The sequence below is a fragment of the Malus domestica genome, chromosome 06 (assembly GCF_042453785.1).
Source record: "Malus domestica chromosome 06, GDT2T_hap1".
NCBI classification, from domain to species: domain Eukaryota; kingdom Viridiplantae; phylum Streptophyta; class Magnoliopsida; order Rosales; family Rosaceae; genus Malus; species Malus domestica.
This window is the reverse complement of record NC_091666.1, coordinates 15,938,120-16,010,208: the sequence shown is the minus strand read 5'-3', so window position 1 is coordinate 16,010,208 and position 72,089 is coordinate 15,938,120. Positions and strand designations below refer to the sequence as shown.

General features: G+C 38.5%; 2 protein-coding genes and 1 pseudogene across 2 annotated transcripts; 1 reads left to right on the top strand and 2 right to left on the bottom strand.

The window, feature by feature from the left end:
- Positions 1–25,966: 25,966 nt before the first annotated feature.
- LOC103409780 (ATP-dependent Clp protease proteolytic subunit-related protein 2, chloroplastic) lies at positions 25,967–29,169 on the bottom strand. Its single transcript, XM_029104583.2, has 9 exons — positions 28,848–29,169; positions 28,684–28,727; positions 28,520–28,592; positions 27,694–27,814; positions 27,382–27,519; positions 27,168–27,284; positions 26,695–26,763; positions 26,492–26,587; positions 25,967–26,295 (listed from the first exon to the last, which is right to left on the bottom strand). The coding sequence occupies exons 1-9, from the start codon at positions 28,922–28,924 to the stop codon at positions 26,158–26,160; spliced, it is 873 nt and encodes a 290-aa protein (XP_028960416.2). The 5' UTR covers positions 28,925–29,169; the 3' UTR covers positions 25,967–26,157.
- Positions 29,170–31,258: 2,089 nt separating this feature from the next.
- Positions 31,259–40,338, top strand: LOC139197029 (probable magnesium transporter NIPA9). The gene is made up of 8 exons (XM_070823475.1): positions 31,259–31,427; positions 31,503–31,576; positions 31,756–31,854; positions 39,067–39,196; positions 39,313–39,401; positions 39,499–39,555; positions 39,641–39,699; positions 39,974–40,338. Exons 3-8 carry the CDS (start codon positions 31,804–31,806, stop codon positions 40,101–40,103), a joined length of 516 nt encoding a protein of 171 aa, XP_070679576.1. The 5' UTR covers positions 31,259–31,427; positions 31,503–31,576; positions 31,756–31,803; the 3' UTR covers positions 40,104–40,338.
- Positions 40,339–42,406: 2,068 nt separating this feature from the next.
- On the bottom strand, positions 42,407–43,127 carry LOC103409784 (general transcription and DNA repair factor IIH subunit TFB5-like; annotated as a pseudogene).
- Positions 43,128–72,089: the final 28,962 nt, after the last annotated feature.

Here is a 72,089-nt window from a genome sequence, read left to right as displayed (position 1 = left end):
AAGAATTCAAATCTGATTTGGTTAGCGATTCCAAAGTCTCCCTTCGTTGAATGCTTGGGTTGCCTCCCAAGAAGCGCTTGATTTAACGTCTTTAGCCGGACGAATCTTTCCTTTAAACTCCCCTCGGCTCCAAAGCATGGAATTTATCTTTTAATGGGAGGTGATACTTGAAATGATTCGGCAATGGTTTAAATTCAAGAGTGGGTGCCTGAATCATCAAAATCAGAAACATGTTAGTATAAATTAAAATTAAAATTGGAGAAGATGGCTTACTTTCTTTTTCCGACACAAACTCAATGAAAAACACCACATCTTTGAACATTTCCGGGACTTTGAACTTGGCCAGGTTTACTATGATGGTTGTGGCTTGTCCCGTGTCATCAAACTCAACTGCTTTGGGCTTGATTGTCTCATACACAGCCTCTTGGATGTATTCTTGATATGCTTCAACCACTTCATTCTCTTGAATCCCTTTTCTTGGTGTGCAAGGTTCTTTGAACATTTCAATACCATCGGGAATTTGTTTTGGTGCACCAAGAATTAGGATATCACTTTGCACCTTTGGAAGAGCTTCCACAATGTCTTTTTCACTCTCTTTGAAATTTGGAATAAAAAACCTGCAAGGACAAAGGACATTCGGTGGAATAATGTTAGAATGAAGTGAATTTAGAACTTCCTCACCTGAGTTGGATGACATAGGGATTTGAGGAGCTTGCAGCAAGGGTGGTTCTTCCATTGCCGTGGTCTTGTTACTCTCCTCCTCTTCGAGCAGCAGCTGTTCATCCATGTTTTGGCTTGGTTTGAATGTCTTCGGTTCACCTCCAACCTCCATAGCACTTCCCAAAGTGATAGCATCATGGATTTCAAAATCTTCCTTTGAATTTGCAATGTTTGAGTTGGAAAGTTCGCTTTGATCTCGAATCTGTGCCATGAATTCCACAATCTGCCCAACTTGCATCTCCAATTCGTCCACTCTTTTGACTCGGTCTTGCATCTCCTGGTTTTGATTTTCTACTCCTTGATTCAAAGAGGTGAGTAACTTATTAAGTGTATCATTATCCAAGGATGTACCTGAATTGAATTGGGTTGATTTTTGTGGTGGCTGTGACGGTTCATATGGCCACTGATAGAACTCTTCCGATGGCGGCAATTGTTCTTCTTTTCGTAAACCCTGCGCCACAGAAATTAGTCCTTCAAGAATTTCATTATAATTCACAGGCATACTTTGATTTGATTGGAATTGTTGTGGGGGATGCTTTGGTGGCTGCATAGGTCTTGAATAGAACTCGTCTTGCTGCCAATATCCACCTTGTTGAAATTGTTGAGGTTCATCCCACATATAATCTGAATTATCTCTCCAAGCCGAATTGTAAGCGTTGGAAAACATGTTGTTGCTTGGTTGATCATAGCCTTGATAACCCCAAGCATCTTCGTTCACAGTGAATTGAGGATGTTGATATCCTTGCCCATAGGGCACATCAAATGTAGGGACACTTGGCATTGTGGTCCGTTCGGCATTATGAGTCAATTGAGCAGTGAGCTGTGCCAATTGAGCTTGAATGGTCGCAAGTGCCATGTCTTGCTCCATTTGTACCTAAAATCAAAGAAAGAAAAATAAATCAAATATCAAAAGTAAAATACACAAACACCAATATAAACATAAACAAAAACAAAAATAAAGGGATTAGCAAAGTTGCTAATCCCCGGCAACGGCGCCAAAATTTGATGCGAGAATTACTTGACACACAAATTAAACCCTCTTTTTGACAATTGTAGTATAGATGTAAGTAGGGTATCGTTCTAGGCCGGGGATTAGGAGGGATTGCTAATCTATTCTAAATTAATTTAAAAATATTAAACAAGACTCAAGGACACAAAACTAGGCTAAAAACTCTAATAACTTGAAACACACTTAGAATGACTCAAAATAATGAAAACAATCAAATTAGACACTAGGAACTGAAATGGACGGAAATTGAATTAAAAGACTAACAACAATGAAAACTAACTAAATAATATAATTTAATAATGGGGGGTTTGGTTTTGATGAAAAGTAAATTAAACTTAAATAAATTACAGAATTGACAAAAACATGAAATTAAGGTGAAAGGATAGGTGACGGACTAGCTAGAGGGTTTTTCTCCACACATGACACATATGCAACCTAAATTGATTTTCAGTTGTTCTTTCAATAAATTGTGAATCTCAATACTTCAGATTAACCGTGAACAGCACTTTTTTAATCTTCAAGTTTTCCTTAAGTTATTGAATTGGACGGAAAAACGCATACAACAATTCAAAACATTCTTCAAAAGTCCCCTACGTGAAAAGCACAATAGAGATACAATCAAAGATCATTAAACTTTGTGAAAACTATAAGCATTGACGAGGCATTCGTAACTATGAAAAGCATGATACTCTTGCCAAGAATTTACTTAACGTGATTGTGACTAGCAACCTTCACTACTTGTGAATATAAGTTTATAACGATTAGGTGAAATTCACTTATATTCTAGCATCAAATTCATGCATGTAAATTAAGTATGCATTCTTAATCGACATACAAAAATAAGTTATCAATCAAGCAGTTAAGCAAATTAAATCACAACTCAGAAATCACAACTGAAGGTAATCAATTCATATTACAAACATAGTCATGGCTTTGAATTAACCTCTAGCCAAAATAAATTTAATTACACATTATTATCAAATTGAACCAAAAGTAAAACATGGGTTTGAGAAGATAAAACCAAGAAAAATGGAGTGAAACTTTGCTCTCTGTGTTGCTCACGCTTGGTTCTGTGCTCTCTGCTCCTCACGCCTATGCTCTCCTCTGCCCGCCTGCACCTCCCTCTGACCTCTCTCCTGCTTCTCTCCTTTTCGCTGCCAAAGGCAGCGTTTCTTATCTCCTCTTTTCACGCTGCCCACGCAGCTCCCTCCAATCTGTCCCGTACTTCTCTCCCCCTATTATTCTTCTGACCCCCCCGTATTTGACTCTCTCCAGCTGCTTTTGTCCCTCCGTGTCTCACGTTTTCTGCTGACCCTCTTAGCTGTCCTCTTAGCTGTCAAAGGCAGCTCCCTCTCTTGGATCCCTTTTGTTGTCTAGTTGGAAAGCCACGCTTGCTTATGATCATAACAGCTAAGAAGCATCTGATGGGCAATTGCACTTCTAAACAGCTTACTACGAGTATTGACTCCCGAAATGCATTCCACAATTCTTAGGCAGGTCACGTCTTTAGGAACTCTGCAAGCAAGAGAATTTGCTTGAAGTTGGCGATCAGAAAATAGACAAATAATGACTTCAATTAACTCTTCGACTTCAATTATAATCGCAATGAATAAACTAAATTAATTGACCTACAAAAAAAATCATAATGTTCGAAGTAACTATTCTGTTTATTATTTAAAACTCATTTGTGTTATTTTTATTTTCTTTGCATAAACAAATCCTATAAACACAAAAATAACGTAAATAGCTCAAAAATATAAGGAACTAACTAAGAAAAGACGAGAGAATTCGAAGTAAAAATATATATAAATATGAACCGATCAGGAGTCACCAACTGTGACCTGTACGGCACTACACTACACATAAGTCGGAACTACCTATAGTAGTCTGTACGACCAAGATGGTGAAATAATACGCTCTAGTGCTTCTCTCTTCAATGATCTGCACATATAATCGAAAGTCACCTACTAGTCGGAACCACCTTTAGTGGTCTGTACGACTAGCATGTCGGAACCCTCACATAGTCTGTACGACATGCACCTACTTGGATCCAAGGTGAGCGTGCGGTGCGGTGAATAATATGAGCACTAACATCAAGGGTGCAGATTATGGGTTCTCAACACAATTCACATTATCGATGATTCACATGATTACCATAACACTCACCTGATACTCACATGTGCGTCCACAGTACCAATTCACACATATATATGCATTAACATCAATTCATAATATTCATAATATGTATGCATGGCAATTGAAACATACTTTCATATAAATTCAATTTCTGAGAGAATTAATAGTATATAGGTAATACAAAAAACAAAACTGCCCACTCACTGGTAAGTCGATGGGTCGTAACCCCCGTGACGTCCCTGGATGCGCTCATCCTCGGGATAGGTGTCACCTATATGCGAAACAACTATAAAAACGTTAATTAATGCACATAACCGATAATTCGAAATAACTTCTCATACGGTGCTCAATTTGGGTATATGAATATACCACATCGACCTACTCGATGTCACGGACGTCGAGAAATTTTTAGAAAATTTTTTGGAAGTGGCACGCTCCAATTTTGTATTGTTTTTATTAATTTTAGAGGTATTTGTCGGTTTGCCTCCCAAACTTGTATAGAGCTATCAATTTTTCCCCTGACCTTTAATTTTAGCCAATTACCCCTTTAAACTTTTGTAATCAGCCAATTTTCCTTGAACTTTAACTTTAACCGATTACCCTTAAAATTTTATATATAGCTAATTACCCCCTAATTTAGGTTTTAAAATTTTCCATCAAATTTTCCATTCTTTTTGCCCCATAAAGTTGTCATGTGTTATCTGTGTGCTCAAAGTGGATGGAAAATTGGACGAAAATTTTAAAATCTAGCATAAAGGGGGAAATTGGCTATTTATAAAAGTTCAATGGGTAATCGGATAAAATTAAAGTTCAAGGGAGAAATTGAATAATTAGAAAATTTTAGGGGGATCATTGACTAAAATTAAAGTTCAAGGGAGAAATTGAATAATTAGAAAATTTTAGGGGGATCATTGACTAAAATTAAAGTTCAGATGGAAAATTGACAGCTTTATACAAGTTCAGAGAGCAAATCCACAAATATGCCTTAATTTTATTTTCCCAAATTACACCCAATTTTGAAAAATGGGTGATGACACACCCCGACCAAGGTCAAGGCATGATGGCCATCATGTGAGAGTGACGTAGCCATGTGCACAGTGCAGAAGCAATAATAATAAGAAATATATGAATAATTAAAAAAAAAAACCGAACTACTAGAGTGCACTACTAAACAGGAAGTGATAGGAGTTAGTTACAAACTTAAACACTCCTAATCAGAGCATAATAAGTCTAGGTGCAGTCCAGTAGGACAAGTACTGGTTATAAAGTACCAAGAATGTCTTACTATTATTTAGATAGGTCAAAACTGCTGACGTCCTCAAGCCACCAACAACAAGCTTACTTAAAACCTAGAGGGACGGAAAACGGAAAACGTGAGTGGGCAAAAACAAATGTTTTACAAAACCATTTCATTTATCAATATATCTAACCCCTCACTGTAAAACATGTATAATTTTTCCCATAATCAAGATATAAGCATATACATAACTATATATGAAATCATATCAATTCAATTCATACTTCACATAATCATATTCATATATATGCCATGCCAAGATATAATAGAGTAAGCAATTTAGGTAAGAATAATTTCATAGAAATATAATATGTGAGTCGGAACCCCTATGGTAGTCTATACGGCTGAATTCATAGCTTAAAAGTCACTCTAGCCGGAGTTAAAGGAAATTTTGTGAAAAACATGTTCATTTGAGCAACATCTATATAGCATGCAATTAACAATTAAAGGCAGAATCATGCTTGTATGCACTCAAAAACAAAACATTACCCATGAAATTCAAAGCCTAGTAGTTAGGTGAACCAAGACTCAACTCAAAACAAAATGAGTTGAGAAATTTATACCTTTGTTGATTCCTCTTTGCATAAGCAAAGGATAATCACCCAAGAGATAGGGCCTTCATTCCTTGCTTCTTAGCTCCATGGATTTGGATGGAAGAATTGGTTTCTCCAAGTTCTCAAAGTTGAGAACCTCTAAGTCTTCACACCAACGAATGATTGATGAAGAAATGAGTGACCTAGAGGAAGTAAGATTGCTAGCTATGTTCCTCTAGGGTGACCAGCCTCTTAGAGAGCAAAGAGAGCTTTTGTTCTCATCTTTTCTCGCAAAAGAAACCCTAATGAAGAAAGGGCTATAAAGTCATATTTATACCTACCTTCATTGGAGTGGCACACTTGTAATAAGTCCAAAACCCACTCTATTATCAATATGGCCGGCCATAGGGTATTATTGGGTTGTTTGGGCCTTTGTGAATATTTAGTCATTAAGTTGTCATACAACTTAAGTCAATGGGCTTGACGTTCGAAGCCCATTGGGCCTTAAGGCCCAAAACTAACCCTAGGTCTTTTAACGAACTTTATTCGTTTGATTAATTAACATATTAATTAATCCTTGCCATAAATAATTAAACCATTTAATTATTCTTACTCATCTCCGTTGTTTCTTCAATCTTTACCTTACACGGTGTATGATCCATTAGGTTCCTTTTAGCGAGGCAGTGGGCGATTAGAACTCTTTCAAATCGATTGTGAATTGAAACTTACTTTCAATTCTCCCTTTAGTGATTATACACGTTTAGGGCTTCCACAAACCATGAGTGACACCTAGCAGTATGTCATGGTTACCCAAGCTAATCAGAAGAAGTGGAGCCTATTCAGTTTAGGATTACAATGCAATACGGTCTTTCTCTAATACAATACTCTTGACCACAATGTTTGGATTGATAGTTTATTCATGTCTACTATCCAATGTGATTCATTTACTTATATGATTACCTTGAATGTGATTTGGAATGACTTCCTAAATCTCATTCATACTCTGGCCAGAGATTTTTAATCATATCATAGAGTATTCTCCCTCAAACAGTTTGAAGGTTAGAGATCCCTTGTTGCGCATTCACTCGCCTCCATGGCTAAGTGGCTTAACCACAACTATGCCGTGGACACCCTCGAATGGAGTAACTTTGACATAGTCAAAGATCAAGGATTTAACCATAAGACAACTATGATGCCTCAGGTCAAATGACTACTTTGCATTATCCCAACCATGAGTTCTCATGTGACATGAGTATGAGGACTCCTCGTTGATCATGTTCAGTGGACTCATTCGCTATTGAGCGCTTACATGCTTGTCTTGGTGTCAATCACACCAATGACTCGAGACCAGTCACTCTCCATAAGAGAAGACACAGCACGTACTGATCTTAATGGACTGTCAATGCCCAATTGGCAATCCTATGATCAGGAACGTTTAGGATATGTATACAAAAGAGAATGGTCTCATAAATCTAAATTGTTTAAATTACATTCTCCTAATTACATATTCCTTGGACTTATCGTTTAAGCATATAACATTTATATGAGACGGCTTAAAACAATAATCTTTGCCCTTGATATTAAACTAGATTAGTTTAACATGTGAAATGTCCGTAAAGTATCATCACATGATTGGTTTTAGGGAACATTTCCAACAGGAGTCACTGCTATGACCTACACGACAATATACTGCACAAGTGTCGGAACCAAACAAAAAGGTTTATACGACAATAATGGGTGTGATACAATCATGCTCAATACTACTCTCACGTAATAGCTGGACGATAAATTGCTAGTCACCTACGAGTCGGAACCATAAATAAGGTCTGTACGACAAGACTGTGCACCTAAATTGGATCTAATATGAGCATATGGTGCGGGAGGTGACATAATGAACAGGCTTGTGCCATATCTATGGCTAAATCACAATCACCCTAAGTGCAGTTTTATGAGCTCAACATTATTCAATCACATATCACATCATCGATGATTCACATAACCAAACACAACTTACCTGAGCTTACTTGAGCGTCCACAGCACCACATTTATATATATAAAGCATCACATACCAAATCATGTATGAATTATAAACTTATATGCATGGCATTGATGGCGTACTATTATTTAAACACATATTTCTGGGAAAATATCAAGTATGTAATATATATTGATAACCAAAAGCCCACTCACTGATAAGTCGAAGGGTCGTAGCCCCCGAGTCGCCCTTGGATTCGCTCGTCCTCGGGATAAGTCTCACCTATATGAGAATTAACTATAAAAACGTTATTTTAAAGCACATAGACAAAATTAGCTAATAACTTCTCATACATACCTCAAAATGGGTATATGAATATACCACAGTGACCTACATAGGCAAGTGCACGGCAAGACGCACGGCCACGCGCAGGGAATCCTGACGGATTCCCGAACTGCCATTAGAAATATTCCTGGAATATTCCGTTAAAACCCAACGGTAACCGTCCAACTAACTGACGGTGTTAGCATATTCCGTCAAAACTGACAAAATATTCCTCTTTCTTCTCCGGTGAGTCGCCGGTCGCTAGCGACTTCGCCGGTTTCTGGGTAAAACTTTAAAACCACTATTCTCCTTCGTTTCTTCACCATTTTTCATGTAATTGGTACCAAAATGAAGCTAATAACATGTAGAATCACGTTATACTATTTTTAAGCCTTGAAATCCACTAGAATTTACCTGAGGAAGCTCGATAATCCGGTCAACTTTGAAAAACTTCGATCTCGGTCCTCCGACGTCCAAACTCTTCCAACGAACTACCCCGAGCTTCCTTAGGACCTCCTAAAGCTCCCTGTGAGCTTTAAATCCTCTGAAACATAAGGTTTTACGTTCACATGAATAGTGCATGAAAAATGAGTTTCGGGTTCTCGAGATTTCGAATGAATCCTTACCTGAAATGGGTACCAACCAACTCGAAATGGCACGAGGAATGCAATGGTGCCTTTAGAATCTTTGATATGTGATTGGGAAGCTCACCTCGAGCTTGGTCCGTACGAGGAAGAAGAGAGAGAGAGAGAGAGTGAGTCCGAGAGAGATGAGGGCACGGGAAGAAAGATAGAGGGAGTGAGTGTGGTGTGTGTGTGATCCACATGGTCACCAATCCAAAACCACACAATAAACTCTAAGTCTCAATATGTCACACATACATATTACAATTTCCCCGTCCAAGGATAAAACTGTCATTTGACATCACTAAAAATTAAATATTCGGAACGAGTTGTGACAGGTGAATTTGGACAATGACTTCTCTTGTAGGTGGGTTCAGTCCAAATTGGAAATGGAAACCCATGAAGAAACCCGCCTGTTTTTTTTGAGCAAGAAAACTCAGAAAAAATAGTGCTTAGTTTTGATTACTAAACAATATAAACTAGCTAAATTTCAATGTCAAATTTGAAGTATACAAATAATATACTCCATCAAACTTTCCGGGAAGATCTGCAGACCTATAAATTACATATATTCTTAGGGGAAACTTCAGAATTCAACTATCAATCCCATCTGTTTGTAAAACCCAGGGCATCAGATTTGATGGGGTACCAACACCTATTTTTCTATTGTTGTTTCTAGCTTCTCTTCTCGTTCTGAGCTATTTTCTACAATCGATCTCGCGACGCAATCTTCACTTCTCATCCAATCCTCCATTCGTGTTTTTGTTGTTCAACATCATAATCGTTGCGATCATTGTTGGAAACCATAGGCCATCTTCTGTGGAAGCTGACGACATCATATCCTTCGTGTATCATTCGTATGAACTGGAAGAAGACGGAGCAGGTGATGCTGAGGATACAAAGAGTGATTAACACTCGAGTTTGGAAGGTTATGACAAGTGTAGTGACCATGTTGATGACAACGATGGTGGTGAAAGTGAAAGTGACGATCATTTTGATTCAGATGATGACGACAATGGTAGTGAAGGCGAGATTGGTTGGGGAGACATGGATGAATATGACTATAATTTGGAGAAACGAATCGAATACTTCATTGATAAGGTTAACAAGGGATGGAGGTAAGAGAGGGTAAGGGATGGTGTCTCCTACCCCTTACAGATAACCTACCTGTGAAGTATTTAGAAGCCCCTTCAATCTTCGCAGATGTACACAGATTACCTTCAAATTTATCCAAAAAAAGAGATGAAACTAATAGTTCATTAATTCATTTCTCCATGCATGTAACGAAGCTCAAGAACATAATAATTTTTTTTTTTTTTACCTATTCCGATCTTTTGTAGGTGCTAGCTAGATCCGGCAGTTTTTGACACGATACGGTGACACGACACGAAAATAACGGGTTTCAAGTCAACACGATAACTAATCGGGTCATCATCGGTTGACCCGTTATGAACCCATTAATAACGGGTTCTTAACAGGTATACACGCGGGTAACATGTGGGTAACCCGTTTTGACCTGTTAAGAAAAAAATTATTTTGACAATTTTAAAGTTTAATTACTAAAAGATTTATTATAAAATACAATAGCCATATTAATATATACAATAAATTCTATATTAAATATATATTTTTGTATTATTATTCTATATAAGTTAAAAAAAAAAGTTTTAGTCATTATTTATTTTTATTATGAGAGTTCCTTATTATCATTACTAGGATAAATTTTACTTAACATGTTGTTGTCCAAAATTAAAATAAACTAGTATAGTATTTGTATAGGCAAGAACTAAGAAGACATACATACAAGTATGAAAAATATGAAAGAATATATAAACACTCGTGATTCATCATTATTCCTCCACTAGTAGATAATGGTTACACTTACATTATCGTTTAGATTTTTAAAATCCTCCAAACCCTCATGAATAATGTTTTTTATTTGAGGGAAAAATTAATAAAATTAATAATAATTATTGTAGAAGTGTAAAAAATAAAAAAAAATATATATACAATCACTCATAGTGACAAGCTTACAACTTTCATGAAAGGGTCAGCTTCGAAATCCAACACTATAATCCATAAACCTTAAATTTATATTTAACCGTCGATTGTCATTTACGCTTTATTCTTCTTATTAAATTTCATTTGTAAAATTTTCTTTTTTGAAAACATCATCATCTGGCGGATGTAAGAAGATTTGAAAAGAAAAAAAAAATTGATGAGAACAATGAACGTAAATGTAAAAAACAATCAACAGTTAAATTTTGATATATGATTTATATGATTATAGTGGCGAATTTCGAAGTTAAGCTCTTCATGAAAGTTGTAAAGCTTGTCATTACGAGCATTTATATATATATTTTTATGTTTTTTAAACTTCTACATTAATTAAAAAACTATTAAAGACATTACTTAAATACGTTTTTATTTTTTGGATGTGACAATATGGTATGTATATACTTATTTAGTATTATGTTTTTTATTTGATTATTTATTGGTTTAAAATATATTTTCCTTAACGGGTAACGTGTCACAGCCCATCCCGGGATTTTCTTATTAAGGACGTGAAATGACGGATTTACCCTTAACGGGTATTAAGGTATGTGTGTGACATTATTTGGTTTAACCTTAGATATGTTTTGGAAGAAAATAAATAAGATGAGTTGGACTATTAAATTTGGTTTTTTGTTAATTTTGGTTAGGGATTTAGATGATGGATGGTGTGGATTGAAAGGGACCATCTAAACCTTGACCCTCTCTCTATCCCGTAGCTCTCTCTCTCTCCTCCATCTCGACACTCTCTCTCTCACACCCATATTGTACGGCCACACCCAAAACCCCCCAAAACTCAGCGGATCGAAGTAAACATGGTAAGAATCTTCATCATCGTGATGTTTTGAGTTGATTGGTGCTAATTTTAGGACGTGGAACCTTCGATTTCACGTGGACCCGAACCCCCCATTTTTGTTCACTGTTCATGCACACGTGAAATGTTGTGTTTCAGGGAATTCTAAGCTTACAGTGAGCTTAGTGAGGTCCCAAGGAAGCTCGGAGTGCTTCGTTTGAAGGATTTGGACGTCGGGATCACGAGGGTTGAGTTTGGCCGGTTTTGCTTGGATTTTTCCAGTGAGATTTAGTTGTTTTTGGAGCTTAAAAATAGTGTATCGTGACTCTACATGTTTGGGGCTTCATTTTGGTATAAAATATGAAGAAAATGGTTGAGAAACGAAGGAGAACAAGGCGTTTAAAGTTTGGCCGAAAACCGGCCGCCGGAAAAACCAGTCCGGCGAACCAAGGTTGGGGATGATACGCGTGGGGGCGCGTGTCCCCGTGCCTGTCCTGGCTCGTGGGGGCGCGTGCGGCCTCCAAAAATTTATTTAAAAATTTCTCGACGTCCGTGACGTCGAGTAGGTCGAGGTGGTATATTCATATACCCAAATTGAGCATCGTATGAGAAGTTATTTCGAATTGTTGGTTATGTGTTTAAATTAACGTTTTTATAGTTGTTTCGCATATAGGTGACACTTATCCCGAGGACGTGCTCATCCAGGGACGTCACGGGGGTTACGACCCATCGACTTATAAATGAGTGGGCAGTTTTGTTTTCGTATTACCTATATACAACTGTTTTTCCCATAAAATGCGTTTATATGAAAATTATGATTTAAATTGCCATGCATGCAAATGTTGAGATATTTAGTTTGATAATGGATGCATATATATGTTAATTGACGCGGTGGACGCACATGTGAGTTTTTATATTATACAGATGAGTTATTTTATGAGAATTGCATTGAAAGCTCATAACCTACACCCTAGGTGTTAGCGCTTATATTATTATTCACCACACCGCACGCTCATCTTGGATCCAAGTAGGTGGATGCCGTACAGACCATGTGAGGGTTCCGACATGCTAGTCGTATAGATCACTAGATGTGATTCCGACTAGTGGGTGACCTTAGTTATGCGCGCTGATGATTGATGAGAGAAGCACTAGAGCGTATTTATACACATTTCATCGTACAGACTACTATACGTAGTTCCGAGTGATGTGCAGTGTAGTGCCGTAAAGGTCATAGTTGGTGACTCCGGCAGGGCCGTATAGGTCGCTGTGGTGACTCCGGCTGAGTGGGATGTTGAGCTTTAGAATCAGCCGTATAGGACCATTGTAGGGTCTCCGGTTGATTTATTATTTCACCTGATTGATATTGGTGCATTTCTGATTATATTTGGCATGACGTGGCATATTATTTCTCAGATGTTATGTTGATGGATATGAGCTGAGTTTTTATGATATGATATATATATGTTTATATACTATTTTTCTGGGAAAGTATATAGGTTTTACGGTGAGGGGTTAGAAATGTTTTAAATGAAATGTTTTGGAAAATCTTTGATTTTACTGACCCACTCATCTTTGTTTTGCGCCCCTCCAGGTTCTAGTTAGCGGTTGGTGGCTCTCGAGGTCTTTTTTCGGCATTCTGACAGACGTTCTGCATGTAGGACTCACCTGCGGGTGATGTATTTTATTTTGGTCCTACTTGACTGCACTTAAATCTATGCTCTGAATTTATGTGTTTACCTTATAACTCATCCTTTTATTCTAGTAGGTGGTTCTACTAGAGATTGGTTTGAATTCCTTCATATTCTGTTATATCTTGCTTCCGTGTCGCACTTTTGGTTACGTCACGCTCACGTGACGGCCAGCACGCCTTGATCCTCTGGGTCGGGGTGTGTCATAACGGGTCAGGTCATATTACCTGTTAATATTATCGGGTCGATTTCGGGTCAGGTCATTTTACCTGTTTATTTTAACGGGTGTTACACGACACGACCCGTTAAGATATCGGGTATGACACGAAACGACACGAACACGAAAAACACGACACAAATGCTAGGTCTAGCGCTAGCATAGGGGGTGGAGACTGGGGCCTAGTGCCTAGGCGGCTAGATGATGCGTAAATTTACTTGACACACAAATTAAACCCTCTTTTTGACAATTGTAGTATAGATGTAAGTAGGGTATCGTTCTAGGCCGGGGATTAGGAGGGATTGCTAATCTATTCTAGATTAATTTAAAAATATTAAACAAGACTCAAAGACACAAAATTAGGCTAAAAACTCTAATAACTCGAAACACACTTAGAATGACTCAAAATAATGAAAACAATCAAATTAAACACTAGGAACTGAAATGGACGGAAATTAAATTAAAAGACTAACAATAAAGAAAACTAACTAAATAAGATAATTTAATAATAGATGGGTGTTTGGTTTTGATGAAAAGTACAGAATTGATAAAAACATAAAATTAAGGTAAAATGATAAATGACGGACTAGCTAGGGGGTTCTTCTCCACACATGACACACTTGTACATGAATTGATTTCCAATTGCTTTTCAATAGATTATGAAACTCAACACCCCAGATTAACCGTGATGCACTAATTAATCATCAGATTTTCCTTGATTTATTGAATTGGATGAATGCATACGACAATTCAAATTATTCTCCAAAAGTCCTCTACATGAATGCATAATAGAGATACAATCAAAGATCATTACGTTCTATGAAAATCATAAGTGTTAACGAGGCATTCGTAACTATGAATGCATGATACGTTTGCCAAGAATTCAATTAACGCGATTGTGACTAGCAACCTTCACTACCAATGAATATAAACTTGTAACGATTAGGTGAAACTCATTTATATCCTAGCATCAAATTCATGCATGAAAATTAAGTATGCATCCTTAATCAACATACAAGAATTAGTTTTGAAGAAAGTAGTTAATTGAATTGCATTCATAACTTATTAAATCACAACTGAAGGTAATCAATTCATATTACAAATATATTCATGGTTTCGAATTAACCTCTAGCCAAAATAAAATTAATTACACATTATTAAAACACAAATAAAATATGAGTTCGGAAAGATTAAACCGAAAGAGATCTGCTACGTTCGTGCTCTTTGAACCCCTGCTGAGGCTCACGCTGCTCCCGCCTTCTCTCTTTGTTTTCTCTCGCGCAAAGCAGCTCCTCGCAAGTCTCCCCGCAAGTCTCCGTGTTCTGCCAGTCACGCTGCCAAAGGCAGCTTGTCTGCCTCCTGCTCTATTTGCGCTGCCTTGTTTCCGCTCCAAGACCTGCGTCTCTGCGAGCTGCCCAAAGGGCAGCTCCCCCCCCCCCCCCGCTCAGCTGCCTGTCTTTTCTTCTGCTTTTATTCTTTTTTCTACGCCAGGCAGCCAAATGCTGCTTTTCCTCCACTAGCTGCTGTGCTGGCCTGACTTCTTCTTTCCCGCAGCTTCACGCTGCTCCCGTCTCACGTCTCACCCCTTCTGCTTTCCACGCTAGTCCCCACCTGCCTTCAATTTCCTTTCCGCCTTTTCTATTCTTTTATTCTTTCTTTTCTGCTGTCCTCCTGCCTTTCTTCTTATTTTATATTTTCTTTTCCTTGCTGGTTTCATGCTTTGCAAACATCATAATAATGAGAGGGACAAACATTGTTTATAAAATGTAAATTAGTATTATCATGTGACAATAAAAGGTAAATTTGCATAACAGATCCTATAAACACAAAAATAACGTAAATAGCTCAAAAATATAAGGAACTAACTAAGAAAAGACGAGTGAATTCAAAGTAAAAATATATATAAATATGATCCGATCAAATACCCCCACACTTAACTTTTGCTAGTCCTCGAGCAAAACAAAGAAAACAAGAACAAGAAGTAACAAGAAAAACATTAGCTTCCCCCTATGTGACCCTCATAGAATTTCATTTGAGAACACAAATCATCAAGAACCATAGCTAGCACCAAACAAGTTAATTCAAGCTCATCTTCTTAATTCAAATATTAGCAGTAATCTTTGAATCATCCTTGAAGTGTAGTGTGTGAAATAGCCATGCTAATGCAATTTCAAGTTTTTATTTTTAAAATCATCATATGCAAACTAGCGACCTTCTCACGGGATATGCACTCAATCACCCATGTGTTTAGTTTTAATGTGTTTCACTCAAAGAATCAAATGTGAAATTTCTACCATAAGCTTGCATAAAGATCTCATCTCCACAATCATAATTGCAAAACTTAAATCAAGAGGACTTTTATTGGATGTAATGAGGTTTAGGGAGAGGGTTGTTGAAGTGAAAGAATAGATAAACACAAGTTCCAAGCTACATTGCAAGCAATTCTTTTGTTTAGATTTATAAGAACTCAATCTTTCCAGCGATTCTTCTAGCACCTCTAACCATACCCTTAACTGAAACTTGAAAAACTTTTTATTTTCTTAGTATACAATCTTTCTTTTTCTTTTCTTTTTTTTTTTTTTTTTTTTTTTTTTTTTTTTTTTTAAATACAAACATGAAATACCCCCACACTTATTCTTTTGCCAAACACCTTCCAAGTACTTCACAAACATTTCCCATAAGACAATCTCACATTGCTCACTAGCTTGCTTGGAAAGGGTAAGGAAAAAATGTTTCAGGTATAAGGGTATGCATATCTGGTGATAAGAAATAAAAGGCTCAACATACACGGCTCAAATTGGTAATCTAATGATATCATTTTTCTTTGGGAAACATGGTTATTTGGGCCATGGTGGTAAACCTAATGCCTCTATCATTTCCAAGTTCATGCAATCAATGACAAACATTTCGAAAGATCGTTACGCAAGTTCTAGAGATGTATCTCACATAAGTTCATCACACATGAAAAGAATAGGAGTGTATGAAAAATGCACACACTTTCAATAGGCTCAAAAACTCACATAGGAATTATATATGGTCACTAAATTCACATATGAAGCTTTAAGTCATGCTTTAGTTTCACATTAACAAGGCTATGTGCATTTGGTTTTTCAAAGATGATCAAACATGTACAAAACTAACAAGAGAATTAGGAATTTCATAAAACGCATGTTAACTAAGTTCTTGATAATCGTGATTCAAATTTGATCTAATTATATCATTAGGTCGGGAAACTAACAAAAATCTAATTCAAAACAATAAGGGAAACAAGACAATATTTTTGGATTTTTAAATTTTCCGAAATTTTTTTAATTTAATTTTTTTTAAAAGAAAACAAAACTAATTAAGAACACAAAAAACAACAACACAGAGACAAATGAAATTCTGGAGATTTCTACCCCCACACTTAAACTTGACATTGTCCCCAATGTCAAAAAACACTATAATGCAAATAAAAAAAATAAAATAAAATAAATAAATAATAAGAAACAAAATAACGCAATTGGACTGAAAACTTCCCTAATCTGCAGTAAAATCAAGCGATGACCCCCAAGCTAAAATTCTGCAATCAACTTCAAGGGTGGAAATAACCAAAAGTTCCTGCAAAGAAAAGAAATAATTCAGTTAAGTACGCAAGAAAATTAATTAAAAAAAATTGCAACCGAAAAATTGAAAATTACGATAAAAGATAATGAATAAAACTAATAAGTAATCATTGGTCGTGCTTGTTGACTTTCCACAGCTTTCCTCTTGAACGGGGTGACACTTAGCTTTTTACTTGCAAGTGATGATTTGATGATATTGTACGGCGGAGCTTTGCTCTTTGGGAATGTTGCAGTTCCTTATTTGTTCTCCAAGCAGATGTGGCAGCTTCTCTAGTTCCTCAGCTCGGACTCCTTCCGCTGGGATGATTGTGCAAGCTGCATTCTTCTCTGCTTGTTTCTTCTGTACGTTGTCTCCACATGCTGTTGGTATCATTTTCGCTTGCCTTATCTGTTCTTCAGGTAGATGTGGCAGCTTCTTTGGAAGTACATCAGCAGTGGAAGACGAGTACTCGAGAGCAATTTCTCCATGTCCTGCAGGTTAGAACAAAGACAAGGAAAAGGACATGGAGAATGCATGATATGAGATACTCTTGCTTTCAACCTTTATGATATGAAATACTTTTGCTTTGAATGGGCTGTTCGCAGGAGTATCCCAAGGAATGAGGAATACAGAGTGACTCAGGAGGATTCTTTGGGAATGCATTTTCGGAGATGAAGAAGTGTTGAAAGGGTGTGCTGAGAGAGTGTGCTTTTGCTGTGGAAGGCGAAGGTAAATACTTATAGGACTTTTCTTCACAACCGGAACTATTCTTTCACTCATTGTCGGTCGTCGGTTGATGGATGAATAATACAAATTACGCGCTTTCTGACAAAGCTGCCCGTAATTTCCGCAAAGCAGATTCCTCATTGATATCTGGAATCGGCGCTTCGAGCTCTAAGCATCGTCGATTGTAGAGGTAGTATGTGACACGTGCGGATAAATCTGGAAAAAAAAGATTTGCCCGTGGGTTGAAGCCCAGCTTTTGAGAAAGCTAGCGTGTCTTCGACTGTTGAATTTCCCTCTTCGATTTCTGCATTGGTGCTTCGACAAACTGCCCGAGAATTTCGCAAAGCAATTTGCGTGTGACAAGTGACGACACGTCTGGACAAATTGATCTTTTGAAATCCGGGGTTCTGCTCGTGGTTTCTGAGCAAGCCCAGCCTTTAAGAAATGAAACGCCTCTTTTGAGAAAAGAATCCGGCTTTTAAGAAAGGAGCGTCCTCTTTTCAGAAAAGAATCCGGCTTTTGAGAAAGAGCCCCGCCTCTTCGATTTTCGAGAGGACGCTTCTCTGAGGAGCGCCTCTCCGATTTCTTCTTTTTATAGAGGCGCTAATTGTGTTCCACAACACACTTGAGCTCCCTCTTGTAAACACTCCCTTCTTGCACCTGTTTAATCTTGATCATTCCGACTCTCTTATTTCTTCACCACCTCTGAAAAATGTCTGGCCCTTCTGATCGTCGTTTTGACTTGAACATTCGTGAAGAGGCAGCTCCGCCTTCACCAGACAACATATGGCGCCCTTCTTTCATATCCCCCACTGGTCCCCTTACCGTTGGGGCTTCGGTGATGAAGAACGATATGACAACAGCGGTGGTGGCCCGGAACATTGTCACTCCTAAAGATAACAGACTGCTCGCTAGACGGTCTGATGAATTGGCGGTTAAGGAGTCTCTGGCTCTCAGTGTGCAGTGTGCGGGTTCCGTATCCAACATGGCCCAACGCCTATATGCTCGAACCCGTCACGTTGAATCGTTGGTGGCTGAAATACAGAGTCTCAAGCAAGAGATTAAAGGGCTCAAGCATGAGAATAAGGAATTGCACAAGCTCGCACACAGCTATGCCACCAGCATGAAGAGGAAGATTGACCAGATGCAGGACACCGATGGTCAAATTTTACTTGATCATCGGAGGTTTGTGGGTTTGTTCCAACAACATCTGCCTTCGTCTTCTGGAGCGGCACCGCGTAGTGAAGCTCCAACTGATCAACCTCTGCTGCCTCCTCCTTCTGTGGCCCTGCCGACTGCTGAAGCCCCGCCTACTACTGAAGCACCACCCGACCAATGAATACTATTAGTTTACATCATTGTAAAATATTTGTACTTTTTTTTTATTTTTTTTTATTTTTTATTTTTTATTTTTTATATTTTTTTTTATGTTTTTTTTTTTCATTAATTTTAAATTTTATCTTTTTTTTTTATATGTAAATTAATGTAAAGAGACTTTGGTTAACCTTCCCCCACACTTAAACTAAATAACACAAACTCACAGAAATCAACCAAATAACACACTAACTAAACAAAACAAAATGAAAGCAGTAAAGATAAGGGTGGAAGAATGCAAAGCTGATTGGGTTAGTGATTCCAAAGTCTCCCTTCGTTGAATGCTTGGGTTGCCTCCCAAGAAGCGCTTGATTTAACGTCTTTAGCCGGACGCATCTTTCCTTTAAATTTCCCTCGGCTCCATTTGAACCTAAAATCAAAGAAAGAAAAATAAATCAAATATCAAAAGTAAAATACACAAACACCAATATAAACATAAACAAAAACAAAAATAAAAGGATTAGCAAAATTGCTAATCCCCGGCAACGGCGCCAAAATTTGATGCGTAAATTTACTTGACACACAAATTAAACCCTCTTTTTGACAATTGTAGTATAGATGTAAGTAGGGTATCGTTCTAGGCCGGGGATTAGGAGGGATTGCTAATCTATTCTAAATTAATTTAAAAATATTAAACAAGACTCAAAGACACAAAATTAGGCTAAAAACTCTAATAACTCGAAACACACTTAGAATGACTCAAAATAATGAAAACAATCAAATTAAACACTAGGAACTGAAATGGACGGAAATTAAATTAAAAGACTAACAATAAAGAAAACTAACTAAATAAGATAATTTAATAATAGATGGGTGTTTGGTTTTGATGAAAAGTACAGAATTGATAAAAACATAAAATTAAGGTAAAATGATAAATGACGGACTAGCTAGGGGGTTCTTCTCCACACATGACACACTTGTACATGAATTGATTTCCAATTGCTTTTCAATAGATTATGAAACTCAACACCCCAGATTAACCGTGATGCACTAATTAATCATCAGATTTTCCTTGATTTATTGAATTGGATGAATGCATACGACAATTCAAATTATTCTCCAAAAGTCCTCTACATGAATGCATAATAGAGATACAATCAAAGATCATTACGTTCTATGAAAATCATAAGTGTTAACGAGGCATTCGTAACTATGAATGCATGATACGTTTGCCAAGAATTCAATTAACGCGATTGTGACTAGCAACCTTCACTACCAATGAATATAAACTTGTAACGATTAGGTGAAACTCATTTATATCCTAGCATCAAATTCATGCATGAAAATTAAGTATGCATCCTTAATCAACATACAAGAATTAGTTTTGAAGAAAGTAGTTAATTGAATTGCATTCACAACTTATTAAATCACAACTGAAGGTAATCAATTCATATTACAAATATATTCATGGTTTCGAATTAACCTCTAGCCAAAATAAAATTAATTACACATTATTAAAACACAAATAAAATATGAGTTCGGAAAGATTAAACCGAAAGAGATCTGCTACGTTCGTGCTCTTTGAACCCCTGCTGAGGCTCACGCTGCTCCCGCCTTCTCTCTCTGTTTTCTCTCGCGCAAAGCAGCTCCTCGTAAGTCTCCCCGCAAGTCTCCGTGTTCTGCCAGTCACGCTGCCAAAGGCAGCTTGTCTGCCTCCTGCTCTATTTGCGCTGCCTTGTTTCCGCTCCAAGACCTGCGTCTCTGCGAGCTGCCCAAAGGGCAGCTCCCCCCCCCCCCCCGCTCAGCTGCCTGTCTTTTCTTCTGCTTTTATTCTTTTTTCTACGCCAGGCAGCCAAATGCTGCTTTTCCTCCACTAGCTGCTGTGCTGGCCTGACTTCTTCTTTCCCGCAGCTTCACGCTGCTCCCGTCTCACGTCTCACCCCTTCTGCTTTCCACGCTAGTCCCCACCTGCCTTCAATTTCCTTTCCGCCTTTTCTATTCTTTTATTCTTTCTTTTCTGCTGTCCTCCTGCCTTTCTTCTTATTTTATATTTTCTTTTCCTTGCTGGTTTCATGCTTTGCAAACATCATAATAATGAGAGGGACAAACATTGTTTATAAAATGTAAATTAGTATTATCATGTGACAATAAAAGGTAAATTTGCATAACAGATCCTATAAACACAAAAATAACGTAAATAGCTCAAAAATATAAGGAACTAACTAAGAAAAGACGAGTGAATTCAAAGTAAAAATATATATAAATATGATCCGATCACTAGAGCCTAAGCGGATTAGGCAGATATCATATATATTATAAATAAGTGTGTTTATACTTAAAAAAATACATAATTTCATTAGATACATAAAATGCAAAATAGAATGGCATAGATTATAAAGTATTATAACATAATGAAAACACGGAGAGCAAGCATATAATGTGTGTTCATCTAAGTATTCAACAAGTTTCTTACAATTTATTAAAAAAAATACAAAATGAAAGTAATTTATTTTCCGTCTAAGTGAGAGTTGCGACATAGGTGGGTTTGGATGAGCTAGGCATACACCTAATCGGGGTTTCGTTATTTTTGAAACCCAAAATAAAAAAAAACAAAACCCACAAACAATAAAGATTTCCATAACACATTCCCTACCACTTTCTTCGACTTCCCATCTTTGCAAATCCAAAACACCTAATTAAAGAAAAAAATAATTAGTTGCAGAAATGGAGACAATGACCGAGTCAGAGATAGAAAGAGACGAGAGAGAGAGAGAGAGAGAGAGAGAGACAAACTGGATGGGTGTGGAAATATGGTTGCCAAAGCTTCATTGGTTGGAAATATGGAACTTTCCAACCAAAACGGAAAATTTGGTATAAAAGTCATATCTTTAAGGATCAAACACTGATGCAAACAAGCTCACTTCGAAACTTCACTCTCGACTTCCCTCTCTTCCATATCAGAGCTCATCCTAGAAACCCAAAGCTCACACAGCTCTCTCGGCATACCTCTTTTCCAAATGACAAATATGATGAAATAAGCTGAGGGTTTTTAGTATTTATATGTGGGTATTTTAGTAATTTTGGTTTTGTGCATGATGTGCATGGCTGGTTTGTCCAATTATGTCCCAATATTAAGAAAATGTCATATTTCTGGTTATTTCCCTAAAAATTAAAATGTAAAAGAAAACATATCAACCAAAATTTTATACTTTTTAATGACCTCCCTTAGAGTCTCGCACAGGACCCCTAAAATCTCAGGGTCGACCTTGGTGGCAGAAAGTCCATGAAGAGTCCACTTTTGAGTGTCTCCTAAGCATTTCTCTTTTTCTTATGTGCTTATCTATGTTTATTCAAAGTATAAGCAGAAAATGAGTATACGAGCAGATGTATATTATCATGAGTAATTATATTTGTAGGTTGCTACATTGTTTTATTTTTATTTACTGAATGATAAATAACAGTATAAGCAGAAAATGAGTATACGGATGAATGTATATTATCGTAAGTAATTATATTTGTGGGGTACTACGCTGTTTTATTTTTATTTAATGAAAATAACTGAAAGCTTTTTCCAAGCAAAAAATAAAAAATAAAAAATAAAAATTCATGAATAAAAAAAGGACGAGATCAAAAACATATTTCTTAATGAGTCATCTCTTCTTTATGTAATAATTTATCATCCTGCCCACTTCATTCAAATCATCCCCAAAGGATCCCAAAGGATGAGGATCCTCTTCGGATCCTCACATTCTAACCGTTCATCATACATTGTGCGACCAGTTTTTGTTAGTAACTATTTGTATGTAATTTTAAATAATAAAATTCAAATGATCCTCACATCCTCATAATTTGGATCCGGATGGGATCCAAATCCATCCCCAAATACTGCTTAGTTTCCTCATTCTATCAAGTTTCATGCAGATATAAAAATAAATAGAAATCTTAATTGTGGTCAATGTCTAGGTTTATTGGTTTGTTTTGGTCAATAGCCTAAACAGTTAATTGAGTTGTGTTTTAAATCCAAACGCACAAGTTATCAGATACATGCATGCATGCCACCTCAACATGTCTTGTTTGAGATAACTTTGCAAGAGGCACTTATTTTTTAATACCTTTCGTTAAAAACACTAACCTTTTTTTTTTTTTGGATAAACTGGATAATATTAATCTAGGCAAAGATGCCAAAAGTTTACAAGAAGGCCTATAGAGAGGCAAACAACCAAACATGGCACCAGAAATAGGTAGTGCAAGGAGATACATGGATCCTGACACTGCATCTAATGCTAAAACATCACTTCTCACACTACCCACATGAAGACCTAGTGTGGACAAGGAAGACCATCATTACTGAGAACATGAACTAGGGAAGATGGAGGTCTGTCACCCAAATCACATTGCACATTTCCCTACATCGCTGCGACACCAAGAGGTGCACAACTTGGTTGGCCATTCTTGGAATCCAAGACCAACGACAGTCATGGAAAGACTCTCCCAATCTAACACACTACATAAGTACAGGGAAAGCTTCCTACCTACCCTTCGAAAGCAAGTCCCGCAGAGATGCGATTGCATCAAAGGAATCAGAGTCAATGGTCACTGAATTCCAACCCAATTAGTGACCCAACTCGCAACCATGCCTAATAGCCAGCGCCTCGGCCATAGCCACTCCTATCCTTCACTGGATACCTGCCTGCACCTAAAAAATGATTATCATGGTCTCGTGCAACTACCCCAGCAAAACCCGAGTTTGGAGGAGTCCACGTAAATGGAATCACCGACTATGGAGTACCGGGTGTTGTGCGAGTGCACAATGATTGGTTAGCATCCAAGAAAGCCTCAATTGAAGTGGAAATTGCTAGTACGACTTGCCTGGGATTGATTGGTTGTTGGTTGAAAAAAAAGTTGCATCGTGTTTTCCAAATGTGCCAACATGTAAAAGCAATATAAGACATTAACTCCAGTGGTTGTCTCCAAAATCGCCTCATAGTCCCACGGCAACACAAAAGGTTTCAAGAATTCAATATCCCATTGCCCAGTTGCCGGACTAATTAGAGAGTGCACCCGTAAATTTCTAGTGACTGGCACCACGCTTAACAATTCTGATCTACCCGAGGGGATGTGTGGGAGCCATCTATCATTCCAAACCTGAACCTCTCGACCATTCATAATTTGCCAGTAGGTACCCCTCAACAAGATATCTCTTCCCACCAATAAACTAGACCTAGCCCAGGAAACTCTCCTTCCCCTCTTAGCTTCAAGGAAGGAGCAATTGGGGAAATATCTAGCTTTAAGAACTTTCACCCACAACGAATTCGGCTCCGTTATCAATCGCCAACATTGTTTTGCCAGAAGAGCATCATTAAAGGTTTCAAAGTTCCTAAAACCGAGTCCACCTTCAGCCTTTGATCTACACAACCTCTCCTTAAAGACCCAATGGATTCGGTGTTCTACACCCCGTTGCCCCCACCAAAATTGGAAAATAATTACATCGAATTCATTACAAAGCGTCGTGGGGAATTTAAAAAGGTTCATCGGGTATGCTGGGATTGCTTGCGCCACCGCCTTGATCAAAACCTCCCGTCCTGCTTGTCAGAGTCGAGATTGTTTCCAACCTTGAATTTTCCCCAAAAGTCTCACTTTCATATAGGCCAAGCCGCATTTCTTTGACTTGCCCCATATAGCTGGTACACCCAAATAGGACCCTGGGTCTCCAACTTTCACAATGCCCAGAATGTCTGTCAACTCCCTTAATAAGACCTCAAGAACGTTGCCTCCAAAGAAAACACTTGATTTATGTTTGTTGACCAGTTGTCCCGATGCCAAAAAGTAGTGATCGATTAACTGAATTAAACTCCTACAATTTTCCTTTGTTGCTGTGAGGAAAATTAGAGTATCATCAGCGAAGAACATGTAAAAATCCAAGTGCTTAAAAGCAATCGGAAGCAAAAAAAATGTCTCCATACTTCTACGAAAAACACTTTTCTAACTCAATAACATGTTTAACTTCATTTGTAAAACACAATTGAAAGCGTTTTTAATTGTCAAAACACTTTTAGTCATTCGATAAACATTTCCAAATAGACATTGGGAATGTTATGCACAAGTTGGCTTCTTAAACACTTCTAGTCAAATTTTAATGTCAAAGTTGGAGTATACAAATAATATACTCCATCAAACTTTCCTGGAAAGTCTGCAGACGCCTCTATAATATACATATATTCCCAGGGAAAACTTCAGAATTAAACTATCAACATCCCATCTGTTTGTAAAAACCAGGGCATTTGGTTTGCTGGGGTACCAACACCTATTTTTCTACTGCTGTTTCTAGCTTCTCTTCTTGATCTGAGCTATTTTTTACAATCGATCTCGCGGCCCAATCTTCACTTCACTTCTCTTCCAATCCTCTGTTTTTGTTTTCGCTGTTCAACTTCACTTCACTTCTCTTCTAATCCTCTGTTTTTGTTTTCGCTGTTCAACATCATAATCATTTCGATCATTGTTGGAAAACCGTAGGCACCATCTTCTTTGGAAGCTGACGACATCATATCCTTCGTGTATCATTCGTATAAGAAGACGGAGCTGATGATGCTGAGGATACAAAGAGTGATAAAACACTCGAGTTTGGAGGGTTATGACAACTGTAGTGACCATGTTGATGACGACAATGGTGGTGAAAGTGAAAGTGACGATCATTTTGATTCAGCTGGTTACAATGAAGATGATGACCAAAATGGTGGCGAAGGCGAGATTGGTTGGGGAGACATGGATGAATATGACTATAATTTGGAGAAACGAATCGAGCTTCATTGATAGGGTTAACAAGGGATGGAGGGAAGAGAGGTTAAGGGATGGTCTCTCCTATCCCTTACAGCTAACCTACATGTGAAGTATTTACAAGACCTTTCAATGGCTACCGGCAAAGCTGAAACACGTGGTAACTGTCGCATGTGGGAGTAAAAATGATATAGCACCCTTTTTGAGCAAATAGTTAATTCCGAAATTCTTAATGTGTAGTGTTCCTACAAATATCAGAGGGAAGCAAATTCTATGCAACAATTACGACTGAGCAATAGTTCTGTACTACAAGACTTACAAGTGAACTTCAGAAATATTTTGAATACTATAGGTATCGTCAACCAATTTGCCAACCCAGCAATAGTTGTACTAACCAAGACCTGATCCGCTGTCCTTGGGAGGTGCATCAGCCTTGATACGGGGTGGCCTAACAACACGATCAATGAGCCCATATTCAAGAGCCTCCTGCGCATTAAAGCGCTTCATCCGACTTAAGTCTTTGTTAATCTGCATATACACAGTTCAGAATGATCATTCATACTATCTTATAATGCTTAATTTTGCAAATCGTAATAGCTCAAGCTTGTGTACCCCTCACTCAAACAATTCTTCGTGGCGGTCATAAAACTGCTTTTTTGATCGATAGTCATAAAACCACTTAACCCAAAAGTGACTGTTGGATTTACTTGTCAAACAAGCTAACCTTTTCAACTGGCTGGCCTGTTTTCATAGCCAACTCATTAAACAGGTAATCTCTAATTCTGAGAAGTTCATTTGCTTCATTTTGTATATCATCAGCCTGCCACAAGATTTTGTAGACTCGTGAAGACAATAAGGACAAGATATTGATGAACTTGAAAGACATCTACAGGAGCATTTTTGGGCATTGACAGGAAGCAGTGATACCTGACCACGAGCAGCCCCGGCAGGAGACTGTAGAGCAATTCTTGATAGTGGCATTGCAAAACGATTTCCCTAAACAAGGCAGAAATTACAAAAGTTGGAATTTCAGAGTTCAACCATCTGATAGAAAGATGAAATTCAATATTTTTTAAGTCACATAGAAGATGAAGATATTCCATCAAATCATCAATGTACAAGGTTGTAAACAACATGTATGAACAGACAAGCTCAGATAACAATGAAACAAAACAGACACAGGAACCATCGTCAGTCATTTTCTAAAGAAAACTGGTCAAACTCCTCACCATATCTAATTGCCCCCCCATTATACCAAATCATCGTCCCACTCAGCTGTATTAACTATGGCACTTCTGAGGCTAAGAAAAGACAATAAAAACTTATGTCGACCCCTTCATGATGAGAATTAGTACTAATGGACTTTATCATCCTGGACTGAAAAATGAAAGAACTATTACCTTCTCTCCAGCGGTAAGAAGAAAGGCTGCTAAATTATAGGCATAGCCCACACAATGGGTACCAACAGGACTTTTTAGGCTCTGCATTGTATCATAGATAGCCATGCTTGGAGTAAGCTGCAAATGATGCAAGTTTTAGATATATGTATGTCACATGGAAAAACAATACCAAGAAAAAAGTAAAAGAATTTGACATGAAAATCTGATAACTCACATCTCCACCAGGACCATTGATGTACATATAAAGCCTTTTCGAAGAATCTATAGTGTCAAGGTACAACATTGTTGCCAAAATTTGATTGCTGAACTCTTCATCTATGTTTTGCCCGATGAAGATCACACGTTCTCGGTACTGCATTCTCAGTAAACAGAAGCTATCTTAGAGACACAATAAAAATGGTATTCCAGTAAAACTCAAGTAGTTGAAATCCATACAGAAATCTCCACTTAGGATGTTGATTAATGTATTCTTTTAAACAAACCGTCTAGATGTTCATTTCATATGGAATTAACAGCAATGACTTACTAGAGCATTCCACAAATCAACCCATTGCCAAGTTCCCTCACCAGGAGTTCTGTAGGGAACTTTTGGTGTCCCTATAGGCATCATTCCAACTTGTGCTCGTGAAGGCCTATGGTTTCGTGTCCTGAAAAGTGCAAACATAGAGATACAGCATCCGTTCTTTAACATACTGATTAAGCAATTTAAACTACTCCCAGAGAAAGAAAAAAATCAAACCAAATTGAGCTCATGAAAACAGTTATTTACGGGTATACTTGGGGGCATGCTAACCTATAGGAAAACAAAGAATTGCAACCTCTATTTTGAACTTAACTTGTTGGCTATATAATCATCCACGTTGTTGCAATCTCTCAACGATAGCCTAAATATTTTTTCATAGAAGAACAAACAAAGAGGTTTAAAATGCACAATATGTGAACGTCTTGTTATAATTTTGAACTCTACTATGTTAGACAGTACCACAAAAATTAAACCAATCTCATTGCCGCTGCACAGGTCAAAGTTCAAAAAGAACGCCGGAGGGGGGTGTGTACCAAAGTGGAGGTTTCTTTAGCAATACAATATTCTAAACTACTCTAACTTGTGGAACTTGGGTGCAACGGGGCAGGCACACTGAACCTCACCAACTAGCCTAACCCGCGTTTGCAAAACAAAAGTGCAGTTTAAAGAAGCAGGATTTCGCTCCACTAAGATAATTAAATCCCTACTGGTGGTCTCTTGAAAAACAAGTGGCCACCAACCATATATCGATATTACGCTAATTTTTGGCACAGAACCATCGAACTGCAGAAGAATTAAGCAAAATTATCAAGGCCCATAATTTAGTTACCTGGGTTGAAGGCTCTTATTAACTTTTCCGTACAACTCAACCGTCAAGTTAGGATTTTTAGCACCAAAAGTACCTTAGTTTTGTCAATAAACAAAGAAAGAATTCAGATGGATTACATCACCAAAAAAGAAGAACAAAATTAGCTCAGGAAACCAGAGGATTGCCTAAAGACTGAAGCTTTAATCCTGAATAATGCTTCGTTGCACAACTGCGGGAGACAAATGGATAATAATTACAATTAGAAACACTAATCATTTTTAATTTTTGGGATTAGAAAACGAATTAAAAGAGAAAACAAGAAAATCCCATGAGAGAGGAGAGAGAGAACCTGGGAGGAGGAAGGGAGAGTCTAGCTTGGGGATGAAGGCCTGGAGAAGTAGTCGTTGTGTGAAAAGAGACTGCCATTTTCACCACCAGACAGCGAGCAAGTGAGATAGAATAGGAGGAAGACGAAGGGAATAGACTGAAGAGACCGGATCCGCTACAGCCGGCAACAGACTTACAGAGAACAAATAAAAGCGATAATCTAAATCAATTTAGATTATCTAATACTAGTACTATTTAATACAACGTATCATTAGGGGAATAGACTGAAGAGGCCGGATCCGCTAGATCAGTCACTAGATTTACAAGACAACAATAAAAACAATAATTCCAACTAATTCAAGTCATCTAATGCTAGACTTGGCAGTTTCTGACACGACACGATGACACGACATGAAACCGACATGAAAATAACGGGTTTCGGATCAACATGATAACTTATCGGGTCATTATCGGGTGACCCGTTAAGAACCCGTTATTAACGGGTTCTTAATGGGTATACACGTGGGTAACACGTGGGTGACCCGTTTCGACCCGTTAAGAAAAAAATTAATTTGATAATTTTAAAGTTTAATTACTAAAAGATTTATTATAAAATACAATAGCCATATTAATATATACAATATATTCTATATTACATATATTTTTTTGTATTATTATTCTATATAAGTTATAAAAAAAAGTTTTAGTCATTATTTATTTTTAGGGGCTTTTAGATCTAGGTCCAAAAATATAGATGATTTTTAGGAGTGAGTCCAGTTATATAATTACATGTTTTTATTTCTTTTATACTCATTTTATATTTCTTTAAAATATTAAAAATCAATTAAAATCTTCTAATATGAAGCATTTTTCAACTCCAAAAAATCTAATTAATATCTTATAACAGAAAAAACTAATATACTATAAACGAGATATGAAACCTAACTAAAAAGTAGGAAAAACATAATATACCTACAAGTGAAGCAAGACACATTAATCTGTAACACGTTAATTATAAAGAAGAATCTGTCATATAGATACATAAAAATAATTAACCTGTGATATAGGTTGATTATAAAAATTAAAAATAAAATCTATAAATGAGGTTTAAAGAGGGAGGAAGAACAAGAAATAACAAAATAATAATAATAATCATAATAATCAAAGAGATAATTAGGAAGAAATTTGGTTTTTATAATAAATCTTATTATTGAATAGATAATTATTGATAATAAAATAATTAAATTTAAAGAATTGGACTTATTTTAATAAATTTGACTATTCCTACTATTGGCTAAAAAAATTGGACTTATATCAAGTTTCCCCTTATTTTTATTATGAGAGTTCTTTATTATCATTACTAATTTACTAGGATAATAAATTTTACTTAACAGTTAACATGTTCTTGTCCAAAATTAAAATAAACTAGTATAATATTTGTATAGGCAAGAACTAAGAAGACATACATACAATACAAGTATGAAAAATGTGAAAGAATATATAAACACTTGCGATTCATCATTATTCCTCTACGAGTAGATAATGGTTACACTTTATCGTTTAGATTTTTAAAATCCTCCCAAACCCTCATGAATAATGTTTTTTATTTGAAGGCAAAATTAATAAAATTAATAATAATTATTGTAGAAGTGTAAAAAATGTAAAAAAAATATCCAATCACTCTTAATGACAAGCTTTACAACTTTCATGAAGGGGTCAGCTTCGAAATCCAACACTATAATCCATAAACCTTCAATTTATATTTAACCGTCGATTATCATTTACGCTTTATTCTTGTTACTGAATTTCATTTTTTAAATTTTCTTTTTTTAAAACATGATCATCTGGTGGATGTAAGAAGATGAACAGTTCAGATCTTTGATATCACGTTTCGATATTTACGGTTAATTGAAATATGAGTCGATGTCATATAGTTTGTAGAAACTTTATAAACATCAAGCAATATTTTGACTAATCGTAAAACTCTGAACATAATATCAACAATCCAAACCATTAATCTTCTTGCATCCTCTAATAGATCATGTTTTCAAAAAAGAAAATCTGAAAAAACAAAATTTGATGAGAAAAATAAAACGTAAATGTAAACAATAATCAACGGTTAAATTTTGATCTATGATTTATATGATTATAGTGGCGAATTTCGAAGTTAAGTTCTTCACGAAAGTTGTAAAGCTTGTTATTACGAGCGTTTACATATTTTTTTCTATATTTTTTATACTTCTACATTAATTAAAAAACTATTAAAGACTTTACTTAAATAACAGCTGTTAGATCAATGAGATTAAATCTGTACCGTTGGATTCTATTTCAATTATATTATTACAATTTTTTTTGGACAAAAAACCCCTCATATTTTCCATTGTTTTCCATATGAGTCCTGACTGATTTGATCAAAACAAAAAAAACCCCATTGCCTAGCCCTAAATTCTTTCTGTTTATTCTCCCCACTCCCGGCCGTAACCCTCTCCCAACCCGCCTGCGGCGCCGTTTGTTCTTCCTAGCCCCTCTCTCCCGCCGTCTTTCTTCCAAAATTCCGACAGCCACGATCTTCTCGTCTTCCATTCGTACGACATCTTCCTATGTAAGTATTTCTCCCTCTCTCTTCACTCTTTCTACGCTCATATTTCCCATTTCTGACCACGAACGATTGACACAGCTTCTTGCGTTGGATTCCTCTCTTGGAATGGAAGCCATGGAAGAAGGAGAAGAAGGAGCTGCTACTCCATTTTGGTATTCACTGACTCACAGATCACCTTAACTCGACCTGCAAGTTTCGAATCCCAATTTGTAATTTTGGATTTGGATTCCGGGATTTCGGTTCCAACTGGGAATTGGGTTTCGTTTCAAATTCCCAAATTTTGAGGATTTACAACAAAATTTCAAATTTTGAATGTTGTATATGTTTTCAGGTGATCAGGGCGTATGCTTTGAACAAAGCATGGCTGATAGGATTTCTGATGGATATATTCGGAGCTTTGTTAATGTTGAGAGCATTGTCTTTAGCTCCTGTAAGTGCTTCAACCCCGAAGCTAGGATTTTTCATTGTTTATTGTTTCGATTTTTGGGGTATTTGTTTTCTTTCTGCAATTTGTTTACGTATTTGGTGATTGGAAACTCCGCCTATGTATTACATGGCCGGTCCCAAGCCCGGATAAAGGAGGAGGGGGAGGGCGTCAGGTAGTCGACAGCCGGCACTCCATGATCACGTCGAATCCTTATGAAAATGAATCCAGAACAAAATCGCGCTAAAGCTAGGGCGTCACCCGTAAGTGGCGCGCTGTGTGGCCCGAGCACAGTGATAAGTGAGCAAGGGTCGCTGTATCTCCATCGGCACCCGGATGCAGTGTTAAATGAGCAAGGGGGCCATAGAAACTTCTTTTCGAACGACTCCACTCAAAGTTGTTTGGGAGCATATGCTCCTATCAACTTTACCCGGGACACACAAAAGAAGTACTTTGATCCTATTAGACGGGGGAGGGTGAAGAAGCTAGGACAGAAGGGTAGAGTTCAAGAGAGCAAAATGCGTTTAGGAACGTGGAATATAGGAACCTTAACGGGAAAATCTATGGAAGTAGTGGAAGTTATGGTGAGGAGAAGGATAAATATTATGTGCCTACAAGAAACTAAGTGGGTTGGTAGTAAGGCAAAGGATCTAGAAAACTCAGGGTTTAAACTTTGGTATTCGGGCACAAATAGAACGAGAAACGGTGTTGGCATCATCGTGGACAAGACCTTGGTACAAGATGTTGTAGATGTCAAGAGGGTAGGAGATAGAATCATGGCAATCAAGATTGTAATAGGACAAGAACTTATCAATGTGATTAGTGCGTACGCACCTCAAGTAGGGTTGGATACGAGTTCGAAGGAGAAATTTTGGGAAGATCTTGGAGACTTGGTGCAAGGAATTGCTCAGACGGAGAAGTTATTTATAGGAGGAGATTTAAATGGACACGTGGGCAGGGAGACAGGCAACTATGGAGGTTTTCATGGTGGCCATGGTTTTGGGGAGAGAAACGAGGATGGGGAAGCTATTTTGGATTTTGCAATGACATATGATCTCTTCTTAGCCAACACCTTCTTTAAGAAAAGAGAAGAACATGTGATCACCTACAAGAGTGGGTCGTCAAAAACACAAATAGATTTTCTTCTAATGAGGAAAGGGGATCGTATAACTTGTAAGGATTGCAAAGTTATACCAGGAGAGAGCGTGGCTAATCAACATCGCTTGTTGGTGATGGATGTACATATCAAAAGAGTAAGACAAAAGAACAAGACTTGGAAGTGCCCAAGGACTAGATGGTGGAATCTAAAAGAAGAAAAACAAGTCATTTTCAAAGAGAAGGTAATCACTCAATGTGTGTGGGATAGAGAGGGGGAAGCTAGCCAAATGTGGGATTCCATGGCTAGTTGTATTCAAAAAGTAGCAAAAGAGGTATTAGGAGAGTCCAAGGGCTTTGCCCCACACCAAAAGGAATCTTGGTGGTGGAATGAGGAGGTACAAACAAAGGTGAAGGCTAAGAAGGAATGTTGTAAAGCCTTATACAAGGAGAGGACCGATGAAAATGGTGAAAGGTATAGAAAAGCGAAGCAAGAGGCGAAGAAAGCTGTCAGAGAAGCTAAGTTAGCGGCTTACGACGATATGTATAAACGACTAGATACCAAAGAAGGAGAGTTGGATATCTATAAACTATCTAGAGCAAGGGAAAAGAAGACAAGGGACCTAAACCAAGTGAGGTGCATCAAGGATGAGGATGGAAAGGTTCTTGCTACAGAGAACGCGGTTAAAGACAGATGGAGAGGTTATTTTCATAATCTTTTCAATGAAGGACATGAAATGAGTGCTTCTTTAGGGGAGTTGAGTAACTCAGAAGAATGTAGAAACTACTCTTTTTATCGTCGAATCCGGAAGGAAGAAGTGGTTGTAGCTTTGAAGAAGATGAAGCATAAAAAAGCAATAGGCCCAGACAATATACCAATCGAAGTGTGGAAACTTTTGGGAGAGACAGGTATAACATGGCTCACTGACCTTTTCAATAGGATTTTGAAAACGAAGAAGATGCCAAATGAGTGGCGAACGAGCACTTTGGTGCCTATCTACAAGAATAAGGGCGACGTACAAAATTGTATGAACTATAGGGGTATTAAGCTAATGAGTCATACAATGAAGCTCTGGGAGAGAGTCATTGAGCATAGATTGAGGCAAGAGACACGGGTTTCGGACAACCAATTCGGGTTCATGCCAGGGCGCTCAACCATGGAGGCAATCTATCTCTTACGAAGATTGATGGAAAGATATAGAGATGGGAAAAAGGATTTACACATGGTCTTTATAGATTTGGAAAAAGCGTATGATAGGGTCCCAAGAGACATTCTTTGGAGGATTTTAGAGAAGAAAGGAGTACGAGTAGCATATATCCAAGCTATAAAGGATATGTATGAAGGAGCAAAGACTGCCGTAAGAACTCATGAAGGACAAACCGAAAGCTTTCCCATAACTGTAGGATTACATCAAGGCTCATCCTTAAGTCCTTACCTTTTTGCGTTGGTAATGGATGAGTTAACAGGACATATTCAGTTTCCTTCATCTGGTCAAGCTTCCTCTTCATGTTTGTAGCATAGTCATGTGCGAGCCGGTGCAACTGTTTATTCTCATGCTTGAGCCCTCTAATCTCCTGTTTGAGACTCATCACTTCAGCCGCCAATGATTCAACTTGGCGAGTTCGAGCAAATAGGCGTTGGGCCATATTAGACACAGAACCTGCACACTGAACACTGAGAGCCAGCGAATCCTTAACAGCTAACTCATCAGACCGTTTGGAAAGTAGTCTGTTATCTTTGGGAGTGAGAAGGTTCCTGGCCACCACCGCAGCGGTCATATCATTCTTCATCACGGAATCCCCAACGGTAAGAGGACCAGTAGGGGAGACGAAGGATGGGCGCCATATGTTGTCTGGAGAAGGCGGGGCTGCCTCTTCAACAAGGTTCAAGTCAAAACGACGGTCGGAGGGGCCAGACATTTTCAAAGGTGTTGAAGAGAGAAGAGGTCGGACAAATCAAGATCTTAGAAGTGCAAGAATGAAGCTTCTACTGGTGAAGATTCAAGTGTGCTTTGGAACTTAATGCCAGCCCCTATAAAAATCTGCACTCGACGGAGCTTCAGAAATCGAAGAGGCACCTGCTCAGAAATCGAAGAGGCGTTTGCTTTCTCAAAAGCTGGGCTGCTTAGAGATCACGAGGGTTGATCTCAGAAATCGAAGAGGCGTTTGCTTTCTCAAAAGTTGGGCTGCTCAAAGACCACGAAGGCCGATCTCAGAAATCGAAGAGGCGCTCGCTTTCTCAAAAGCTGGGCTCCCCAGAGACCACGAGGGCCGATCTCAGAAATCGAAGAGGCACCTACTTTTCCAGCCTTGTCAGCACCTGTCACACGCACACTTAGCTTTGCGGAAATTATGGGCATTCTGTCGAAGACTTCTGGGGAAGTAGAAAACACATGAATCTTACTGTTCAATCACCCACTTCCCACACGCAACAATAGCTCATGGGTACCACAGATAACTTTGCCAAAGTTCTCTGCCAAAGTTGAGCACGTGAAGCTTGCAGCTCCCACTACATCGCTCTGACCAAGAAGGGTAAAAGAATAGCAAAGAAACAGCACTAACAAAGTTTAGACCCATAAATTTTGAAGGTCTAGCTACCATATTATTACCCACAAGGGTAAAGGAACAGTACCACTGCTAGATAATTGGAAAGTCCCTGTGTGTCAACCTCTGTGCTTCGTGGCAAGGTAGACTAGCAAACATGCCCAACCTTTACTCACATTCGAGAAAACACTCCCAATAAGATTGCTTGCTCCAAAATCGAAGAGGCACCGTCCTCCGAATCTCGAGAGCCAGACTCCCAACATGACTACTTTCTTAAAAATCGAAGAGAGGGTAAAGGAACAGTACCATTGCTGGATAATTGGAAAGTCCCTGTGTGTCAACCTCTGTGCTTCGTGGCAAGGTAGACTAGCAAACATGCCCAACCTTTACTCACATTCGAGAAAACACTCCCAACAAGATTGCTTGCTCCAAAATCGAAGAGGCACCGCCCTCCGAATCTCGAGAGCCAGACTCCCAACATTCTTTCTCAAAAATCGAAGAGACACTGCTCCCCGAATCTTCGAGAGCCAGACCCCCAGCATGATTGCTTTCTCAAAAATCGATGAGGCATCGTTCTCCGAATCAATCGAAGAGGCGCTCGCTTTCTCAAAAGCTGGGCTGCTCAGAGACCACGAGGGCCGATCTCAGAAATCGAAGAGGCACCTACTATTCTAGCCTTGTCAGCACCTGTCACACGCACACTCAGCTTTGCAGAAATTATGGGCATTCTGTCGAAGACTTCTGGTGAAGTAGAAAGCACATGAATCTTACTGTTCAATCACCCACTTCCCACACGCAACAATAGCTCATGGGTACCACAGATAACTTTGCCAAAGTTCTCTGCCAAAGTTGAGCACGTGAAGCTTGCAGCTCCCACTACATCGCTCTGACCAAGAAAGGTAAAATAATAGCAAAGACACAGCACTAACAAAGTTTAGACACATACATTTTGAAGGTCTAGCTACCATATTATTACCCACAAGGGTAAAGGAACAGTACCATTGCTGGATAATTGGAAAGTTGCTGTGTGTCAACCTATGTGCTTCGTGGCAAGGTAGACTAGCAAACATGCCCAACCTTTACTCACATTCGAGAAAACACTGCCAACAAGATTGCTTGCTCCAAAATCGAAGAGGCACCGTCCTCCGAATCTCGAGAGCCAGACTCCCAACATGACTACTTTTTCAAAAGCGAAGAGAGGGTAAAGGAACAGTACCATTGCTAGATAATTGGAAAGTCCCTGTGTGTCAACCTTTGTGCTTCGGGGCAAGGTAGACTAGCAAACATGCCCAACCTTTACTCACATTCGAGACAACACTCCCAACAGGATTGCTTGCTCCAAAATCGAAGAGGCACCGCCCTCCGAATCTCGAGAGCCAGACTCCCAACATGATTACTTCCTCAAAAATCGAAGAGACACTGCTCTCCGAATCTCGAGAGCCAGACCCCCAGCATGATTACTTTCTCAAAAATCGAAGAGGCATCGTTCTCCGAATCTCGAGAGCCAGATAACACAGACCACTTTTTCAAAGTGCTCTGACAGAGTTAAAACATGTGAAACTGGCAGCTCCCACTACCGTGCTATGACCAAGCAGGGTAAATGAATAGCATTACTACTTGTTGTTAGGGAGACTCCTATATATGTCGACCTCCATCCCCAACGGACAGGCAGACCTGCAAAAATGCTCAACCCTTCATCATATCTGAGAGGGCACTCCCAACGAAGGCTTTCGAAATATTCAGCTTTCTTTCCCCCCGATAATACCTCTGCAAACAAGCTATACTAGAGCAAGAATATCTCATATCATCAGGGTTAAAAGCAAGAGTATCCCATATCATGCTTTTTCCCTGTCTTTTCCTTTGGCCTTGTTTTTACCTGCAAGACAAGGAGAAAGAGAGCAATCAGTCAGCACTTGGAATCAAGCTCCCAGCCAGGAACTGACTGCTTGGAACCCCTTACCTGATTACTTACCTGGCATTGCTCTCGAGTACTCATCTTCAACATCTTATGTTTCCAGGGAAGATTCCGCATCTGCTTGAGGAACAGATAGGGTAAGTGCGAAGGATACAAGGAAGCATGTGGAGACAAGCGTAACAGCACACGTGCCGATACATCCATTACTCTGTCAAAAGCAAAAGTATCCCATATCAGCAGGGTGGAACGTACTCTAGATTTGATGGACTTGTTTTGACCCTCAAATTCTTCAGTCGACCTTATACTCTGGAGGAAACCAGAAAACCCTCAAGCTCAGTTCAAGAATAAGCCTGTGGAAAGTTACTTCTTCAAAAGCAAAAGTATCTCATATCATCTCTTCTCATTTTTCTTCTCTTTATCCTTCATGCTGCTGCAAGATGGGGAGAAGGTGAACAATCAGTCGGAGCTCTGATTGCTTACCTTGTCTGTCACCTCTTTCAGCAGACCCCCTAGCTCGGCGACTTGGGGGACTCCTACTACATGATTTGTATCGCGCTTGACCAAGCTTGAAACTACAAGTAAGCTTCAAGTGAAATTGATACATTACCTTGTGCATCTCCACCAGTTAAAGATACCACCCCTGGATGGAGGAAGAGTACTTCCAGAGAAGATGCCACATCTACCTATGAGACAGATAAGGCAAGTCAAGACGACACCACACTCCGATACTTAGAAGTTTCGTGATTACGAGATCATTCTCCCACAATATTTCCTAATGTCATTTGTACTAAATCATTCACTTGTACTCACTAAAGGAGAGCTTGAACCTATGTACTTGTGTAAACCCTTCACAATTAATGAGAACTCTTCTATTCCGTGGACGTAGCCAATCTGGGTGAACCACGTACATCTTGTGTTTGCTTTCCTATCTCTATCCATTTATATACTTATCCACACTAATGACCGGAGCAATCTAGCGAAGATCACAAAAAGCGACCGTTTTCGCTACCTAGGATCTATCTTGCAAGAGAACGAAGAATTAGATGGAGATCTCAACCATAGAATACGAGCTGGATGGATGAAGTGTAAGAGTGCATCCGGCGTGTTGTGTGACCGTCGTAGGCCACTGAAGCTCAAGGGAAAATTTTATAGGACGGCAATAAGGCCAGCGATGTTGTATGGCACAGAATGTTGGGCGGTGAAGCATCAACACGTACACAAAATGAGTGTAGCGGAGATGAGGATGCTTTGTGGGATGTGTGGGCACACGAGAAAGGATAAGATTGGGAATGAGGATATCCGAGGTAAAGTAGGAGTAGCCGAAATTGTAGGAAAGATGAGAGAAAATCGGCTCCGGTGATTTGGACATGTGCAAAGAAGGCCGAGTGACGCTCCGGTTCGAAGATGTGACTACGGGACAGAGGTTCAGGGCCGAAGGGGTAGAGGAAGACCTAGGAAAACTTTGGAAGAGACTCTAAGAAAAGACTTAGAGTACTTGGATCTAACGGAGGACATGACACAAACCCGAGCGCAATGGCGTTCTAGGATTCATATAGCCGACCCCACTTAGTGGGAAAAGGCTTTGTTGTTGTTGTTGTTGTATTTGGTGATTGGAATTAATGCTGTGCTACATTTTGTTGAATGTTGGATGATGTATTTTTCAGGTGTCTGTCATACAACCGGTTTCCGGGTGTGGACTTGCGATTCTTTCAATCTTTTCCCATTTTTATCTGAAGGAAATGATGAATGATGTTGACTGGATGGGGATTACATTAGCAGGCATTGGCACTATAGGTAATGTAAGTTCTACAATGCTTGAAAATTCAAGTGTCTTCGCTGGGAACTGTTGCATTACTTTTGATTGTGTGTTTTGTTTTAAGAATAATTTGTGTGAGATTTTGTATTTGCAGGGGTTGGTGCCGGAGGTGAGGAGCAAAAGGCTTCCATAATATCGGTGTTTCATCTACCATGGTTGGCAATTGTAGTCGCCTTCTTGTTTGTAGGTACCTTATACCGTGCATCATCTGATGTTTATAGTTGGACACTTGGGTTTATGCAGTGTAATGATTCTAACCCTGCAAGGCCTCTTTAAATAGGTCCTCCTTAATGGGTGGCTACGCATCTACAGACGTCAACGCAAAGAACAGGAGTTGGTAAGCTGATTACTTCGTTTCATCTATCTTTAGTGTTTGAGTATGGTGCCCACGACCAGTTCACTGATACCTGCTCATGGTACAGATGGAATATGAAGTTGTTGAAGAAATTATATATGGCTTGGAATCTGGCATTTTGTTCGGGTATGATTCTGTCCAGCATGTTTCTTATCACGATTCACATATAGATTCATCTCTCTCATCTTTCAGTTCTAAAAGGGAAATTATTAAAAAGCATATAATGAGTTATAGTGTGCATGCTAGTAGATGTCAATGATGTGTTGAGCATGTCAGTTGTGTGTACTTTATGTTACAAACGATAGAAAGTTTTAAGTCTTGTTGATTTAAATCATGAAGCTGCTGTTGTTGTCAAGCCATGTTTAAAATTATAATGCAATTATCACACATCTTATTGCAGGATGGCATCTGTGATATCAAAGATGGGATTTGTGTTCTTGGAGCAGGGTTTCCACAGCATGCTGGTCCCGATATGTGTGATAATCAGCATATGTTGTAGTGGTATAGGGTTTTATTACCAGGTATGTTAAGCACTTTACCAAGTTCCTAGTTTCATATCCATGTGCTCACGTAAATTGAATGTCGGTCCCATGAAATAAATTTGTAGTCCCATTGACTATATCAAATTGTAATCAAGCAATACCAATCTTGCATGGTTAGAAGATTGATTTGTGTTTTGGTTCTAATCAAGCAATTGTGGGTTCAACCTTTTTTTCACTCAAAAAAAGTATTATGTTTTTTATTTAATTATTTATTGGTTTAAAATATATTTTCCTTAACGGGTAACGGGTCGGGTCATATTACCCGTTAATATTATCGGGTCGATTTCGGGTCGGGTCATTTTATCCGTTTATTTTATCGGGTGTTACACGACACGACCCGTTAAGATATCGGGTATGACACGAAAACGACACGAACACGGAAAACACGACACGAATGCCAAGTCTATCTAATGCTACTAGTATTTGATTATTACATAGCATGAAATAATTTTTCGTAAAGAGATCGAAATTAGAAATGTCACAAGGTGTATCAACAACTAACAGTCTTAAAATTGAATGGAGTTTTTTTTAGAGATTATGTTTGAATGAGGATAAAATAAATAAACGATTTAGATTACAATATTTGTACATTGAAATGACTTCACATTGTCATATAAAAAGGAACAACTCCTTGCATGTAAAGTGGAATTGTATCAATGATCCTTTAACTTTAACCTAATAGGAATAATGGTCATTCAACTAAAAATCTATGATCATTGGTCCCTTAACTCATCAAAATTGACAACTATGATATTTTTCGTCAACTCCGTCAAAATGAATCAGGTTCAAATGACCATTGCTACAATTGGGTTAAAGTTGTGGAACCATTTCTCTAATTGGGTTAAAGTTAAGAGATCATTGCTACAATTTTTTTCATTTGATTTTCCATATTTTCCTCTTAATTCAGCCCCACGTGTGTGGCACATAACTCATTTTGACGAAGTTGACAAAAAGGACTATAATTGCACACTTTAATGAGTTTAGGGAGACTATTGCTACAATTTTCTCTATTATAAGTTTTTAGTGTTACATTTTTCCATTTAACACCACTATCTAATTTCAATTACTAGGGATACCCTCCCTCTCCACACTCAAGTTTCAATTTCCTCCTTGCAGTTCAAATTAACCTAATTAAAATATTGACTGAATAAAAAAAATCAATCACTCTCCAAATTCAACTTCTGCCCTTTCTCAGCAATTAACATTTGCCCATTTTTTAATTAGAATATTGACAAAAAACCCAAAACCGAAACCGAAACACAAACCAAACTGGTCCGTACTGAACAATTAGTTTTTTGCGCTTTTGAAACTGAACCGCATTGAGAAAAAGTGGTTTGGTTTCAGTTTAACCTTCTGAAACTAAACTGAAACCGAACATCACAACAAAAAATAAAAAAAATATATTTAATTTAAAATACCCATATAGATGGTGTGTTCTAATTGATTGTTTGTTTGAGTCCATAAATTTAGTTTGATCCGCACACTGCAAACCCATTTGTTTGTTGTTTTTCAAACCAAAAGGGGATTCAAACTTAGTTCACTGCCCTTGTTTGGAATTAAATAGTCAAATGCTATGATCCCTTCTTGTTTCAGATTCAAGGGAAGTTCTCTGCCCTTGTTTGGAATTAAAGGAACAGGATCCTTTCCGGATCTTTTTTGTGAAGATTTAGAGGATCAATCAATTGTGTCCGTTCATCATATATCGTGTAGTTAAAAATTATTTTAAATTTTTAAGTTAAAATTGAAAATAAATACTATCTAACGAAAATTGACCTCAAAATGTATAATGAATGGACACGATTGATTAATCCCCGGATCCCCACAAAGAGGATCCTTGTAATACTTAAACAAACGAACCCATTCGGCCATTTGTTTACTGTGATTCAGATTCAAGTATTTAACTAAAAATATGCTATTTGATATTTAAATTTTGCAGCATGAATTGAATTTCCTACAAATTTGTAATTGAATTCCATGTAATTTGCGGTGTTTCACCTTACTTTTATTTTGTTTGCAAATGATTTGAAACCGTGTGGTCCGAACCAAAACCGTTTGAAATAGCACCAAACCAAACTATGCCCACCCCTACTCGAAACACAGTTCACTACATTTAATACAATGCATGGGTATCATTCAAACTTCCATGTGTTCCGACTACAAAAGCACAAGGTAGTATAATTTCTCTTACAGGAAGCTGGGATGCGTATTAACAGCTGCAGTCGACAAAGAACTGGAGGAAAGATTTAAGCCATGATATGAACGATGAATCAAACATTTGGTCTCCAAAGCACTCAAGTAGGCTTCTCGTATGAATTCTGCAATGGCGCTTCTTATCATCTCGGCAGCATGGGGCTGCACAAAGTTGTGAGTGCTATCCAAGACGTGTATTATGAATCTCTGTGAAGCAGGCAGTGAATTGTCGTAATTGATGATGAATTGCGCCATCGGTATGTCACTGCACAAGAGAAGCACAAATGCTTTCAGAAAAAGGGAAGAGCATGAGATGGTTAAAGAAGCAACTAAAACTATTCTTTAAGGATGGTAAACTCAGCAGCTGGATTAAGAGATACTAAAAGCCTGAAGATACAAACTCCCCGGAAATCACTTCACTGGATGAATCAAAATCTATTTGTGGATTGCGCTGTGTATGATCATATAATGTACAGAAGTCGGAAGCTTTAAATCCAAGCACTTGCTTTGAACTCAAAAAAACTATCGTGAATCTGTGATGATCGGACACTCCGTTGTAGCTACCAATAGAAACAAATCAAACCTAGGGCCCAAAAGGCAGAGAACTGCCGAGTGCCAACGTATGCAAGACAAGATTTTAAACTTGTCGTTGTATCCATTGAATAGAAGTAGTTCTCGAAATATATGAAGGCGAGGAGGAACGGCAACCTAATATCTTTGAAAACCATGCCAAATTCCGCAAAACTAATAAAAGCGCAACACAGAATTGGTACAAGTAGTATCTTACCGAGAGATGAACAGTCCTTTAACAGCGTTCACCATCTTGCATCAGAAACATCAAGATTCTTAACTGCAACAACAAAAGCCAATATATGAGAAAATACTAGGATTATACTGAATCTTAACACGGTATTATCTTTAACCCTAAATACATAACATAATTAAAAGAAAGATTAAATCCACAATACCCTGCCTGAATTAATGAATTATTTTACGACACAAGATACACTCCAGAATATAAATCAATCAATGAGTGATGCGAAAATTAACTTAACACACAAATTAAATCCTCTTTTGACAATTGTAGTATATGTATAAGTAGAGATCGTTCTAGGCCGGGGATTAGGAGAGATTGCTAATTGATTCTAAACTGACTTAAAGACACAAAAACAAACTTAAAAACGATAGGATAGATTCAAAAGACTCAAAACTAGTTCACAAGACTCAAAATAAGATAAAGACACTCAAAGCTGCCTAAAAACACCAACTAGGCAGTTTTTGACACTAAACACAATTTTGGACGAAAGTAAGGTTTGAGCTTGACTCGAAACACTTAAAAACACAAACAAAACAAGTTTAAAATAATTTGAAACAAGAAAGTAAAGGGGGGGGGGGTTTTGTTTTGGAGGAATTTAAAATAACAAAACAGATTGTAACTTAAAAACAGGTTTGAAAACAATTTTGGGAAATTAGATGGATGATGGGCTAGCTAGAGGCTTTTCCTCCACACATGACATGTATGCAAACAACTCGATTTCCAGTTACTACTACATTGAATTATGAACGACAATGCTCCAAATTAACCGTGACATCACTAGTTAACTCTCAGATTTTCCTTGTTTTATTAGATTGGATGACATCATTCGACAACCCAAAGTATTCTTCAAAAGTTCCCTACATGACATCATAATAGAGATACGATCAAAGATCATTACGTTCAATGAAAATCATAAGCATTGACAAAGCACTTGCAACTATGACATCATGTCACTCATATTGCACACATAATCATGGCTTTGAAATCACCCATAGCCAAGAAGGGTTTAGCCACTCATGTTCACAACAAAACGAAAGAAAATGAATTTAAACATTGTAAATATAGAACGAACTACACCCTGAATGCTTTAACAATTAAGCTTGAACATCCAAGAGTTCTTCCTTCTTTCTTCACTCACGGCACAAGGTTTGGTGTAAGGTTTGGGTGGTGATTTGTATGGAAGAATGGCTGAGAAGATGAATGGATGTTTATGGATGAAGGTTGTGTTGAAATGGTGGTGAATGATCTATTTGAAAACTGAACCCTTATGGCTGTTACACACACTTCCTTTTATAGAAGGAGTGCACAGCTAGGGAAAGAAAAGGGAGTGGTGTGTGCAGTAATGAGTCAAGGATGGGAGGTTAATGATGCACGGCATGAAGGGTGAAAGTTGAGGGATGGTGTAGCAATGAGTGCATGTAGGGGACATGAATGATTGTGCACATGGTAGAGAAAGGAAAGGGAGGTGAAATGATGTAGAAATGAAACAAGGGTGAAAGTGGAGTGATGATGCACGGCATGGGGGGGGTTAAAGTGAAGGATGGTGTAGCAATGAGTGCATGGAGTGGAGGTTAAAATGATGAAATGATGCATGAAACCTTATATGATGGAGGGAACAAGGAATGGTGCAGCAATGAGTCAATGAAATGGTGCATCAAATGAGTGCATGAAGGGGACAATGATGATGATGCATGACATGGGTGGAAAGGTGAAGGAGTGGTGCATCAATGAGTGCAAGGAGTGGACAAGAATATTGTGCACATGGTAGACAAAGGAAAGGAAGTGGAATGGTGCAGCAAATGAGTGCAAGGAGGGAACATGGATGATGATGTCCGGCATGGGAAAGGAAATGGAGTGTAATGGTGCAGAAGTCTGGATCAATGGAGGGGACAATGATGATGGCACGGCATGGAAGAGAAAAGGTGGAGTGACATCCCTTTGTGGCTGAGATTAAGGCTTCTAGAATCCTTTATTTAGTGTCCTAATATCTTTGGGGAACCCTCCTTGTGGCTGGAACTTAGTTGGATTAGGATTAAGAAAGGTTAAATCAAAATAAGGTAATCTTGACTCATGTTTCTTCTTTGGTTGCTGAGCTCTTTGTCCTTTTTAAATTAATTCTTCTTTCTCTTTAACACATTCCTAGCCTCTTTAGTCTTCAATTTCGTCCATCCACCTTGCTCCATGCATGTGTTATCCATTCCAAGCCCAAAACTGCTCCAAAATGCACCAAAATGCACCGTATTGCTTTATAAGGCCTATGGACCTACAAACACATGAAAATAGCTTAAAATACAAAATTAACTAAGAAATAACAACATAAATGTATGAGAACAAGCTAACTCAGTCGCATAAATATGCTCCTATCAAATTCCCCCACACTTAGCATTTGCCTCAGGGATTTTCAATGAAACATGACATGCCAAAGATCTCCACTCACATAGATTTAATCAATCCTTACCCTCGAGCATACTTAATCATAGTCACCATTTACTAGCTCACATTTAATCAATTAAAACAACATTTTGAATGTAGTAACATGCCTTAGAGAATTCCCTCAATTCCTTACTAGATACACTCTTATTTTCACACAAGAATTTCTGACTACACTCCCTATACTAGGTATATGTGAGAAGATTAATGTAAACATGAAAACTAGTACTCACATATGTTTTTCAACAAAGAAGCAATTACTGGAATTATTAATTCATGTATATATATGATCTTATGAATGGAATGCTACTATTTAGAAGCGAGAACCAGTGATATCATATGCTTGTACCAATTTCAAACTCCACATATTGAAACACACAACACTTAAGATGGAAGTCAAGGGTTGTAACGGGGTTAAGGGTGTTGGCTAACAAAGAGAGGTAAGGGTAAACAAACGTTCTTAAAGCAATAGTGAGCAAAGTAATGATTTAGGCACTTAGAATTCTCTTTATAATGCAGAAATCTACTTTTAAACACAAGGGAAGATTCATGCAACACCTTAGGGTCAATTTCAAACTTTTGGACCCTTTCTTCAACAACCAACACATGTGAGTTCATTCTCACTTATTTTCAACTGTTTTTCATTCTTTTCATGCATTTCTTTTTCTTTTCTTTTTCTTTTTCCACGAATTTTTCTCTCTGCCATGCCCAATTTCTTTGGCACACAAAAACACAACTTTGAAATCCAAATTCCCCCACACTTGTTTTCTGCAATAATGTTGATCAAAATGAATTCTTTCTAAGTTATGCTCCACTATACTTCAAGAACAAGGGTATGGATAGTCCTATTCTAGGTTAGGTAGAGATGATGTGGTTTAACAAAGAAAATAGGCTAAACAAGGCTCAACGGGGTTTAAACCTACAAAACAAATGACAAAGGTGGGTTCGGCTATTTGGCTTTGGTTCACTAAACAACTTCATCTTGAATATGTGTTATGCAAATCAATGTTATGCTTTGAATGGAACATGCATGAATTCTAGTATTTGGATCTATAATGATGAAACACATTCTAAATAGCAACCAAGCAAAGAATAATGACATCATGCAACGACATTAGAAAACAAGAATGCATAGATTAATAACTCTCCAAATAAACATTTAGGCTCAAGTCTCTCAGGGATGTAGCGTTAGTTTGAGTTCCTTCCTTCAAGCATGTTACAATAACTGATTTTTTTCTTTTGTGATTGCATGTGAATTCATAAACTATAACAACAACCAAGCATAAACCAAAGAGCATATCAAACTTCCATTCATGTTTGTAACTTTCTTTAACAGTCATGCACTTAAAAACCAAATCCTCATTATTGTGTTGGAAGGTACCTTAAGAAACAAACAAACACACAAAAACAACTCTTTTTGGGTTTTCAAAACAATTTTTTTTTTCAGATTTTTTTAAATTTTTTGGATTTTTACTTCAAAACACACCAAAACAGCTTAAAATGCACTAAAAACAACATTGTAAGTGATAGGTGAATAAAACCCACGAAAATCATGCAAAACAGCTTGTTTACCCCCTCACACTTAAATCAAACATTGTCCTCAATGTTTCACACATAGACTTACACTCAAACAAGAAAACCACACAACTAATAAAACATGACAAGTATGGCAAAGTAAAAACAAGAAAGAGTAGAGTTTAGGAATGCAAATCTGGTTATGGAGGTAGATTGACTGTGCAGGCTGCATTCTTCTCTGCTTGTTTCTTCTGCACGGCAGGAAGGCACGAGGTAGAGGTGTTGGTTTGTTTATTTGTTCAATCTGTCCAAGTGCTGACCGATTGCTTTCTTTCTTCTTGCAGGCAAGAGCAAGGGTAAAGGAAAAGCATGCTATAAGATATCTTTGCCTTCGACTCTGATGATATGAGATACTTTTGCTTTTGAAGAAGTATCTTTCCACAGGTTTATTCTTGAACTGGGCTGGGATTCTGAGCAAGCAATAAGAGAGTTCCTTGGTGGTGGTGAATTGACGGCGTTGTACGGCGAGGCTTTGCGCTTTGGCGATGATGCCGTTAATATGTTGTTGAAACTTCTCGAGCTCTTGGATTCAACTCAAACTCCTTCTGCTGGGTTGATTTGATTGTACAGACTGCATTCTTCTCTACTTGTTTCTTCTACGGCAGGCAGGCACGAGGTAGAGATGATGGTCTGTTTTATTTTTCAATCTTTCCAAGTGCCGACCGATTGCTTTCTTTCTCCTTGTCCTTAGTTGAAGATGAATCAGCACGTTGTCTCCACATGCTTCAAGGTATCATTTTCACTTGCCTTATCTGTTCTCCAGGCAGATGTGGTATCTTTTATGGAAGCATAAGATGTTGAAAAATGAGCACTCGAGAGCAATGCTAGGTAAGCAATCAGGAAAGGGTTCCAGGCAGTCGGTTCTTAGATCGAAAGATTGATAGCAAGTGCTGGCTGATTGCTCTTTTTCTCCTTGTCACAAAGACAAGGAAAAGGACAGGGAGAAAACATGATATGAGATACTCTTGCTTTCAAACTTCATGATATGAAATACTTTTGCTCTTGATGACTTGTTTGCAGAGGTACCCCAGGGGATGAGGAACACTGAATAACTCGAGAAGCTTCATTGGGAATGCATTCTCAGAGATGAAGAAAGGTTAAGTGAGTCTGCCTTGCTATGGAGGGTGAAGGTTGACATTTATAGGAATTTTTTCATAATCGGTAGAGGTACTATTATTTCACTCTTGTCGGCAACCGTTGGGTGATTGAACAGTAAGATTCATGCACTTTCTACTTCACCAGAATTCTTCGACAGATTGCCTGTAATTTTCGCAAAGCTGAGTGTGCATATGACAGGTGCTGACACGTCTGGAAAAGTAGGTGCCTCTTTGATATTTGAGATCGGCTTTTCGACAAATTGCCCGTGATTTTCGCAAAGCTAAGTGTGCATGTGACAGGTGCTGACACGTCTGGAAAAGCAAGCGCTTCTTCAATTTCTGAGATCGACCCGTGGTTTCTGAGTAGCCCAGCTTTTGAGAAAGCAGGCGTCTCTTCGATTTATAAGCAGGCTCCTCTTCTGAGAAAGCAGGTGCCTCTTCGATTTCTGAGCATGCCTGACTTTTGAGAAAACAGGTGCCTCTTCGATTTCTGAGCGGGCACCTCTCCGATTTCTGAAGCTTCGTCGAGTGTTGAGGCACCTCCTGACCAATGAAAGCTCCTTCCTGTTTATTGTACTTTTCTACCTTTCTACCTAATGTTCCTTTTCCACGAAAGTTAATATAAAAACACCTTGTTTACTTGTCAATGTTTCAAACATAAACCCACACCAAAAACAATCAAACAAGCAACAAATAAATATGACAAACATGGCAAAATAAATGCAGTAAAGGGAAGGTTTTTAGGAACGCAAAACTAATTGTGAAGCGATTCAAAGATCTTCCTTATTTGAATACATGGGTTGCCTCCCAAGAAGCGCTTGCTTTAACGTCTTCAGTCGGACGATACCTCCAGTTAAGCTTGAATAGGACCCACGGCATGGAGGGGTATGTCCTCCACGACATGCTCCTCAAAATACTCATACATTGGCTTTATGAATGGAAGGGGATAGTAATCCTTCCTGATTGGGGCGTTGAGCATCCTAAAGTCAATGTAATCATTCCCACCAATTTGGATTCGATTGGGGACCTGCACCATACAAGGTAACAACCTATTAGTTGAAATGGGAATCGAAATTGGAATAGGTGGCTTACCAATGTGCTGCAAGGAAGTGGCAGCACAATCAACAAATGCATGTAGGGTGCTCTTGGCCAGATTTGGGGTTTTGAGGATTGTGGCCTTGCACTCCTTGTCATCCACTCCAATTCCCTCTTCGTTGGTGGTTGGAAATTCATCCTTCTTGATTGGTGCTGAAGGTTCTTGCCTTATATTTTTAACTACATCAATGGCAAAACAAGAACGAACATCAGTAAGATTCACATTAGATTCAGGAATTTTAAAGTGAATCATATCACCACCAAATGCCATTGTTAATGCTCCCTTGGCCACATCAATCTTGGTTTGAGCTGTTTTCATGAAAGGTCGTCCAAGTAAGATTGATGATGGTGGAGAGTGGGATGCATCCTCCATGTCAAGCATATAGAAATTTGCAGGAAAAATCAAATGGTCTACCTGCACCAAAACATCCTCCAAAACTCCCTTTGGGTAAGTAGAAGATCGATTGGCTAGTTGAGTAACAACACCATCATGTTTAAGCTTTCTTAGATTCATAGATGCATAAACAAAATATGGCATGACATTAATTGATGCACCTAAATCTAGCAAAGCATGTTCAAATCTCGTATTTTCAATAACACAAGGGATAGTGAAACTACCGGGATCTTTACATTTAGGTGGTAACTTTCTTTGCAACATGGCAGAAACATTCTCACTCACATGTACCACTTCTTTTTCTCGAATCTGATTCCTTGTTGTACAAAGCTTCTTTAAAACCTTAGCGTACTTTGGGATTTGCTTGATTGCATCAAGGAGGGGAATATTGACTTGTACTTTTCCGAATGTTTCAAGGATGTATTTTTCACTTTCTTTCGTTTGTGTTTGCATGAATTTGTGAGGGAAATGTGCATTGGGTGGAATAGGGTTAGAATTAGTCAAATTTGGAACCACCTTACCTGAGTTGGCCGAATTGGATGGATTGGGAATTGTAGGAGTGCACGGCAAGGGTTGTGCATTCCTTGTCGTGGCCTTGTTATGGTTCTCCTCCTCGAAGTGCAACTTATCGTCCTTCGTTTGGGCAGATTTTGATGGTTGGGGGTTCGTTTCAACTTCCTTTCCACTTTTCAAGGTAATGGCCTTGACGGATTCAAATCCTCCCATTGGATTCACAACGGTTGTACTAGGCAGTTTGCCTTGCTCTTTGAATTGCCCCATGAACTCCGCCATTTGGCCCATTTGTTTCTTCAACTCATCTACCTCTTTTGCTTGATTAAGCATTGTTTTGGTTTGATTCTGCTGCCCCTGCACCAAAGAAGTTAGTAATTGAACAATTTGATAATTATCCATGGATGTACCTGAATTGGTTTGGGCAGATTGTGGTTGGACTCAAGTGGGTGTATATGGACTTTGATACATTCTAGGGGCTTGTGGCCAAAATCCTCCTTGTTGGGCAGGTTGTTGTGGTTCTCTCCACCTCTCCACTTGAAATTTGGATGATCTATCCACCCTGGATTGTATGTATTAGAGAAAGGATCACTCCTTGGTAGGTGTTGGCTCCCAAATCCCACGACATTGGTAGATTCCCACCCTGAAGGGAAATCTTAGAGATTAATATGGGATTTCGAAATGACTAGCATGCATATACAATTCAAAATTACTATACATAAGCAACGGAAGCATGTTATCAAATAATATCAAAGTTATAGTCATGCAAATCCCCTTCAAGGTTCATAGGTTTATATATAATGCATCTAAAACATTTAATTTAAGAACAAAGTGAAGGAATAGATCTATACCTCTTGATCTAGATTTTAGACCAAGGATGGACCACCTCCAAGCCCTTTGCTCCTTGAACTCCTTGAGCCTAGCCTCCCTCCTTGCGTCCTCCACTTTGTTGGTAAGAGTGCTCCTAGGTTCTCCTTTAGTCTCCAAAGGAGAAGACCTCTAAAGATCCACACCCACTAGTGTAGTGAGATGGATGGAGGAATAACCAAAAGAGTGAAAAAGGATTAGCTAAATCACCCTTAAGGTGGCCGGCCTTTGTGTAGTTTTAGAGAGCTATTTCTTTTGCCTCTTTGTTGTTTTAAACACACAAAAACCCTAAGGAATAAATCTCTATAAAGTTCCTTATATAGACAAAAAGAAACCTAGTCAACAACTTGACTTAATATCTCTCCCTCTCCACTTCAAATGGCCGGCCCCTTTGTGTTGGTTTGGGCTTTGGGCTTTTATTTATTTCTAGTCATCCAATGCTTGAATAAAAACCCAATGGGCCCAATTAAACCCGAACGTTTCTTTAAGCCCAAAATGATCTTTTATCGCTTTTATGATTTCTTTAGACTTTCTAAATTAATCACAACACTTAATTAATCCAATTAATTATTTCCATCATCCATTAATTACTCACCACAAGAGTGTATCGGTGTACAATCATTTTAGGTTCTAATTAGCAAGGTAGTGAGGTGATTGACATCAATCCAATTGATTATATTTAATTCAATCACTTAGTGAATTAAAACTTCCTTTTAATTCACCTTCTTCTTTGATGACTACATTTAATCATCTAGAAGAACTCACAAGCTATGAGTGACATCTAACCATATATCATAGCTACCCAAGCTAATGTAGAAGTTGTTCAGAGAACATATTCAGTTGGAATTACAATGTAATTCGATCATTCTCTAAAACAATACTCTCAATCACATTACTAGGGTATGGATATATTATGTCAAACCCCTAATGTGATTATTCCTTCTTATATGATTCAATTGAGTCGCATAGGAACGCTTTCCTTTATTACACTCGATACTTCGGCCGAAGATTCCCGAATCATATCTTAGAGTATTCTTCCTCTCTTATCGAGGATTAGAGATTCCTTGTTGCGCATTCACTTGCCTTCATGACTAAGTGGCTTAACCCCAATTATGCCGTGGACACCCGCGAATGGGGTGACTTTGACATAATCAAAGATTAAGTACTTAGGCACAAGACAACGACGATGCCTCAGGTCAAAGGACTACTTACATTATTCCAACCATTAGAGTTACTTGCTTGACATGTGAGTAGACCTCCATGCAAGTACTCTCGTTCGATTGTGTTCAGTGAACTCATTCCCTTAATGAGCACCTACATACTTGTCTTAGTGTCACCACACGAATGGGATGAGACTTTCCATCCTTCCATTTGAAGCAGACACAGTATGTATCGGTCTAAGCATTGTCAGTATCCCTCCGACAATCCAATGACCAGGAACCTTTTTGGACATTATGGTTATGTGAAGAAGGTCTCTGTAGTCTAACATTATTAGATTACTTCTTCAATCAATCCATTGTCCATGGATTCACTATTTAGGATATATATCGTTTATTGAGATAGTCCTAATTAGTATCTTTGCCATTTGATGTATAAGAATCATCTATACATCCATTCATTTGTCCTGAAAAGTTTCTTCCAAAGATTGACTTTCAGGGCATATTTCCAACACACCCTCCATTCTCGATCAATTGAGGGTACTTATCCGTGAGATGTCCTTGCATTGAGCACACGCCACAAGCAGCTACACTTTGTACCTTTGGTCCTTCAACCACCTGCGAAAAAAGAGTAGTAAGATTAGCCATTTGATTTTGAAGTTTGGAAATAGCACTTACCTTATTCACTTGTTGTTGTGGGGTGTCTCTTTGCCCAACACCTTCATATTGTTGTGCGTTCAACGCGCGGTTAGCAATTAAGGTCTTGGCAGCCATGGGTGTTTTGTCCACCAAAGCTCATCCCGCAGAGGCATCTAGCATTTGGCGTTCAATTGGTAGAAGCCCTTCGTAGAAATATTGAAGAAGAAGCTCTTCCTTCATTTGGTGCTGTGGACATGAAGCAACAAGAGTTTTAAAACGTTCATAATAAGTTGGAAATGACACCTTGGTTTTGCTAAATGCCACTAATCCTTTTAAGTAGAAGAATGACTCGAGAAGTTGGGAAAAACTTTTCCAAAAACGCCCGTTTCATACTCTCCCATGATGTGACAGTTCCGGAGGCTAGTTCATACAACCAATCTTTAGCCTTTTCCAAGAGAGAAAAGGGAAAAGCTTTCATTTTCAGAATGCTCCCATCAACATTCACAAGGGTCATGCTCGAACAAACAACCTCGAACTCATTCAAATGTTTATTAGGATCTTCCATAGACAACCCATGGAACTTAGGAATATGGTGCAATAAGCTGGACTTTAATTCAAACTGATGCGTAAAATATAAGCAGACAAATTAAACCCTCTTTTTATCAATTGTAGTAAAGTATGTAAGTAGGGATCGTTCTAGGCCGGGGATTAGGAGGGATTGCTAAATCACTTGAAAACTGACTCAAATACGTAAAAACAAGTTTAAAACACTAAACTAGACTCAAAGAATGCAAAACTAAACTTTAAAACACCACAACAAACCAAAAGACTCAAAACAGCAAACAAACACTCAAAACTGTCTTAAAAACACTTTCTAGGCAGTTTTGAACACTAAGGAAGAATTTGGACGAAAATTGGTTTTAACTTGACTCAAGACACTTAAAAACACAAACTAAATTGATTTCTAACTAATATGACACTTGAAAATAAAGGGGGGTTTGGTTTTGACGAATTTGAAAACAAAACAAAACTTTGTAAACTAAAACAGATTTTAAAACGAATTGGGTTGAATTGAATGGATGGAAGGCTAGCTAAGGGGTTCATCTCCACACATGTCACACTTGCATATAAAACGATTTCCAGTTGCTTTTCGATAAGTTATGAACCTCGACACTCCAAGTTAATTAGGTCCGCTTAAATTAACCTTCAGATTTCCCTAGAATCATTGAATTGGATGAATATGCATCGCAAACAAATTATTCCTAACAAGTTCTTTATATGAACAGCATGATAAAGACACAAGTTAGAATCATTACGTTCTTTGGAAATCATAAGCATCGACAAGGCATTTGTAACTATGAAAAGCATGATACTCTTGCCAGGAATCTACTTAACACGATCGTGACTAGCGACCTTCACTACTTGCGAATATAAATTCATAACGATTAGGTGAAACAAACTTATATCCTAGCACCAAATTCAAGCATGCAAATTAAGCGTGCACTCTCAATCAACATACAAGAATAAGTTCTAAATCAAACGGTTAAGCAAATTGTATTCACAACTTATGAATCACAACTGGATGTAATCAAATCATATAGCAAGCATAAACATGGTTTTGAATCCCCCCCTAGCCAAGGGGGGTTTAGTTCCTCATACTTGCTAAACAAAGATACATAAAATTAGACATTGAAATCAAAGATAGAAAACACCTAGAAACGCTCCAACACTCCCAAGGCTTGGGCTTAGGCACGACACAAGATGTTCCTTCTCCTTCCTTACTTGCAAGCTGCGGCACTAGAGGTTTTGGACGGTTTTGGGTGGTTTTTATGGTGTAGAATGGATGGGGAATGGTATGGAAAGGTTTAGGATTGATGGGTGGTGTGGCTAGGGGTGGTTTTTGGCTGAAATTAGAGAGAATGGTGGTGGGAAATTTCGGCCAAAGCAAGGAGAAAATCTGTTATGACTTTGATGAATATGGAAGGTGGTATTTATAGGCTTGAGATAGGACCACTCCATTTCCTTTGCATGTGAGCTTGTGTGGGTGTGTGTTGGCATGTTTCCCCTTTACATTTACACACACATGCTTCATCATTTCAATCACAAAACACACATTTTCTGCCATGTTTTTCCCTTTACATTTACACACACATGCTTCATCATTTCAACCACAAAACACACACAATTCCTTCCACTTTGCCGTGAGTTTTGTATGTGTATGCTTCAATGCTCTTCTCTTTGCCATGTGTTTGCTGCCATGTTTTCCCCTTTACATTTACACACACATGCTTCATCATTTCAATCACAAAACACACACAATTCCTTCACCTTTGCCATGAGTTTTGTCTTCACTTTGCATGTGGGCTTCTTTGCATGTGTTTTCTCCCTCTCTTGCCTTGAGTTTGCATGTGGGCTTCTTTGCATGTGTTTATCCTTGCAATTACACACACACACTTGCACACACATATGCCCAAAACGTCCATCCTCATGCATGCAATCCATTTGAGCCCAATATTGATCCAACATGCACCAAAATGCATTTTTCTTGCCAAGGTTGTTATTAAGGCCTACAAACAAATGAAAATGGCTTTAAACACTAAAATAACTATGGAAACACAACGTAAATGCACGAGAACAAGCCAATTAAGTTGCATAAAAATGCTCCTATCAAATTCCCCCACACTTAGCTTTTGCTAGTCCTCGAGCAAAACAAAGAAATAAAATGAAACAAAACAAATAAAACACAACCTAAACCTTCCAACATTTGCCTCAGGGATTTCCAATGCACATGACATGCTAAAAATCATTATCCCCACAGATTTGAGTCATCTTCACACTTAAGCACGTACTTAATCATAGACACCACTTACTAGTTCACAATTAATCCATTAAAACAATGTTTTTGATGTAGTAACATGCCTTAGAGAATTTACTCAAGTCCTTACAAAGTATGCACTCAATTTTCACTCAGATTTTCTAACTACACACCCTATACTAGTTATATGTGAGAAGATTGATGTAGATATGAAAACGAACGCTCACATATATGTATCACAAAGAAAGCAATTTCTGGAATTAATAAGCATGTTTAGATATGATCTCATGAATGGAATGCTACTACTTAGATGCGAGAACCAGTGACACCATATGCTCATATCAATTTCAAACTCCACATATTGAAACGCATGACACTCAAGATGAAGTTAAGGGTTGTAACGGGGCTTGGGGTGATGGCTAACAAATGAAGGATAAGGATAACAATCGTTCTTAAAGCAATAGCAAACAAAGTAATGAAATTGAATTTAGAATTCACTTAGAGTGCAGAAATCAGCCTTTAGACACGAAGGGAAAATCCAAGCCATATTTAGGGCCGAATTCTATGTTTTGGACCCTTTCTTCAACAAGCAGCACTTTAAGACTTTTTTTTTCACATATTTTTCAACTCCCTTTTTTTTTTTTTCAACTCTTCTTTTCTTTTCAACAAGCATAATAACTCACACTTCCCCCACACTTGTTTTCTGCCATACATTAATCAAAAGAAATTCAATTTGAATCATGCTTTACTATGCTTCAAGAACAAGGGTATGGATGGTCCTAAACTAGGCTAGGTAAGGATAATGTGGTTTAACAAAGAATGTAGGCTATCAAGGCTCAATGGGGTTAACTTAAACATATAACGATATGGGATACATGGCAGTTTGGCTTTGGTGGTGGTAACTACACAACTTCATCTTGAATATGTGTTATGCAAATCAATATCATGCTTTGAATGAAATGGGCATGAGTTCTAGCATTTGGAACTAAATGATGAAACGCCTTCTAAGTAGTAACCAAGCAAAGAAAAATGAGATCATGCAACGACTTTAGAAAACAATAATGCACAGATTATCAACTCTCCAAATAACGTTTAGGCTCAAGTCTCACAAGGTTGTAGCGTTAGTTTGAGTTCTTTCCTTCAAGCATGTTACAAAAAATAATTTTTTTCTTTTATGATTACATGTGATTTCATAAGTTATAACCACAACCACGCATAAATAAAGAGTAAATCAAACTTTCATCCATGTTTATAACTTTCTTTAACAGTCATGCAATTACAAACCGAATCCTCATCATTGTGTTGGAAGGTACCCTAAGACACAAATAAGCACACAAAAACAACTCTTTTTGGGATTTTCAAAAACAATTTTTCAAATTTTTATGAATTTTCGGAGTTTTATGTCAAAACACACTGAAACACTCCAAAACAGCTTAAAAATACTTAAAACAACAAGGAACAACACTAGAAGTAATGGGTGATAAATTTCTACGAATTTCATGCAAAACAATAACAATGGTTACCCCCCATACTTAAATCAAACATTGTCCTCAATGTTTCAAGCATATACTCACACAAAAAACAAACAAATAATAAACGACAAATAAACATGACAAATATGGCAAAGTAAAAACCAGACAGAGTAGAGTTTAAGAACGCAAATCTGGTTTTGGAGATAGTTGATCTTGTTGACTTTCCACAACTTTGATCTTGAACTGGATTGGAATTGTACGGCGAAGCTTTTCTCTTTGGCGATGTTGCAATTCCTTATTTGTTCTCCAAGCAGATGTGGCAGCTTCTCTAGTTCTTCATCTCAGACTCCTTCCGCTAGGATGATTGAGCAAGCTGCATTCTTCTCTGCTTGTTTCTTCTGCACGACGGGCAGGCACGAGGGAGAGGTGTTGGTCTGTTTCTTTCTTCAATCTTTCCAAGTGCCCACCTCTTGCTCTCTTTCTCCTTGTCCTTAGTTGAGGATGAATCAACACGTTGTCTCCACATGCTTCGAGGTATCATCTTCACTTCCCTTATACGTGAGAGACGAAGCGAAAGCATAAGATGATGAGTACTCGAGAGCAGGTGCTGACTGGAGAAAGGACAGGGAGAAAGCATGATATGAGATACTCGTGCTCTCAACCTTTATGATATGAAATACTAGTGCTCTGGATGGGTTGTTTGCAGGGGTATCCCAGGGGATGAAAAATACAGAGTGACTTGAGAGGGTTTGTTGGAAAGCCATTTCAGAGATGAAGAAGTGCTGAGAGGGTGTGCCTTTGCTGTGGAAGGCGAAGGTAGATACTTATGGGACTTTTCTTCACAACCGGAACTATTCTCTCACTCATTGTCGGCAGCCGGTGGATGGATGAATAGTACAAATTACGCGCTTTCTGACAAAGCTGCCCGTAATTTCCGCAAAGCTGCCAGTTGCATGTGACGAGTGATGACACGTCTGGACAACTTGATCTTTTGAAATCTGGGGTTCGGCTCGTGGTTTCTGAGCAAGCCCAGCCTTTAAGAAATGAAACGCCTCTTTTGAGAAAAGAATCCGACTTTTGAGAAAGGAGCCCCGACTCTTCGATTTGCGAGAGGACGTTTCTTCGATTTCTGAGGAGCGCCTCTTTGATTTCTTCTTTTTATAGAGGCGTTAATTTTGTTCCACAACACACTTGAGCTCCCTCCTGTAAACACTCCCTTCTTGCACTTCCGAAATCTTAATCTGTCCGATCTCTTCTTTCTCAACACCTTCAGAAAATGTCTGGCCCTTCCGATCGTCGTTTTGACTTGAACATTGGTGAAGAGGCAGCTCCGCCTTCACCAGACAACATATGGCGCCCATCCTTCATATCCCCAACCGGTCCCCTTACCGTGGGGGATTCGGTGATGAAAAATGACATGATCGCTGCGGTGGTGGCCCGGAACCTTGTCACCCCCAGAGATAACAGACTGCTCGCTAGACGGTCTGATGAATTGGCGGTTAAGGAGTCTCTGGCTCTTAGCGTGCAATGTGCGGTTTCTGTGTCCAACATGGTCCAACGCCTATTTGCTCGAACCCGTCACGTTGAATCGTTGGTGGCTGAAATACAGAGTCTCAAAGAGGAGATTAGAGGACTCAAGCATGAAAATAAACAATTGCACAAGCTTGCACACAATTATGCCACAAACATGAAGAGGAAAATTGACCAGCTGCAGGAAACTGATGGTCAGATTTTACTTGATCACCGGAGGTTTGTGGGTTTGTTCCAACCGCATCTGCCTTCGTCTTCTAGGGCGGCACCGCGTAGTGAAGCTCCAACTGATCAACCTCCGATACCTCCTCCTTCCGTGGCCCCACCGACTGCTGAGACTCCGCCGACTACTGCAACTCCGCCGACTGCTGCGACCTCTCCCAAGCAGCCTTTGTGAAGGCTTTCTCTTGTATTATGCTATGTTTCTTTATTTCCCAGTTTGCTGTTCATTTCCACGAAGTTTAATGTTAAAATCCTTTCCATATTTGTTAATGTTTCAAAATAGAAAGTCACAACCAAAAATAATTAAACAAGTAATAAAATTGACAATCAAGCAGAATAAATGGGTTGCCTCCCTTAAAGCGCTTGCTTTAACGTCTTCCAGCCGGACGATGAACACAATTACTCCCCACTGGAGCCCACGGCATGCAAGGGAATGTCCTCCACAACATGTTCAACAAAGTTCTCATAGATTACATCCTTGAACGGAAATGGATAGTGATGTTTGTTGATGGGTGCGTTGTGTTGCCTAAGGTTCATGTTCATACACCTACCATCGGGGATTTGTTTGGGTACCTGCACCAAAGAAGGGAACCACCTATCAACTTTAATGGAAATTGGATTTGGATTAGGTGGCTTACCTATGTGTTGTGATGAAGTGGCAGCAATATGAACATTCTTCCCCATGGTGCGTTCGGCCAATTTGAGCATTTTGATAGCAGTGGCCGTATGGTCCTTGTGCGCCACTCCAATTCCCTCGTCTTGCATGGTTCTTGATGCATCCTTTGTGCCTAGTGCTGAATGGTCCGGTCCTATATTTTCTATTTTATCAATGGCACAACAAGAATGAACAACATTAGGAGTCTCAATGGATTCAGAAATTTTAAAACTAATCATGTCACCACCAAATGCCATAGTTACTAATCCTTTGGCCACATCAATCTTCGTTTGAGCCGTTTTCATGAATGGCCTTCCAAAGAGGATGGACAATGAAGGGGCATGGTCTGATTCATCCATTACGAGAACATAGAAATCCGCTGGGAAGATTAAATGATCAACCTGCACTAAAACGTCTTCCAAAACTCCCTTTGGATAAGCGTTAGATCTATCGGCCAATTGTATGATTACACCATCATTTTTTAATGCTCCTAAGTTCATAGATGCATAAATGGAATATGGCATAACATTTATAGAAGCACCTAAATCAAGCATGGCAGATTTGAAACGGGTATTACCAATGACACACGGAATTGTAAAACTACCCGGATCTTTGCATTTGAGGGGTAGTTTGCGTTGCAAGATGGCGGAGACATTCTCGCTTACATGTACCACTTCTTTCTCCCGGGCACGTTTCTTTGCTGTACAAAGCTTCTTTAAACACTTGGCATACTTCGGGATTTGCTTTATGGCATCAAGGAGGGGAATGTTGACATGCACCTTTCTAAATGTTTCTAGAACATCTTTTTCCTCCTCTTCATTCTTAGATTGCAAAAATCTGCTAGGAAAGGGAGCATTCGAAGGAAAAACATTAGTAGGAACTGAATTTAACACATTCTTACCCTTATTGGACAGATTTGAAGGTTTAGGAGCCATGGACACTTGCGGCATAAGTGTGTCCACCTTTGCCGTATGTGAGCTTGATTCCTCCTCTTCCATTTGCAACATTTCATCCTCTTTGTGACCTGTTTTTGATGAAGAACCTGCTCCAACCTCCTTACCACTTCTTAGGGTGATTGCTTTGGCTGATTCAAACCCTCCCTTTGGATTTGGAATGGTAGAACTAGGAAGCTTTCCTTGGTCTCTAATCTGCCCAACAACTTCGGCAATCTGCCCCATTTGTATCTCTAGTTGGTCCACCCTTTTGTTTTGATTTTCTTGCCCCTGAGTCAAAGTGGTTAGTAACTTAACAAGTGTGTCATTATCCAAAGAATTACCTGAAGTAGTTTGGGCAGGTTGTGGTTGGATTTGAGGGGGTGCGTATGGTTTGGTGTAGAAGCCCGGGGGTTGTTGCCTAAAGCCTCCTTGTGGTTGGGCTTGTTGTGGCTCTCTCCATTTGAAGTTTGGATGGTCTCTCCACCCCGGATTATACGTGTTGGAATATGGATCATGTCTTGGCTGATTTTGGCTTTGAAACCCAATGGCATTAGCACTCTCCCATCCACCATTCTCGATGAGTTGAGGACACTTTTCGAAAACATGTCCTTGGATAGAACATACGCCACACACCATGGGTCCTTGAATCTTCATTCCCTCGGCCATCTGTGAAATAAGAGAAGTAAGATTAGCTAACTGAGATTGAATATTGGAAGTGGAACTTACCTCATGCACTTGTTGCCGTGGGGGTCCTCTTTGGCCTACACCCTCGTATTGTTGAGCGTTCAATGCTCGATTAGCAATCAAGATTTTTGCAGCCATGGGCGTTTTGTCTACCAATGCTCCACCCGCCGAGGCATCGAGCATTTGACGTTCTAGTGGTAGGAGCCCTTCGTAGAAGTATTGCAAAAGCAATTCCTCCTTCATCTGATGTTGTGGACAAGAAGCAACAAGTGATTTAAATCGTTCATAATATGTAGGGAAAGACTCACCTTCATCTTGTTGAATTCCACTTATTTTTTTACGAAGAAGAATGATGCGAGAAGTTGGGAAAAATTTCTCCAGAAACGCCCTCTTCATACTCTCCCAAGATGTAACTGTACCGGGAGCCAACTCGTATAACCAATCCTTGGCTTTGTCCATTAAAGAGAATGGAAAAGCCTTCATTTTTAAAATACTTCCGTCAACGGTAACCGGAGTCATACTTGAGCACACCACTTCAAATTCTTTCAAATGTTTGTTCGGATCCTCCATGGACAGCCCATGGAACTTTGGAATGTGGTGGAGCAAACTTGACTTTAACTCGAAGTCTTCGGTCTTACCTTGCGCAGCAGTGGGATATTGGATACACAAAGGTGCGGCATTATCTAATCCTAAAGCGGCGAGCTCCTTTAGTGTTCGGTTGTCCATGGCCATGTCTTGCACTACTTCTCCCACTTGTGCCGTGGGTATCTCCTCCTCTTTTGGAACTTGTTCTTCAAGGTTAGGTTCCAGGCTAAGTGGGTTGGACTCTTGTTGGTTCCTTCTTCGTCTCAAAGTTCTCTCAAAATCGTCGTCAAAGTCACGGATGTGCTTATGAATAGGTTGAGAACTTCGAGTCATAAACCACCTAAAACAAGAAAACAAGTCAAGTCATCAACTAGGAACAAAAATACATGAAAATAAACAAAAAGAAATAAGGGTGACCCGGGTTTGATCCCCGGCAACGGCGCCAAAATTTGATGCGTAAAATATAAGCAGACAAATTAAACCCTCTTTTTATCAATTGTAGTAAAGTATGTAAGTAGGGATCGTTCTAGGCTGGGGATTAGGAGGGATTGCTAAATCACTTGAAAACTGACTCAAATACGTAAAAACAAGTTTAAAACACTAAACTAGACTCAAAGAATGCAAAACTAAACTTTAAAACACCACAACAAACCAAAAGACTCAAAACAGCAAACAAACACTCAAAACTGTCTTAAAAACACTTTCTAGGCAGTTTTGAACACTAAGGAAGAATTTGGACGAAAATTGGTTTTAACTTGACTCAAGACACTTAAAAACACAAACTAAATTGATTTCTAACTAATATGACACTTGAAAATAAAGGGGGGTTTGGTTTTGACGAATTTGAAAACAAAACAAAACTTTGTAAACTAAAACAGATTTTAAAACGAATTGGGTTGAATTGAATGGATGGAAGGCTAGCTAAGGGGTTCATCTCCACACATGTCACACTTGCATATAAAACGATTTCCAGTTGCTTTTCGATAAGTTATGAACCTCGACACTCCAAGTTAATTAGGTCCGCTTAAATTAACCTTCAGATTTCCCTAGAATCATTGAATTGGATGAATATGCATCGCAAACAAATTATTCCTAACAAGTTCTTTATATGAACAGCATGATAAAGACACAAGTTAGAATCATTACGTTCTTTGGAAATCATAAGCATCGACAAGGCATTTGTAACTATGAAAAGCATGATACTCTTGCCAGGAATCTACTTAACACGATCGTGACTAGCGACCTTCACTACTTGCGAATATAAATTCATAACGATTAGGTGAAACAAACTTATATCCTAGCACCAAATTCAAGCATGCAAATTAAGCGTGCACTCTCAATCAACATACAAGAATAAGTTCTAAATCAAACGGTTAAGCAAATTGTATTCACAACTTATGAATCATAACTGGATGTAATCAAATCATATAGCAAGCATAAACATGGTTTTGAATCCCCCCCTAGCCAAGGGGGGTTTAGTTCCTCATACTTGCTAAACAAAGATACATAAAATTAGACATTGAAATCAAAGATAGAAAACACCTAGAAACGCTCCAACACTCCCAAGGCTTGGGCTTAGGCACGGCACTAGATGTTCGTTCTCCTTCCTTACTTGCAAGCTGCGGCACTAGAGGTTTTGGACGGTTTTGGGTGGTTTTTATGGTGTAGAATGGATGGGGAATGGTATGGAAAGGTTTAGGATTGATGGGTGGTGTGTCTAGGGGTGGTTTTTGGCTGAAATTAGAGAGAATGGTGGTGGGAAATTTCGGCCAAAGCAAGGAGAAAATCTGTTATGACTTTGATGAATATGGAAGGTGGTATTTATAGGCTTGAGATAGGACCACTCCATTTCCTTTGCATGTGAGCTTGTGTGGGTGTGTGTTGGCATGTTTCCCCTTTACATTAACACACACATGCTTCATCATTTCAATCACAAAACACACACATTTTCTGCCATGTTTTTCCCTTTACATTTACACACACATGCTTCATCATTTCAACCACAAAACACACACAATTCCTTCCACTTTGCCGTGAGTTTTGTATGTGTATGCTTCAATGCTCTTCTCTTTGCCATGTGTTTGCTGCCATGTTTTCCCCTTTACATTTACACACACATGCTTCATCATTTCAATCACAAAACACACACAATTCCTTCACCTTTGCCATGAGTTTTGTCTTCACTTTGCATGTGGGCTTCTTTGCATGTGTTTTCTCCCTCTCTTGCCTTGAGTTTGCATGTGGGCTTCTTTGCATGTGTTTATCCTTGCAATTACACACACACACTTGCACACACATATGCCCAAAACGTCCATCCTCATGCATGCAATCCATTTGAGCCCAATATTGATCCAACATGCACCAAAATGCATTTTTCTTGCCAAGGTTGTTATTAAGGCCTACAAACAAATGAAAATGGCTTTAAACACTAAAATAACTATGGAAACACAACGTAAACGCACGAGAACAAGCCAATTAAGTTGCATAAAAATGCTCCTATCACAAACTCGTCGGTCTTGTCTTGGGCCGCCCTTGGATATTGAATGCACAAGAGCATAGCATTGTCCAATCCCGAAGCGGAAAGCTCCTTGATTATGCGATTGTCCACTGCCATGTCTTGTACTTCTTAAAAAATCTGAGTCGTGGCCTCCTCTTCCACTTGTAAATCGCCTTCTTCAAGATCTGGTGCAGGTTGAGGTGGTTGGGGTTCTTGTTGATTCCTTGCTCGTCTCAAAGTTCGTTCAAAATCGTTGTCAAAGTCAAGGATGTGCTTATGAACAAGTTGAGAACTTCGAGTCATAAACCACCTAAAACAAGAAAACAAGTAAAGTCAGCAACTAGGAACAAAAACACATGAAAATAAACAAAAAGAAATAACAAGGGATTAGCGAAATTGCTAATCCCCGGCAACGACGCCAAAAACTTGATGCTAATTGATTCTAAACTGACTTAAAGACACAAAAATAAACTTAAAAATGATAGGATAGATTCAAAAGACTCAAAACTAGTTCACAAGACTCAAAATAAGATAAAAACACTCAAAAGTGCCTAAAAACACCAACTAGGCAGTTTTTGACACTAAACACAATTTTGGACGAAAGTAAGGTTCGGGCTTGACTCAAAACACTTAAAAACACAAACAAAACAAGTTTAAAATAATTTGAAACAAGAAAGTAAAGGGGGGGGGTTTTGTTTTGGACGAATTTAAAATAACAAAACAGATTGTAACTTAAAAATAGGTTTGAAAACAATTTTGGGAAATTAGATGGATGATGGGCTAGCTAGAGGCTTTTCCTCCACACATGACATGTATGCAAACAACTCGATTTCCAGTTACTACTACATTGAATTATGAACGACAATGCTCCAAATTAACCTTGACATCACTAGTTAACTCTCAGATTTTCTTTGTTTTATTAGATTGGATGACATCATTGGACAACCTAAAGTATTCTTCAAAAGTTCCCTACGTGACATCATAATAGAGATACGATCAAAGATCATTACGTTCAATGAAAATCATAAGCATTGACAAAGCACTTGCAACTATGACATCATGTCACTCATGCTAGGAATTAAACTTAACGCGATCTTGATCAACAACCTTCACTACATATGAATATAAGTTTGTAACGATTATGTGAAACTTCCTTATACTCTAGCATCGGATTTATGCATGCCAATTAAGTGTCGACCCTCAATCAACAAACACAAATAAGTTATCAATTAAATAGTTAAGCCAATTGCATTCACGATTCAAGAATTCATAACTGGAATTTATCAACTCATATTGCACACATAATCATGGCTTTGAAATCACCCCTAGCCAAGAGGGGTTTAGCCACTCAAGTTCACAAAAAACGAAAGAAAATGAATTTAAACATTGTAAATATAGAACGAATTACACCCCGGATGCTTTAACAATCAAGCTTGAACATCCAAGAGTTCTTCCTTCTTTCTTCACTCACGGCACAAGGTTTGGTGTAAGGTTTGGGTGGTGATTTGTATGGAAGAATGGCTGAGAAGATGAATGGATGTTTATGGGTGAAGGTTGTGTTGAAATGGTGGTGAATGATCTATTTGAAAACTGAACCCTTATGGCTATTACACACACTTCCTTTTATAGAAGGAGTGCACAGCTAGGGAAAGAAAAGGGAGTGATGTGTGCAGCAATGAGTGCATGTAGGGGACATGAATGATTGTTCACATGGTAGAGAAAGGAAAGGGAAGTGAAATGATGCAGAAATGAAACAAGGGTGAAAGTGGAGTGATGATGCACGACATGGGGGGTTAAAGTGAGGGATGGTGCAACAATGAGTGCATGGAGTGGAGGTTAAAGTGATGAAATGATCCATGAAATCTGATATGATGGAAGGAACAAGGAATGGTTGAGTGCATGGAGTGGAGGTTAAAGTGATGAAATGATGCATGAAATCTGATATGATGGAGGGAACAAGGAATGGTGCAGCAATGAGTAAATGAAATGGTGCATCAAATGAGTGCATGAAGGGGACAATGATGATGATGCACGGCCTGGGTGGAAAGGTGAAGGAGTAGTGCATCAATGAATGCAATGAGTGGACACGAATATTGTGCATATAGTAGACAAAGGAAAGGAAGTGGAATGGTGCAGCAAATGAGTGCAAGGAGGGAACATGGATGATGATGCACGACCTGGGAAAGGAAAGGGAGTGCAATGGTGCATGAAATCTGGATCAATGGAGGGGACAATGATGATGGCACGACATGGAAGGGAAAAGGTGGAGTGACACCCCTTTATGGCTGAGATTAAGGCTTTTAGAATCCTTTATTTAGTGTCCAAATATCTTTGGGGAACCCTCCTTGTGGCTGGAACTTAGTTGGATTAGGATTAAGAAAGGTTAAATCAAAATAAGGTAATCTTGACTCATGTTTCTTTTTTGGTTGCTAAGCTCTTTGTCCTTTTTAAATTAATTTTTCTTTCTCTTTAACACATTCCTAGCCTCTTTAGTCTTCAATTTCATCCATCCACCTTGCTTCATGCATGTGCTATCCATTCCAAGCCCAAAACTGCTCCAAAATGCACCTTAATGCACCTTCTTGCTTTATAAGGTCTATGGACCTACAAACTTACGAAAATAGCTTAAAATACAAAATTAACTAAGAAATAACAACATAAATGCTTGAGAACAAGCTAACTCAGTCGCATAAATATGTTCCTATCAATGAGCCAAAGTACCAAACCCAATTCCACTAAAAGGGAATCTTTCGGGGATCCCCAAAGTCCCAAAAACACCGAAGCTAAACAATGGAATAATAAACAAGATTGACAAGCATTCAGCAGGAAACAAGCTCCATTTTTTAATTTTTTTGGTCAAAAAGCTCCATTTTTTAAGGTCAAGATATTAAGGTGTTCGGATATTTTGTATCTGTCTGTCCCGGCAAGGTCTCGCCCGATCAGACTGTATTTAGCGCTCACTCTTCTATTTTATGCTCCTCATGTGTTTTCCTTCTTTTCGGAATCGGAATCCTAGCCGAACCATCCCTATTTCCGTTCTTTGTTTTTCTATTAAATTTATTTATTATCAGCAATGACTCACCCGCGCAACATTTTTGGTACCAATTCTATTATTGCCCTATTCACACTATATTCATTTTCATTTATAAATAAAATGTATTAAGTTCGATTTTTGTCAAATGTGTATTTGAACCATATTATTATTATCTCATTGTGAGCAAAGTCTACCTCTCTCCTTAGTATAGATAATATGTTTGTTCAAAAAAAAAAAAATTACACTTTTTTTTTTTGAACAAATGATATTATTGAAACTAAAGGGGTGACCGGATAAGGAGTGAGCTAAGTCTTACAATTAGTTTGCCATAATAATGTGGATTAACTTTACCTTTGGCAAAAATTGAATCTAAAACCTCTCACTTACACTATTTTTTATTAACAAACGATATTATCTACACTACGGGGCCGAGTAGGAATGAGATTAGTCTCATAATGGGCTAGCAATAATGTGGTTCAAATTCGCATTTGACGATAATCGAACTTAAAACTTCTTGCTTACAAGTAAAGAAGAACACCGTTATATCATATTATTAAGTGGCCTCTCACTTGCACTATTAGATTGAAGAGTTTGAATTCGGGCTACCATGAGTTAAAATGAACACTTTATTATTAGATTGAAGAGTTTGAATTCGGGCTACCATGAGTTAAAATGAACACTTTATCTATCGTGACAACCTATTACTTGCTATTTATGTACAGTTATAATGACGTCTTGTGTTAATGAAATAAAAACATTTGTATGCATTTTCCTCCATGTCCTTATTACGCTAAACGCCAGATGAGGTGGTCTACTTGTGTTATGAAGTTGTTCTCCCGTATTTGTGTTTTACTCACTCTCAATTTTGCCTCTGTTTGCTGGGTAAACACGTAAACATGTGTCCCCTTTACATGAAATTATCATGGTGATGCAAAAACTAGTAATTAAAAGAACAAAATAAATGAAATTGGCGTTGAAGAGTGGGTGCAGTTGGATTTAGTTTGGTTTGGCACAAAAAGTATAACTAAATTAATTATCGATCAACGGTTTCGTTTGATTTGGTTTTGACCAATACCATTATTGAAACTAAACCAAACTATTGTTAGTCGGTTTGGTTTGGCCAGTTTAAATCTATTACATGTCAACATAAAATGCCGAATATCTAAAGAGTTTTAGTTTTCTAAACATCCATGCATTTCACAGATTTCTATTGGATTAATTTTTTTTTTTTGGGAACATACATATTTCATCAAGTCAACCACGACTAAATTTCAATTAAACAAAATAACATGTCACATAAACATAAAATACAAAAGAATTCTCCTAATTGTTGATAGTCATTAATGTGTTGACGCTTACAAAAATTTCAGGATGTTACAACTAATAATATGTCTACAAAAGACCTCCAAATAATTTATAATATGTGGGCATTGTAAAACAAATATACGTTGTAGGCCTATTTAATTGAGCTATTCTAGGGGAATAGAAAAGGGGAGGCTGGCGGTAGTGAGAGAGAGAAGAGAGAGATTTGAATGTGAGGAGTGTGTTGTATCACCCCATTATGCCTTTATTTATGGTAGTAGGACCCTTTTAGGATTCAACTCTAATAGGAATTACACAATCATATTTTTATTCCCAATATAACTGCAACACTCCCCCTCAAACAAACATCGCATTAGATTTTCAACAGATAAGGTAGAACAGTTGATGAAGTCGGCGGCACAACGGGCGAATGTGAGTCTCAAATTTTAAAAGTAAGTATGGATTAGTAGTAAAACTCACAAAATCTTGCTATGGTAAAACTCAAGGTGGGAGAAAAACCCATAGGCTAAGGAGAAAAGTGAGAAGTATGCATAATGTCTAAAACAAATGTCAAACAGGACGAAAGTAGTGAACTCAACAGAGTATGATCATCTGAGGATGGGTGCCTCATCAAAACCCTGTTAGGTAGCAAAAACCCTGTGGGAAAAATGCTCCTAATCGTAGGAAAAAAGAGTACATTAAGATCAAATGAGTATGCTTCAAGATACTCCCCCTGAGTTAGACATAACTTCCAAATAAGTGAACTACAAGCAATTAAATTCAAATAATTTATGCATACCGATTCCTTGGACGAGCTTCTGAAAAGTAGACTTGGGCAATGACTTGGTGAAGAGATCGACCAGGTTGTCTTGGGAACATATTTTCTTGATGTCAATGTTCTGATGCTATTGTTTCTGGTGAGAATAAAAGAACTTCGACGCTATGTGTTTTGTGTTGTCTCCCTTGATGTATCCTTTCTTTAACTGCTCGATACATGCTACATTGTCTTCAAAGATCATTGTACGAAGCTCAACGATAGAAGTAAGACCACTAGTGCTTTGAATATGCTCCATAACTGCTCTCAACCAAAAGCACACACGCGATGCTTCATGCAGGGCAAAAATCTTAGTATGGTTCAAAAAAGTCACAACTAGCGTTTGCTTGGTAGAGCTCCAAGAAATAGTGGTGTCTCCAATGGTAAAGACATAGCCCGTTTGAGAACATGCCCTATGTGGGTATAGAAAAAGCCCAAATCCGTAGTACTCTTGAGGTAAAGGAAAATGTCTTTAACACCATTCCAGTGTCTACGTGTGGGTGCATTGTTGTATCTAGCCAAAAGATTAATAGTGAAAGAGATGTCGGGTCTAGTGCATTGAGCCAAGTACAATAAAGCCCCAATTGCACTGAGGTATGGAACTTCAGGTTCCAAAATCTCTTCCTCATCATCCTTTGGACGGAATGGATCTCGTTTAGCATCTAAAGTCCAAAAGATCATAGGTGTACTCGATGGCTTCGCTTTATCCTCATTAAAACGTCACAACACCTTTTGGGTGTAGTTTGATTGATGTACTAGGATTCCATTCGAACAATGCTTGATCTCTAGGCCGAGGCAATATCGAGTTTTCCCAAGATCTTTCATCTCAAATTTCAATTTCAAGTGCGTGGTAATTTCCTCAAGCTCTGTGGGAGTTTTGATGAGGTTCATGTCGTCGACATAAACTGCAACCATTGCAAATTCAGAATGTGACTTCTTTATGAACACACATGGGCATAATTCATTGTTCACATAACCCCGACTTGTCAAATATTCACTTAGACGGTTATACCACATCTGCCCAGATTATTTCAATCTGTATAGTGATCTCCACAATCTAATAGAGAGAGTATTCCATGATCTATAACTATTTGAACCAGCCAATGGAAGTCATTCTAGAACTTTCATTTAGATTTCCGTATCTAGATCCACATAGAGATATGCAGTTACCACATCCATAAGATGCATATTCAGTTTTTCGGAAACTACCAAACTGATTAGGTAGCGGAACGTTATGATGTCCATTATGGGGGATCACGTCTCCTCGTAATCGATCCCAAGACATTGAGAGCAGCCTTGTCCTACGAGGCGTGCTTTATACCGTACTATTTCAATCTTCTCCTTGCACTTCCTCATGAAAACCTACTTGTAGCCCATGGGCTTCACATGTAGTAGAGTATGAGATATAGGTCCAAACACCTTATGTTTCGCAAGCGAATCGAGTTGGACCTGGATTACTTATTTCCAGTTTGACCAATCTGTTCTACGTCGGCATTCATCAAAGGAACGTGGTTCAATATCATCGCTAAGCATAATGTTAGTAGCTATTGTGTATGTAAAGACATTGTCAACGATCATCTCATTCTAATTCCAAACCTTATCCAATACTGTGTTGTGGACCGAAATCTAGCGATTCTCAGGAGGTAGGTTTGTCTCATCTAAGACATCACTGTAATCTAGAATAACTTCATACGTTGGAGCATATGAGTGAGCGATGGTCGGATTCAAACTAGGGTCATTAATTGGTGCCATTTTCCTCTTCCAGGGTTATGAATCCTTTGAACCAAGGGGTCTGCACACCTCAGGGTTGGGGCAGATGATTGGCTAGCCGCCAATGTACTGGGCTGCATGGAAGGTGCAGCCTCCCCACCTTCGAGGATAGTTCGGCCTTCCCAGGCAGGATTGTGACGTACGCAGGGTACATCTATCTTGGAGGTGCTTTTGTAACAAGTATATGTGATCTTGTCACCTTAGTTAGATCATTAAAAGCATCTGGCATGCTCTGAGCAATGCTTTGAAGATCTATAATTTGTCGCACCTCAGTTTCAGACTGGGTAGTATAGAGATCTAAATGAGACATAGTGGGAGTATACCATGATAATTCGTAGCATTCTCTAGGAACATTAGAATGCTTATCTCCCCTTAACGACAGGAAGACTGTTTCATCAAAGTGACAATCCATAAAATGTGCGGTAAAGAGATTTCTTGTCAAGGGTTCTAAATAGAAAACAATTGATGAAGAATCATAACCGACATAGATTCCCATTTTTCTGTGATGACCTATTTTAGGACGTAGTGGCGGCGCTATGGGCACATAAACTGCACACTCAAACACACGAAAATGCTAAACGTCAAACTCGTATCTAGTAACCAACTGTAATGGTGAATGAGGTTGGGTAGTGGTGGGCCTTAGGAGAACCAGCATAGTTGTGTGCAATATTGTATAACCCTTGGCAGATACAGGCAGCTTGGTTCGCATAACCAAAGTCTGAGCTATCAATTGAAAGCGCTTTATGAAAGCTTCTGCCAAGCCATTTTGGGTGTGAACATGGGGTACAGGATGTTTCACATCAATCCCTACTGAATGCAATAATCGTCTAAAACTCAGCAACGTTTTTCCAGAACATGGAGAATAGATGGCCTCTTTAATGGTTAAGA

Bases quoted from the DNA above. Each gene is read 5' to 3' on its own strand.
- LOC103409780 (XM_029104583.2), bottom strand. From the start codon at position 28,924: ATGGCAGTCTCTTTTCACACAACGACTACTTCTCCAGGCCTTCATCCC. The intron at 27,815-28,519 runs GTAACTAAATTA...TGCACTTTTCAG, and splicing joins AATAAGAGCCTTCAACCCAG to GACACGAAACCATAGGCCTT. The intron at 27,520-27,693 runs GTAAGTCATTGC...CTGAGAATGCAG, and splicing joins TTGATTTGTGGAATGCTCTA to TACCGAGAACGTGTGATCTT.
- LOC139197029 (XM_070823475.1), top strand. From the start codon at position 31,804: ATGGATATATTCGGAGCTTTGTTAATGTTGAGAGCATTGTCTTTAGCT. The intron at 39,197-39,312 runs GTAATGTAAGTT...TTGTATTTGCAG, and splicing joins AGCAGGCATTGGCACTATAG to GGGTTGGTGCCGGAGGTGAG. The intron at 39,556-39,640 runs GTAAGCTGATTA...CTCATGGTACAG, and splicing joins AACGCAAAGAACAGGAGTTG to ATGGAATATGAAGTTGTTGA.